Source organism: Neomonachus schauinslandi, chromosome 1, assembly GCF_002201575.2.
Source record: "Neomonachus schauinslandi chromosome 1, ASM220157v2, whole genome shotgun sequence".
NCBI classification, from domain to species: domain Eukaryota; kingdom Metazoa; phylum Chordata; class Mammalia; order Carnivora; family Phocidae; genus Neomonachus; species Neomonachus schauinslandi.
The window spans coordinates 113,995,513-114,067,601 of NC_058403.1; the positions used below are offsets into that span (position 1 = coordinate 113,995,513).

At 37.8% G+C, this 72,089-nt stretch overlaps 2 pseudogenes; both read left to right on the forward strand.

Moving 5' to 3' along the window:
* Positions 1-5,521: 5,521 nt before the first annotated feature.
* On the forward strand, positions 5,522-8,106 carry LOC110582666 (annotated as a pseudogene).
* Positions 8,107-33,560: 25,454 nt separating this feature from the next.
* On the forward strand, positions 33,561-59,399 carry LOC123323610 (annotated as a pseudogene).
* The last annotated feature ends 12,690 nt before the right edge of the window (positions 59,400-72,089 follow it).

The window sequence follows — 72,089 nt, forward strand, 5'->3', positions numbered from 1 at the left end:
TATTTTTCCTTTCACATGTCAAGGACTTCTTTTTATCTTTCTGTTTCTAGACATGGTGGATTCATCCTGCAGCTCAGTATGTGGGAGGCAAAGTAATAATGTGGAAGAGATGTGAAACTGGGAACTGATGGTGAGAGTAAAAGCACCCAGAATATCAAGATGGCAGTGGTGACAAACTCTCTTTGACCAAACCCTAGCCAGGCTCTTCTAAGTCCTCTTCTTGACTAAGCTACAACCTTGGCCTACAAAGACCTGAACAAAATGCTAATATAGTTTCTAACAGCTCAAGACCATATCCCTAGGATGCCCCTAACCCCTCCCCCCCTTAAAGTACCTGAGAAAACTCAAGGCTGCCAAAATAATTAACTGTTTATTCTAGCCAAGCTTTGAAGATAAGGTCTTCCAGTTTCTATGGGATAGTAGGAGCCTAACTTCAACAGGAACAGGTTACCAAACCCAAAGGGGTTTCACTGGACCAATCCCCCCCTCCCATTTTTTGTAATTTTAACTTCCCTGACTCAGTAAGGCCCCACTCATTCCCTGCCTTATCCCTCCTACTCCCTTCAAATCACCCAGTCACCTCTATACAAATCAAAATTGAGTTAAAGTCATGCTGAACTCTTTCCCTGTTATAATAGTATATTACCAATAAAAATCTGATCTTACAATTCAAAATTATTGTTTTAAAGATTTATTTATTTATTTGAGAGAGAGTGTGGATGCAAGTGTGCACTGCACACAGGGTGGAAGAGCAGAGGGGGAGGAAGAGGGAGAATCTTAAGCAGACTCCCCATTGAGCACAGACCTGACAGGGGGCTCAATCCCATGACCCTGAGATCATGACCTGAGCTGAAATCAAGAGTTGGTTACTTCACCGACTGAGCCACTCAGGTGCCCCTGATCTTACCATTTAAAGTAGTGTCCAATTTCCTTTATCTTTAAAAGCAGGAGCAGGTGGTGGCTATCAGGGAGGTGGCCAGCAATTATAGCTTATAGAATGTATATCACTCGTACCCAGCCCAGAGCCTCCATAACTCAGATCTTCACCACAGGCTACTGAGTCAGTTTTTGTTACTCTTTTTTTTTTTACAGATTCAAAAAAAAATGTTTGTAAGCTTGTGCTTTCAAAAGGAGACACTATTCACTATTCATCCTCATTGTGATGTCCAAGAAACCTAAATATTTGGTTCATAGCAGACACTTAAAAATGGTGAATGAAATCATATCAGAATAGGTATTTGATACACTTCAATTTCCTTATTCCATTAGAGCTCTAAATGCTGAATTTATTAACTTTTCAAATTCTAAGATCTAGCTAATACTCTTAGCTGTATAAATTCAGCTTTGAACTTGTTTTCTAGTTCTAGATACTTCCTCTACAGATTCTTTCCTCTGTTTTCTAGTTCTAAATTCTTCCTCTAGTTCTAGATTCTTTCTCTTTGTAGGAAGATTCTTCCTGTTCCTACATACTCAGTTGAAACAATTGTTATCTTGTCCCCTACTACAGAGTAATATGTTTATATTATATACAGTATATTTCAGAACATACATAAGTGAAATATAAAAGGTACATGAAATAAAGGATTCCAGGCTCAATTTAAAATCTAAATATAAAGACCATATTTAGAAAAGCAATGCAGAACAGATTGTAGGAATCACTTAAGAATATCTAAACCCACACGTTATTCTGAGAGTAAACAAAGGATTAGGAGAGCACTAGCCAGGAAGTTGCTGGGGAAAAGACTATAAATGGAATGTATTTGTCAAGTGAAGGATAAAGTAATAAAAATGTAACCCATAATTATTGTGAAATATAGCATTTGCTTTTGCTGGGTTATGACCAATAACCTTCTATTATTTCACATAGTTAAGGTCTAGCTAAAACACCAAACCAATTAAGACCTGCTGCACACTTCAAAGGGAATAAGCGATCATGACAAAGTTGACCCTTGAACAATTCAAGGGTTAGGATCACCAACTTTCCACAAAGCTGAAAATCCACATATAATTTTGACTTCCTCAAAATGTAACTACTAATAGCCTACTCTTTTTTTTTTTATTAAAGATTTTATTTATTTATTTGAGACAGAGAGAATGAGAGAGAGAGAGCACATGAGAGGGGGGAGGGTCAGAGGGAGAAGCAGGCTCCCTGCCGAGCAGGGAGCCCGATGCGGGACTCGATCCAGGGACTCCAGGATCATGACCTGAGCCGAAGGCAGTCGCTTAACCAACTGAGCCACCCAGGCGCCCATAATAGCCTACTCTTGACCAAAAGTCTTCCCAAACACTCGATTAACACATATTTTATATATGTATTATATATTGTATTCTTATAATAAAGTAAGCTAGAGAAAAGAAAATGTTAAACAAATCATAAGGAAAATACATTTATAGTGTCGTACTGTGAAAAATACATTTATAAGTGGACTTGCACAGTTCAAACCCATCTTGTTTTAAGGTCAACTATATTATTCAAGTTGTAAGGCCTCTAATATGATTCCTAAGAAATCTTCTGGTTCAAGAAATTGAGAAAGAAAATGGAAGGGAGAATAAAAATTATGGGAAAATGAAAAAAAAAAGTTTCTACAATTTTTTTTCACACAAGACTTCGTTTTGACCAACTGTTCACAAAGTAAGTTAGAAGTGATTTAAAATCAGTTACTACCCAAGTCCATTAAAAAGTGCTGGAAATATTTGAAGCACATACTTCATAGAAAGGTCACATTTTTAGCCTGCTCAGGGTAACTTATTGGGTTGCCTTCATTTCTGCCCCTTGATGAACCAGATAATGACAAAACTATCATAAGCTAATAAAGATAAATGTTGAAGTTCACTTCTGATATATGTAGTTGCCATTATGTGGAAATATGAATGAATGAAAGATGAATTAAATTATAAATCAATATAACTGCATTTTGTTCAACTATCAGAAACTTATCCTATACATATTAGTCAGGGTTCTTGAGAGAAACACAACCAGTAACATGTATTAAAGATAGATACAGAGACAGAAAGAGATAGAGAGAAAGGAAGAGAGTAAGGGAGAGAGAGATTTATTCTGAGTTACATGATTATGGAGGCTGAGAAGTCCTATAATCTGCTACCTGCAACCTGGAGGCCCAGGAAAGCTGGTGATGTAATTCCATCTGAATAGAAAGGCCTGAGAATGAAGGAAGCTGACTGTATAAATCCTAGTCTGAGGGCAGAAAAAAATAAGATGAGATGTTCCAGCTCAAGTAATGAGGCAGGAAAAAAAAAGGACAGATTCCTCTTTCCTTTGTCTTTTGTTCTATTCAAGCCCTCAATGGATTGGATGATGCCCACCCACAATGAGGAGGACAATTTACTAAGTCCACCAAGTTAACTGCTAGTCTCATCTGGAAACACTCTCACAGACACACTCAGAAATGTTTAATCTGGGCACCAGGGCTAGTTAAGTTGACACGTAAAATTAACCATCACACTTACATTCACATATTTGATGAAAGATACCTCTTAAATAACAGGAAATTATGATCTGTCATCAAGAAAAAAAAAGGACCCATAGAAATAGACTCAAGATGACTTAGATATGGAATAAGCAGATAAGGATTGTAAAAGTTTTCTTAAGTATTGTCAAGAACTCAAAGAAAAAGATGGCCATACTAAACAAAATGGGGACTCTCAGCAGAGACATGGAAGATACAATAAGGAACCAGATTAAGAGGTTCAAGATGGCAGCACAGGAAGATCCCGAACTCACTTTTTCCCATGGACAAAACCAATCTACAGCTACATATGGAACAATTTCCTCTGAAAAGAACTGAGAATAAGTTGAACAGCCCCTCCACAAAAAAAGATAAAAGGGCCGTATCAAAACAGATTGGAGAGGTACACATGAAATCTCCTCAAAACCCACATTAGTCATGGTGAGCCACAAGCAGGAGGGATCTTACAAACACAGAACTTCTCCCTGAGGAGGGAGGGATTTGTGCTCCACATCAGGTACCCAAACCCTTGGGACCTGCACTGGAGGGATGAGCCTCCAAAATAACTGGTTTTGAAAATTAACAGGCTTGTATCCAATAGAACCAGAGTTGTATGGAATAGAGAGTCTGCTCTTAAAGGGCTCATATGCAGAATCACTCATCCTGGGATCTGGTGCAAAAGCAATAGTTTGAAAAGTCTAGACCACATGTGAAGGAAATTCATTTGTTAATCTTAAAAGTATCTACCAGAGGGCAAAAGCCTATAGAGACTCTCCGCAGGGACAGAAATGATGGTGGGCATCTTTTTACATTTTCCCACCACCTTTTTAGCACCAAGGCTGGTGGGCACCATTTTTGCACTCTAGCTAGTGCTGCCCCCTGCACTGCTGCCAGGGTGGCAAGAAAGAACCCACCCCACCAAGCGGCTTTCTTGGCTCAATCATAACCCCCACACCACTACTGCTCTCATGTCAGAGGTGATGGGCAAGTGCCCTGCCTCCATGTGCCACAGCTGCAGCCCCACCAGAAGTGGTAGGTGAGTGCCCCATCCACCCACACCACTGCCATGGTCCCACCAGAAACAGCAGGTAAACACCCTGCCCCTTACACCTCCCTGCCAAGCCAGAGGATACATGCAGCCCACACAGGGGATACCCCCTGAGCCCTGAGTGCCACACTTTGGTGGAGGGAAGGAATGCATTTCTGGAGCTCAGGGGTCTAAAACAATCAGAGAGACAATCTGAGAGGTAACCAAGAACTAAGGCATGGTTAAATAGTAGGGTTCACCTTCCACATGAGGTCACCCCTTTAAAACTGGAAGAGATAGCTCTTTTGCTTAACACATAGAAACAAATGTAGAGGGACAAGCAAAATGAGGAAACAGAGAAATATATCTCAAATGAAAGAACAAGATAAAACCCTGGGGTGGTGGGGGGGGGACAAAATGAAATGGAGATAAGTAATCTACCTGAAAAGAGTTAAATGTAATGGTCATAAGGATGCTCACCAAACTCAGGAAAAGACAGTATGAACACAGCAAGAACTTCAACAAAGAGAACAAAAATATAAGAAAGTACCAAACAGAAATAACAGAGCTGAAGAATTTAATAACCTAAAAATACACTAAATACACTAAAGGGGTCCAACAGCAGACTAGTTGAAGCAGAAGAACAAGTCAGTCATCTGGAAGACAGGGCAGTAGAACTTACCCAAATAAAACAGCAAAAGGAAAAAAGAATGTTTAAAAATATTATGAATGAATATTAAGGGACTTAGGGGAAGACAAACAGAATAACATTTGCATCATAGGAGTTCCAGAAAAAGAAGAAAGGGGCAGAAAACATATTTTTAAAAAAATGGCTAAAAATTTCCTAAACCTGGGGAAAGAAATGGACATAAAAATCCAGGAATCCCAGAAAATTCCAAACAATGAACCCAAAGAGACCCACACCAAGGCACATAACTAAAATGTCAAAAGTTAGTTTTGATGGGCCAGGGGGCTGCCCTGAGGAGGTGGCGAGGGGAGGGCTGGGCCAGCCAGAGGGTGGGCGACTATGCCCAACTTCTGTGCTGCCTCCAACTGCATGGAGAAGAGCATGCAGTGGGACCTGGCCTTCTTCAGGTTCCTGCCAGATCTGGCCAGATGCCAGAAGTGGGTGGAGAATTGTAGGAGAGAGGACTTAGAAGATAAAACACCTGATCAACTAAATAAACATTATTTATTATGTGCCAAACACTTTGAGACCTCTATGATTTGTAGAACTATACATTTTGCCGAGGCATCTGAAAACGAAAGAATAATTGGGTTATTTTATTTCTCAAATTAATTGAAGCAGATACTTGTGAAGTCATTGGGAGAATCCTTATAGTACAGTTCTTCAAGATAATGCAATACCAACCATATTTTATCTTACCAGTCACTTGAACAATCCATATAGTGGACACAGAAAACGAATAAAAGAATTGAGTGAAGGTGAAATCAGGACACTGAAACAGAAAAAAAAAATTGATGAAACTTCTGAACAGGAGCCAAAACATAAAGAAATAAACAACAGTAAAGCTCAGAACCCCAGTGCAGAGGAAGGGGGTGAAGAACAGGATGAGGACATTTTACCTTTAACCCTTGAAGAGAACGAAAACAAAGAATACTTAAAATCTTTATTTGAAATTTTGATTCTTATGGGAAAACAAAACATACCTCTGGATGGGCATGAAACTGATGAAATCCCAGAGGGTGTCTTTACTCCTGGTGACTTTCAAGCACTACTGGAGTGCCAGATAAATTCTGGTAAAGAGGTTCTGAGAAAGCGCTTTGAGATAACAGTGGTTAACACATTGTTCTGCTCGAAAACACAGCAGAAACAGATACTAGACATCTGTGAGAGATGCACTGGGGAGGAAACCCTCAGGGAAGTGAGAGACTCTCTCTCACTTCTTTTCCATCACCACTGATGACCTAGCGGAGATAGCAGGGGAAGAACACTTTCCTGTGTTGGTGAGGTTTATTGATGAATCTCATAACCTGAGAGAAGAATTTGTGGGCTTCTTGCCTTATGAAGCTGATGCAGAAATTTGGGCTGTGAAATTGCACACTACGATAACTCAGAAGTGGGGGTTAAACATGGGGTATTGTCATGCCAGCCTTACACTGTGTCCAGTGGGTTTTCTTCCAAAATGTTGCTTCTAGTCTTTTAGAGAAATATCCCCAAGCTGTTTACACACTTTGCTCTTCCTGTGCCTTAAATATGTGGTTGGCAAAATCAGTGCCTGTTGTGGGAGTATCTGTTGCATTAGGAACAATTGAGGAATTTTGTTCTTTTTCCCATTGATCTCCACAACTGCTTTTGGAGCTTGACAATGTAATTTCTGTCCTCTTTCAGAACAATGAGGGAAAGGGTAAAGAGCTGAAGGAAATCTGCCATTCTCAGTGGACAGACAGAAATGATGTTTTGAAATGTTAGTGGACCCCGTACAAGCACTTGTTTTGTTTAGATGGTATAAATAGTGATACAAATATTAGATGGAATAACTATAGCTGGTAGAGCTTTTGTACTCTGTAGTGCAGTAACAGATTTTGATTTCATTGTTACCATTGCTGTTCTTAAAAATGTTCTATCTTTTACAAGAGGCTTTGGGAAAAATCTCCAAGGGCAAACCTCAGATGTCTTCTTTGCAGCCAGTAGCTTGACGACAGTGCTGCATTCACTAAATGAAGTGATAGAAACTATTGAAGTGTCTCATGAATTTTGGCTCGAAGAAGCCACAAATTAGGCAACTAAACTTGATATTCAGATGAAACTCCCTGGGAAATTCTGCAGAGCCCAGCAAGGTAACCTGGAATCTCAGCTCACCTCTGAGAGTTACTATAAAGAAACTCTAAGTGGGGCGCCTGGGTGGCTCAGTCGGTTAACTGGATGCCTTCGGCTCAGGTCATGATCCTGGAGTCCCCGGATCGAGTCCCGCATCGGGCTCCCTGCTCAGCAGGGAGTCTGCTTCTCCCTCTGACCCTCCCCCCTCTCATGCTCTCTGTCTCATTCTCTCTCTCAAATAAATAAATAAAATCTTTAAAAAAAAAAAAAAAAAAAGAAACTCTAAGTGTTCCAACAGTGAGACACATTATTCAGGAACTGAAAGATATATTCTCAGAACAGCACCTCAAAGCTATTAAATGCTTATCTCTTGTATCCTCTGTCATGGGACAGCTCAAATTTAACACACCGGAGGAGCACCATGCTGACATGTAGTGACTTGCCCAATCCTGACACACTCTCAGCTGAGTTGCATTGCTGAAGAATCAAGTGGAAACACAAAGGGAAAGATTTAGAGCTTCCATCCATCATTTATTAAGCCCTGCATCTACCAGACATCAAGTTTTTTCCTAATGTTTATGCATTGCTAAAAGTTCTATGTATTCTTCCTGTGGTGAAGGTTGAGAATGAACGCTATGAAAATGGGCGAAAGTGTCTGAAAGCATACCTGAGGAACACTTTGACAGACCAAAGGTCAAGTAACTTGGCTTTGCTTAACAAATTTTGATATAAAACATGATCTGGATTTAATGGTGGGCACATATATCAAATTCTATACAACTAAGTCAGAGCTTCCTACAGATAATTCAGAAACCATTGAAAGTACCTAAGAGACTTTTAAAGTAGGCTTTCTCTTATGTTTGATATTTGGAAAAATCTGTAAGAAATTTGAAAACACCTTACAGAAAAGATGTCAGGTGTACGTAGGCCACTTAATCACTGAATATCTTGACCTATCAACCTCTCATTGAGTACATTAGCCATTGATAACCTGCCTATTTAAATGGCCCCTGTTTAAATTCTCATGCTTTGGAGACATACCTGCTCTTCCAGAAGATAGCATCAAAAGTGCCACATTACAATTCTATGAGATCTTTGCTAATGGCACTTGGGAATTGTTTTAATTAAGTCATTTTAGACATAACATTTATTATCACTAGATCCAACTGTCAGGTATTGAGTTATCAGTTCTTAAAAGGTATAGATTTTGAAGAGGTGTGGGAGGAAGGAATACATTTTATAAAATGTTGCAATGAATCTCAGGAGTGACCTCTGAATAGTAGTAGTGTTAGTATGTTAAAAATCTGTAATGGACAGTTAAGGGAGTTACCAGAGAGAGAGAGAGAAATATGTAAGCTTGCCCAGCAAGGATTGCAGTGTGGATTTAGTCTTCATCAAATGAACTTAAAAGAACAAGTTACACTTAAAGTTTGAATGGGAGAGCCTGCCATTGTTCCACATTGGGTTGTTGCTGTTTACATTACTTTGTTGAGCCTACATCTTCATAAGCTCTTTAGCAAGTATACGTTGAACACCTACATCTTCATAAGCTTTTTAGCAGGTGTATGTTGAACACCTCTGTTCATGGTCAAGACAGGATCAGAGGCCATGGATACTGACAACTGATTTGTCTGCTTTCATCTTTTTCCATGACTATATCTACTGCCTCATCTTATTTATAAACAAAACCTAGAAAACCTACAAAAATAAGTGTTTTGTGGTTTATCTAGGAATAATACAGAAAATATTGCTGTTATTTTGGGTGAAGAAAATCAATTTTGTACAGTTTATTTCAACCTAACTAAAATGTGAATTTTGTTAAAAAAAAAAAGTTAAAGATAAAAAGAGAATCTTAAAAACAACAACAACAAAAACTTGTTACATATAAGGGAACCCCCATAAGACCATCAGCAGATTTCTTAGCAGAAACTTTGCAGGCTAGAAGAAAGTGGCATGATATTCAAAATACTAAAAGAAAAAAAAACCTTCCCAACAAGAATACTTTGCCTAGCAAGATTATCATTACAGAGCTGAAAAAAAAAAAATACTTTTTCAGGCAAATACAAACTAAAAGAGTTCACCATCAAAAAACCAGCCCTACAAAAAAAAGTAGAAGTGATTGCTTTAGGTTGAAAAGACAGGGTAGTAATTAGCAACAAGAAAATATATGTAAGCAAAAAACTCCCTGGTAAAGGTAAGTATATAATAAAGGAGGTGAATTAATCATTTTTAAAGCTAGTATGAAGGTCAAAAAGACAAAAGTAGTAAAAACAACTATACCTACAATAATTTGTATATAAAACAAACACCTATAAAAAAAAAAACAAAAAGGACAGTGAGAAAAAGAACCTAAGCATAATACTACAGAGTTATCGAGCCATAAGGGAAAAAAAGGAGAGAAGAATAAAGGAAAAGAGAGAAAGTACAAAACAGCAAGAAAACAACAAAATGTCAATAAGTACATACCTATAAATAATTAAGTGTGAATAGACAAAATTTTACAATCAAAATATACAGAGTGGCTAAATGGATAAAAAAACAAGACCCATCTATATGTTGCTTACAAAAGAGTCACTTCAGATGGAAGGACACACACTGACTGAAAGAGAAGGAAAGGAAAACGACAATTCATACAAATGGAAATGAAAAGAAATCTGGGGAAGAGAAATTTAGAAAAAAAATAGACCTTAAAACAAAGACTGTAATAAAAGACAAAGATGGGTACTATAGAATCATACAGGAGTCAATCCAATAAGAAGACATAACATTTGTAAATATTTAAGTACCCAACATAGAAGAACCTAAATATAAAAGTGAATACTAACAGAAATAAAAGAAATAGACAGCAATACAATAATATTAGGGGACTTCAATACAACATTTACTTCAATGGATAAATCATCTACAGAGAAAATCAATTAAGAGTTATTCGCCTTAAATGACACATTAGACTGGATAGATATAATAGATGTATACAAAATATTTCATCTAAAAGTAGCAAAATGCATATTCTTCTCAAGAACACGTGGAACATTCTCTAGGATAGATCATATGTTAGGTCACAAAACAAGTCTTAGTAAGCCTAAGAAGACTGAAATCAATCAAGAATCATGTGCGATCACAATGGTATAAATTTACAAATCAATTACAAAAAGAAAACGAAAAGTCACAAATATGTGGAGATAAAACAACATGCTACTGTAAACCAATGGGTCAAAAAAGAAACCAAAAAATACTTGAGACAAAGGGAACATAGCAAAATGTATGGGGTGCAGCAAATCTGTACGAAGAGTGAAGTTTATAGCAATAAAGGCCTCTCCAGAAACAAGAAAAATCTCAAACAACATAAATTTATACCTAAAGGAACTAGAAAAAGAATTAAGAAAAACAAAGCCCAAAGTTAGTAGAAGGAAATAATAAATATTAGAACAGAAATAAATGAAATACATTAAAAAGACAATAGAGAAGGTCAATTAAACTAAGAATGTTTATTTGAAAAGATAGACAAAATTGGTAAACCTTTAGCCAGACTGATCAAGAAAAAAAGGGAAAGGGCCTAAGTAAATAAAATCAAAATGAAAACTGAGAAGTTAGAATCAATGCCATAGAAATACAAAGAATCATAAAAGATAGCTATGAATCATTATAAGCCAACAAATTATACAACCTGGAAAAAATGGTTAAATTTCTCAAAACTTCCAACCTACTAACACTGAATCATGAAGAAATAGAAAATCTAAACAATGAATAAAGATAAAGAGATTGACTTAGTAATCTAACCCTTCCAACACAGAAAAGCCCAGAACCAAATAGATTCACTGGTAAGTTCTACCAAACATTTAAGAATTAATGCCAATCTTTTTTAACTCTTCCAAAAAACTGAAGGTAAGGGAACACTCCCAAACTCATTTTCTGAGGTCCGCATTAACTTGATACCAAAACCAGTCAAAGACAACACACACACACACACATTACAGACCAGTACCCCTGATGAACATAGATGCAAAAATCTTTTACAAAATGCTAGCAAGCCAAATTCAACAATACATTTAAAGGATTATAGACCATGATCAAGTGGGATTTATTCCAGGGATGCCTGGATGGTTCAACATCTGCATATCAATTAATGTGATATGCCACATTAGCAAAATGAAGAATAAAATCATATGATCATCTCAATAGATGCACAAATTTAATGAAGTCTGACATTCATTTATGATAAAAATTCTCAAAAAAGTGGGTATAGATGGAACATACCCCAACATAATAAAGGCTATATAGGACAAGCCGACAGCTAACATCATACTCAATGACAAAAACCTAAAAGCTTTTCCCTTACAATCAGGAACAAGACAAAGATGTCCACTCTTGTCACTTTTATTAAAAGAGTAGTGGAATCCTTGCCAGAGCAATTAAACAGGAAAAGAAATACATGTCATTCATATTGGAAGGAAGAAGCAAACTATCACTATTTGTGGATGACATGATTATATAGAGAGAGAACACTAAAAACTCCACCAAATAAAACCTGGTAGAGCTAAAAAAAAAAAAAAGCAAATTTAGAAAAGTTACAGCATACAAAATCAATATACAGCTATCTATTGCATTTTTATACACTAACAGCAAACTATCAGAAAGAGAAATTAAGGAAACAATCCCAATTATAGTTGCATCAAAAGGAATAGAATAACGAGTTATAAATTTAACCAAGAATGTCAAAGGCCTATACTCTGAAAACTGTAAGACATTGATGAAAGAAATTGAAGACTCAAATAAATGAAAATGTACACTGTGCTCATGGATTGGAAGAATTAATATCATTAAAATGTCCATACCACCCTAAGTAATATACAGATTCAATGCAATCCCTATCAAAATTCCAGTGGCATTTTTCAAAGAAATAGAACAAACATCCTAAAATGTGTTTGGAACCAAAAAAATCCCAAATAACCAAAAAAATCTTGAGATAGAAGAATAAAGCTGGAAGCATCACATTCCCTGATTTAAACTACACTACAAAGCTATAGTATTCAAAACAGTGTGGTATTGGCATAAAAACAGACAGATGGATCAATAAAACAGAATAGAAAGTCCAGAAATCAACCCAAGCATATATGGTCAATTAATTTATGACAAAGAGGCAAGAATATACTATGGGGAAGAGATAGTCTCTTCAATAAATGGTGTAGGGAAAACTTGACATCCACATGCAAAAGAATGAAACTAGATTACTATCTGACACCATACACAAAAATTAACTCAGAATGTATTAAAGGATATAAAACCAGAAACCATAAAACTTCTGGAAGAAAACATCTCTTAACACCTCCGTCGTGGTGGTGGTGGTGGTGGTGGTGCTGTGTGTGAGTGGGTGTCGGATCTGACATCAAAGGCAATGTCAACAAAAGCAAAACAAGTAAATGGGACTACATCAAACTAAAAAGCTTCACACAGCAAAGGAAACCATCGACAAATTAAAGAAGCAACTTACTGAATGGGAGAAGATATTTACAAATTATATAACTGTTAAGGGGTTAATACCCAAAATATATAAAGAACTTATACAACTCAATAACAACAACTCCAATTACAAAATGAACAGAGGATCTAAACTGACATTTTCCCACTGAAGAATACAGATGGCCAACAGGTACATGGAAAGATGCTCATCACTAATCATCACAGAAATGCAAATCAACACCACACTGTGATATCACCTCACACCTGTCAGAATGGCCATCATCAAAAAACAAAAAAATAACAAGTGTTGGCAAGGATGTGAAGAAAAGGGAACTTTGTGCACTGTTGGTGGGAATGTAAATTGGTACAAGCACAATGAAAAACAGTAAGGAGTTTCCTCAAAAAATTAAAAACAGAACTACCATATGATCCAGCAATTCCACGTTTGGGCATATATCTGAAGAAAAACAAAACACTACTTTGAAAAGACATATGCAGGAGCACCTGGGTGGCTCAGTTGGTTAAGTGACTGTCTTCAGTTCAGGTCATGATCTCAGGGTCCTGGGATTGAGCCCCACATCGGGCTCTCTACTCAGCAGGGAGTCTGCTTCTCCCTCTCCCTTTGCTCATGCTTGCTCTCTCACACTTGCTCACTCTTTCTCTCAAATAAATAAAATCTTAAAAAAAGAAGAAGAAGAAAAGACATACGCACCCCATGTTCATTGCAGCATTACTTACAATAGGCAAGATATGGAAACAACCTAAGTGTCCATTGATAGATGAATGGATAAAGAAGATGTAGTATATATACACAATGGAATATTATTCAGCCATATAAAAAATGAATTCTTGCCATTTGTGACAACATGGATAGAACTTGTGGGTATTATGCTAGGTGAAATAAGTCAGAGAAAGACAAATACCATATGATTTCACTTACATGTGGAATCTAGAAGAAGAAAACAAATGAACAACAAAATGAAGAAAAACATAGATACAGAAAAGATTGGTGTTTGCCAGAGATGAGGGGTTGGAAGGTGGGCCCAATGGGTGAAAGGGATCAAGAGGAACAAACTTCTAGTTATAAAATAAATAAATCCTGCATATGTAATGTAAAGCATGGTAACTATAGTCAATCATATTGTATTACAAATTTGGGGGGGTGGGGGAGGATCAAATGGAAATATTAGAACTGAAAATGTAACACCTAAAATGGAAAAAATCACTGGACAGGCTAAATAGCAGATTGATTTAAAGGTCAATAACTTGAAGACAGAGCCATAGAAATTATCCAATTTTAAGAAAAGAGTAAAAGAATGAAAACACAAACAAAACTCAGCGATCTGTTGGGCAATATCTAGAGTTCCAGCATATATTCAGTTGGATTCCTAATTATAAGGGGGGGAAATGGATAAGAGAAGAAATTTAAAAGAAAAATTGCTAAAATATAACCAAATTTGGGGGGAAATGTGAACTAACATATCCATGAAACTCAGAGAACCCAAGCTAGAAAAATACAAAGAAAACTAAATAGTATAGACTAACTGCAGAAAACCAAAGATAAAAAGATATCTTAAAAGCAATGATAGCTTACTACCATCAGACAAAAATGGAGATAAAAGTTATGTCTTTAATGTGTTAGGAATGACATTTAAAAATGAAGGCAAAATAAATATATTTTCAGAGTAATAGAAGCTGAAAGAATTTACTGCCAGCAGATTTGCACTTTAAGATACGCAAAACGAAACTCTTCACCCTGGATGGGAGGTGACACTATATAAAACTCAAATGTCCAAGAAAGAATGAAGTCATGTGGAATTGTGCACATAGGAGTAAATATAAAAGTTATTTTTCACCTTGTCTTAATATCTATAAAAGACAACTAACTCTGTAAGGCCAAATTTTATTTTATTTTAATTCAATTACCCAACAAATAATACATCATTAGTTCCAGATGTAGTGTTCAGCAATTCATCAGTTGCCAATAACACCCAGTGCTCATCACATCACGTGCCCTCCTTAATGCCCATCACCCAGATACTCCTTCAGCAACCCTGTTTGTTTCTCATAGTTAAGAGTATCTCATGGTTTCCCTCCCTCTCTGATTTCTTCACATTCAGTTTTCCCTCCCTTCCCTTATGATCATCTGCAGTTTCTTATATTCCACATATGAGTGAAACCATATGACAATTGTCTTTCTCCAATTGACGTATTTCACTTAACATAATACCCTCCAGTTCTATCCACATCAATGTAAATGGTAAGTATTCATCCTTTCTGATGGCTGAATAATATTCTGTTGTATATATATACCACATCTTTATCCATTCATCTGTTGATGGACATCTAGGCTCCTTCCACAGTTTGGCTATTGTGGAAATTGCTGCTATGAACATTGGGGTGCAGGTGCCCCTTCATTTCATCACATCTGTATCTTTGGGGTAAATACCTAGTATTGCAATTGCTGGGTTGTAGGGTAGCTCTATTTTCAACTTTTTGAGAAACTTTCATACTGTTTTCAAGACTGGCTATTCCAGCTTGTATTCCCACCAACAGTGTAAGAGGGTTCTCCTTTCTCTAAATCCTTACCTACATTTGTTGTTTCCTGTCTTGTTAATTTTAGCCATTCTGACTGGTGTGACATGGTATCTCATTGTGGTTTTGATTTGTATTTCCCTGATGACAAGTCATGTTGAGCATTTTCCACATGTCTGTTGGTCATTTGGATGTCTTCTTTGCAGAAATGTCTGTTCATGTCTTCTGCCCATTTATTGACTGGATTATTTGTTTTTTGGGTGTTGAGTTTGAGAAGTTCTTTATAGATCAGAGATACTAACCCTTTATCTGGTAAGATATTTGTAAATATCTCCCATTCTGTCAATTGTCTTTGGTTTTGTTGACTGTTTCCTTTGCCATGCAGAAGCTTTTTATCTTGATGAAATCCCAATAGTTAACTCTCCTTTTGTTTCCCTTACCTTTGGAGACATGTCTAGCAAGAAGTTGCTGTGGCTGAGGTTGAAGAGGTTGCTGCCTATGTTCCCCTCTAGGATTTTGATGGATTCCTGTCTCACATTGAGGTCTTTCATCCATTTTGAGTTTATCTTTGTGTGTGGTATAAGAGAATGGTCCAATTTCATTGGACCATTGTCCAATTTTCCCAGTACCACTTATTGAAGAGACTGTTCTTTTTCCATTGGATATTCTTTCCTGCTTTGTCAAAGATTAGTTGAACATAAAGTTGAGGGTCCATTTCTGGGTTCTCTATTCTGTTCCATTGACCTATATGTCTGTTTTTGTGCCAGCATCATGCTGTCTTGATGATCACAGTTTTGTAATATAGCTTGAAGTAGGCATTGCGATGCCCCCAGCTTTGGTTTTGTTTTTCAACATTCCATTGGCTATTTGGGGTCTTTTCTGGTTCCATACAAATTTTAGGATTATTCGTTCCAGCTCTGTGAAAAAGTCTATGGCATTTTAATAGGGATTGCATTGAACATGTAGATTGCTCTGAGTAGCATAGACATTTTAAGAATATTTATTCTTCAATCCATCAGCATGGAATTTTTTTCCATCCCTTTGTGTCTTCCTCAATTTCTTTCATAAGTGTTCTGTAGTTTTCAGAGTTCAGCTCTTTTACCGCTTTGGTTAGGTTTATTCCTAGGTATTGTAAGGTTTTTGGTGCAATTATAAATGGAATCAATTCCTTAATTTCTCTTCCTTCAGTCGCATTGTTAATGTACAGAAATGCAACTGATTTCTGTGCATTGATTTTGTATCCTGCCCCATTGCTGAATTGCTGTATGAGTTCTAGCAATTTTGGGGTGGAGTCTTTTGGGTTTTCCACATAAAGTATAATGTCATCTGCGAAGAGTGAAAGTTTGACTTCTTCTTTGCCAATTTGAATGTCTTTTATTTCTTTTTGTTGTCTGATTACTGTGGCTAGGACTTCTAGTACTATGTTGAACAACAGTGTTGAGAATGGGCAACCCTGTCATTTTCCTGACCTTAGGGGGAAAGCAATCAGTTTTTCCCCATTGAGAATGATATTCACTGTGGGCTTTTCATAGACAGCTTTTATGATATTGAGGTTTGTTCCTTCTTTCCCTACACTGTGGAGTTTTAATCAAAAAAGGATGCTGTATTTTGTCAAATGTGTAAGCCAAAATTTTAACAATGTATATGGAGTTTGTATCTCATAAACTTGTGAATGGTGACACAAAGGATTGAGGAACTGAAGTGTACCGTTGGGAATTTCTTAATTTTGTACTAAATGATATAATATTAACTTCAAGTGGATTGTGGCAACATAAAAGCAATCAGTGCAGTTGTTATCACCTAACTTATTCAAGTTGGAACACCACTGCATCATGTCTTTAAGACTTGAGTTTGGATTACCACAGCTTGGTGGCTATTTCTTAGTGTTATAGTTTAACACGTTATTTCTACAGTTGAGAAATGTCCTGTGTTAATGATATATATAGTAGGATTTTTAAAATTTATTGTCACATACATACAAATGGCATACAAAGAAAAATGGAAAATTCCAGAACTCCACTCCCATATGCCCTCCGCCATCCAAACTTCTCCCATAGTGGAGCACTGCCAAGTACTCTTCAGAGCTTAATCTAATTTATTTCTGCCCAATTCTTTTTTTTTTTTTTTTTCCTATAACATCAGGGACCTTTTTAGACTCCACCAGCTCCGGTCAGTGAATTGTTCTTCTCCCCATGGACCACCCCAGTGCTGAATGCCAGGAGTCTGAAAAAAAAGATTTGTGCTCAACAATGGTTATTAACAAATGGCATTTTTTCCCCCCTGTTCGAAAACACAGGCTCCCCTCCCCCGCTCTCAAGTCCCCACCTTGCTGCCTCCAAACCCCAATCCTGTGAGGAAAAAACCCCAGAATACCTGTGCCTGCGCCTGAGTGTTTCCAGCTAGCATTGCATTGCCAAGGCCAATTCTCCAAGCCAGGGTCTGGGGGGTGGGAGCAGATGCAAATTAACCGGGCTCTTGCGAAACAGTGGTTTCTTTTCCTTTCCTTTCCACGCACAGTAATCTCTGTCAGCAAAACTCCTCACAGGCTGTGGAACCTGCCTCCTTGGTTAGAGGCACCCGTCGACAGGCCCTTACCTTTCTCTTCATCTCACACTAGAGCTGTGACAACTTTTCTCTCCGTGTCCCCCTCCCCCTCCTCTCTCGTTCGGACGCCCACGCCAGCGGCGCCCCGCGCCTCCCGGGACAACCGACCCGCGGCGGCCCAGCGCCAAGCGCGGGGGGCGGGGTCCGAGGCCCGCGCGGCCGCTCGCCCTGGGGGAGGGTCCGGGCGAGTCGGGACCACGCCCCTGAGCCCCGCACCGCCCCCTCCCCTCCGGGCTCTAGTTTGTTTTTAATTTGAAGTCCTCCTCTTCCTTCTCTGCTTCCCCGCCCCTACTCTTTACTCCGCTCCGCGGGGAAACTTAGACCCCGGGCTTGGCGTCGCGGGTGCGTAGACAGCGGGCCAGGCGGTGAGTGGGGCCGGGCGGCGGGCGAGGAGCGGGGTCCCGGAGGAGGGGGCGCGGAGCTGGGTGGTGAGGGGAGGCGGGGAGCTGGCGGACGCGGGGACGCGCGGCGTCCTGGGCCGGCAGTGGTCCGCCCGCTGTGCTGCGCGCTGCATCCTCAGGTGGTGCCGGAGTTTCGGGGCTCCCGGCGCGGGTTCGCCGGGAGACTCAGTAGGACCGGTAGGGAGGTGTGTGCTCTGGGAGGACTGGTTGTGTTTCCCGGCCCTCCCTGCCCCGCTTTCTAGCGCCTCCTGCGGGAAGAAGGCGCGTTGCTTGGGCTGCTCTAGGCCACCTCTGCGTCTCTGTTCCGCCAGACTCGTCTTGCCTGTCGTAATGAACATTTAACTTTATAGTTCCTATTCTTCAGGATTAAGGAGAGATGATAGAAACAAAAGTAGCTAAAATTTGACTACACAAAATAAAATATTGCATGGCGAATTCCAATAAGTAAGGACCAATGACACATTTCAAAAATATTTCAACATTTAATAAAGTTCTACTAACCTTCATAAAAAGAACGCAAATTGAACAGAAGAAAGGCTAATAGATAAAAATGGACAAATGGCAGTTTTTGAAAAAGGACATACAAATGACTTTCAAACAAAAAATTACTCAACCTCATCAACGAAAAATAAAACTACAAGTTTTCTTTGACTGAGATTTAATAGTGACAAAATTTTGATAAAAACTCTGTTGGGAAGTGTATACATTATTGCCAGGATTGCAAACTGATTTTTCTTTTTTGTTATATAATTCGACTATAGCTATCTAAATAAGCAGCGTGAGACTTTGATCCCGCTGTTCTGCTTCCAGGAGTATATCCCACAGAAATAAATACACATATATTTATTTGCACATTTTTTGAAATAGCAGAAATTTTTAAAGAATTTAAATTTCCATTAACTGGCCAGTTAAAGAAAATATGTTGCAGTCATTAAAAAGAACAAGGTTTATATCAATTGAAATGTAATCAATAAGAAGACTTTAGTAGGTTTAAAAACAGATACACAAGCTCATATGGAATACTGTCATTTGCATTATAAGATGCTATAGATAATGTTTGTGTCCCTTCAGAATTGGTATGTTGAGTCCTAATGCCCAATGTGATAGTGTTGGATGGTGGGACCTTTGGGAGGTGCTGAGTTCATGAGGATGGTACCCTCATGAATGGGATTAGTGCCCTTATGGAAGAGGCCAGAGAAAGATCCCTTGCCCCTTCCACTATGTGAGGTTACGATAAGTCTGCATCTGGGGAGAAGGCCCTCACCACATCAGGCTGGCATCTTGATCTTGGACTTCCAGCCTCCAGAACTGTGAAAAATAAATGTTTGTTGTTTATAAGGTATTTTTGTTATAGCAGCACAGATGGACTAAGACACAAGATGTACATATTAGATTGGTTCTTAGAATGTCTCCTGGAAGACAAAAAATCTGGTATCAGTGGTACCTTTAGAGATTAAAAATGGGGTTTGGGGCAGAAGGAATCCTTACTTTTCATGACATGAGTACTCCATGACTGCTTGAATTTTTTGTTATTGTGTTTGCAGATAACACCAATTCAAACGAAGTCTATCTTAGTAAATGTAAGATTTCTTGTCAAAGTGATTTAATCATAGGCCACATGATCTCCTTCTTTATTATAATTTTCAATACCAGAAGACTAGACAGATAATAATACAATAAGACATTATCTATTAATAGTCCAGATACAATTTACATGATAATGTTTCCTTAAATGTATTCTATAAACCTCACGAGAATATCGTTCTTCCAATATTTTTATACTCCAAAATGAAAAAACAATTTTCCTGAAAGCTAAAATTGAGAGAGACCTGATAGTCTCTTTAAACCACTTAACCTAATTTAATATATTTAATAAAATTTATCTATGGACTGTAGATATCAGCTTGCTTCCATTCAGTCTCATGTTTTTATTTTAAAATAAAGCCAGAAGCTGACCTTTACAATTCCTAACATTTGTTGAAAAGAAGAAAATATTCCTTCATATACCCTTTGTTTGGAAGGTCATAGCATGAATAAAATAAGAAATATATTCATGTAGATTACAAAAAGGATAATATAAAATCAATTAGATTTTGCCAAAATATCATTTGTTCATAGTGAAAAGCCTTCACTTCTCAATTTTTTGTATGATTGATTCCATGTTAATTCATAATTAAATGAATACATTATAGGGTACTTGGGTGGCTCAGTCGGTTAAGCGTCTGCCTTCGGCTCAGGTCATGATCCCAGGGTCCCGGGATGGAGCCCCATGTCGGGCTCCCTGCTCAGTGGGGAGTCTGCTTCTCCCTCTCCCTCTGCCTCCTCCCCACTGCTCATGCTCTGTCTCTATCTCTCTCAAATAAATAAAATCTTTTAAAAAATGTGTACATGTACAGTTCTAATAATAAAAGACACTGTGAAGCTATAGATATCTGTATACGTTATCCCATTGTAATAGATCTTTATTTATCTTATTAGTGGAAAACTAGTATAGTGACTTTTAGGATAGTTTTTCTAATCCCAGCACATGTGACAGCAAACTATAAAGGTGCCAAGGTGCTGAATAGGAATTACTGAGTCTTTCATAGTCATTGGATTTGAGTTCATATTGTGCCCACACAACTAACCAGATCCTAAGTAACCAAGAAACTCATGAAACTAGTCAACACAGTATACCACAAGAGCCAGTAATTAAAGCCTATTAAGAGAGTTGAACTTGGAAGAGTGTGCATAAACTATCTGTCTGATGAACTCAGAAGGTCTTTTTACTTACAGATTCACTACAGGAGGGTACTATCAGTTCTGAGGTTTTTTTCCATAGATAAATTTTTATTCAATTTTTCAAGGTCATCATAACAAGCACACATTATGTTTTTAATTTAGTGGTATTGGGAGTTTTAAATGTAAATAGGGGAGTTTGTTGCTACTATAGATGCCTTCAAATTACAGTGATTCTTGGCTTCTTTTTTTCTTCTCTTTGTTATAAAATACAACATAAAATTTACCATTTTAACCATTTTTAAGTGTATGGTGCAGTGGCACTTCTATTTTTATTATTTTTTTCAACTTATTCAGATTATTAAAATCTATTATACATTTATTATAGAAAAGTTGAAGAGGAAATATTGCTTACATTTTAGTATTTCCTCTAGGTTTTTCAGACTTTTTAAAAAGAAAATTATCCAGGGGCGCCTGGGTGGCTCAGTCAGTTAAGTGTCTGCCTTCAACTCAGGTCATGATCCCAGGGTCCTGGGATCGAGCCCCGCATCGAGCTCCCTGCTCAATGGAAAGCCTGCTTCTCCCTCTCCCACTCCCCCTGCTTGTGTTCCTGCTCTTGCTATCTCTCTCTCTGTCAAATATATAAATAAAATATTAAAAAATAAAAAAATATCCACATTATAATTATTCATATTATATTATAAACATTTTATGATTTTTCCAAAAGTATTTGTAACCATATCCCTTAAAGGTGGCAATAAGATTGTGTCAGGATGTTTCATTATAATGTATTTACTGAACCATTATGAAATATTTGCATTATTTTTCTTGTTTCAACATGAAAACTACACAGTGTTTATGGTATCCCAGAAGAAATTCAACTATAACTATTTAAAAATATATTTAGCTAATTTCTTTTTCTGAAACATTTTGGATAAATACTTGAGGAGGTAGGGAAATGACTAAACACTTTGGAGTTATTTTCATTAAATTGATAAAAAGTTTGGGAGAAAGCCGTTCATTTGTAGGAACACTGTATATCCTACTAATCATCCATTTTAAAAATATCTACTATTTCGGGTACCCCAGAATAGTATTTTAACTGAAGTTTAAAAAATAACTAATGTTATATTTTAAGAATATATATTTACTTAAAAAAATCTTCAACTTGATCTATCAATATAAAAATCAAAACAAAATTCCCCTTTTAAATTTTACTGTAGAAGGCTTTAATTTGTATTTCAATTTTATTCTCAATTATTTTTGTATTATTTTAATGTCAAAGGTCTATATATTCGTAAATTTTTCAAAAAGTGCCCAAGAGAAAATAAATAATCTGTAAACTTGATCATGTCTTAGGTTCTTGGGATCGTTTCCCTAGGTCATAATTACTAATCTAAATGCAGAGAAATCCCCATTCCCCTCCACCATGTGAGGATGCAGTGAAAAGAGTTGTCTGTGAACCAGGAAGTGGGGCCTTACCAGACATTTGCTGGTGCCTTGATCTTGTACTTCCCAGCCTCCAGAATTTTGAGAAATAAATTTCTGTTGTTTATAAGCTACCCAGTCTATGATATTTTGTTAGAGCAGCCCAAGTGGACTAAGATAAATGCTTCCACCAAAATGTAATCATTTTTAAGACTTGCCATTTCAAAATGTTTACTCTTGGGAATTTAAACTTACTTCTGCCTCTGCTAATTCTTTCCCTGTTCTCTCACAAAGTTCCAACATCAGTACCACTTCCCAGCCAGAAGGGGACAGATGTGTTTTCTTTTTGGTCCAGCAGGTCTGTTGGACCATAGGAGGATGGCAAAGATCTCAACACTTCCTTTCATAAACATGGATCTTTCCTTGGTTCCGTTTCCCAGGAAGGAAGGTTGGGGAAGCCTATGAAAAGCATCTTCTTCATGAGCTGTGTTTATGTCACAAGAATTCTTGCCACAGAATTTTTTGTGAATTATTTACCTACCTCATTATGTTTACTAAATATGTAAATTGACTCAAGTTTAAAATTAGAGTTAACATTTTTAATATTCATGCTAATGTCACACATGAATTAGTTGTTTATAATTCACAAAACTTGCTGAGCAAAAATAAATGAAATAAACCAAACACCAGTGTGAGATGGTGGTATTAGAAGATCCTGAGCTCACTTCTCACAGACGCAACAAATCTACAACTATATATGGAATAATTCCGTCTGCAAGGGACCTAAAAACTGGATGAACAGAGCCTCTACAACAAAGGATAGCACTGAGATGGGTAGAAGAAGCAGGGATATGTTCTTGATGAGAAAAACCACAACCCAAGTGTGGCCTTTTATGGTCAGAAGCGATCACAAAGGTATTTCTTTCTGAAGAGCAAGAGATTCAAGCTCCATATCAGGATCCGAACTGTTAGATTCTACACAGGAAAGATGAGCCCCCCAAACACCTGGCTTTGAAAACCAACAGGGAATACATCCATCAAAACTACAGAACTATAGGAAAAGATAAATCTTCTCTTAAAGTCTCAGGCACAGGCTCACTTAATTTGGTAACCAGCACAAAAAGACCAGATCAAAAAGCACACAGTAAAGGAGCCCACTTGCTAGTCTTGGACCACCTGCCAGAGAGGCAAGAGGCATCTGGGCCTCTCCCCAGGGACTGAGACATTGATAGCAGCCATTTCTGCCATCTCGTTCAGTGGCTGATCCTGGTGCTTGTGGGCACCATTTTGGAATGCTCCTTCTAGACTGCCAATGCCAGGATGCATTCCCCACTAAGAGCCCTATATAGTCCTGCTGGGCCTCATAGCCATCATGATGATAACCCCACCTACCAATGAGCTGACAGCTATCATGGTCAGGCCTTGCAGCCTGCTGGGCTGGAAACAGCCCCATACAGCAACATGCTAGCAGTAGTCACAGCCCTGCCAATAGGAGGGAGCATGCAGCCCACATAAGGGATATCTCAGCACCTGGCTCTGGTTGCCAGAGGGAATTGTGCTTCTGGGTACCATGGGACATCTCCTACATAAGGCCACTCCTTTAAGACTGGAAGACATAACTAAGATGTAACTAATACATATAAAGAAACACAGAGAGCTAGGCAAAATGAAGAGATAGAGAAATATGTTCTTAACAAAAGAATAAGACAAAACGCTCAGAAATAGAGCTAAATGAAAGGGAGATAAGCAGTCTACCCAGTAAAGTGTTCAAAGTAATGGTCATAAATATGCTTACCAAACTCAGGAGAAGAATATATGAACACACTGACAAGTTCAATAAAGAGATAGAAAATATAAGAAAGTACCAATCAGAACTGAGGCATATAATAACAAGTAAAAAATACATGAGAGAGAATAAACAGAATAGAGGATACAGAACATATCTGAAAGACACAATAGTGGAAATCACCCACATTGAACAGGAAAAAAAAAATTAAGAAAATGAGGATAGGGGACACCTGGGTGGCTCAGTCAGTTAAGTGTCTGCCTTCAGCTCAGGTCATGATCCCAGGGTCCCGGGATTGAGCTCCATGTCAGGCTCCCTGCTCAGTGGGGAGTCTGCTTCTCCCTCTCCCTCTGCCCCTCCCCCCTCTGCTCATGCTCACACTCTCGCTCTCTCTCAAATAAATAAAGTCTTTAAAAAAAAAAGAAAAGAAAATGAGGATAGTTGGTTACTAAATCTCTAAATATTCTAATGGCAAATGGAAGTGTGAATCTGATTGATCATATTTCTATAGGTAAAAAACTCCAGACTTCAGATATTTATTCTTTATCTCAGTGTGCTTGCATGAGTATTATATATTGGAACTTCAAGAAATAGAAGTTGGAACTTAAAGTGACTATACATACTCATCTCCACACAAAAATGCTTACATTGAAATTTGTTTTCATCATGCTTATTCATATATCTTTCAGCATGGAATGAAATAATTATAAATGTAAAAGAAAAATTAGCTAGTTTAAAAGACCTCTGGGACCCTATAATAGATATACAAAAAATAGAAAGGAATCCAAACATAATACTAAAGAACATCCTCAAATTGCAAGGGAAGAGAGCAAGAAAAGAACAGAGAAGACTACAAAAGCAACCAGGAAAAAAAAAATGAACAAAATTGCAATAATAACATACCTATCAGCAATTACTTTAAATGTGAATGGACTAAATGCTCCAATCAAAAGATACAGGGTGGCTGAATGGATAAAATAGCAAGACCCATCTATATGTTGTCTAAAAGGGACTCATTTCAGCTCTAAAAGCACACACAGACTGAAAGTGAAGGGATAGAAAAGATATTCCATGTAAATGGAAATGAAAAGAAAGCTGGGAGAGCAATATATCAGACAAAATAAAACTTTAAAACAAAGGCTGTAAAGAGACAAAGAAGGGCATTACATAATGATAAGGGAATCAATCCAACAAGAGCATGTAACACTTATAAATATTTATGCACACAACATAGAAGCACCTAAATATGTAAAGCAAATATTAACAGACACAAGGGGCGGGGGAGAATTCACAGTAAAACAATAATAGTAGGGGACTTTAACACGCCACTATCCATATCAATGGATATATCAGCCAGAAAAGTAATAAGGAAACATTGGCCTTAAATGACACATTGGACCAGATGGATTTAACCAGATATATACAGAACATTCCAACTAAAAAAAGCAGAATACACTTTCTTCTCAAGGGCACATGGATCATTTTCCAGGATAGATCATGTTAGGCCACTAACATGATAAGACAATCTAAATAAACTTAAGAAGACTGAAATTATATTCAGCATTTTTCCCAACCATGATGATACAAAATTAGAAATAAGTTCCAAGAAGAAAACTGGAAAAAACACAGATGGGGAGGCTAAACAATGTGCTGCTCAACAACCACTGGGTCATTGAAAAAATTCAAAAAGGAAATGAAAAACCAAATTTATGGAATGCAGCAAAAGCAGCTCTAAGAGGGAAGTTTGTTGCAATATAGACCCACACAAGAAACTGGAAAAAGTTCAAATAAGCAATCTAAATCTATACCTAATGGAACTAGAAAAAGAAGAACAAACAAAGCCCAGTTAGTAGAAGGAAGAAAATAGTGAGATCAGAAAGGATGTAAATGAAATTGTTACACAATACATACGTACACACAAAGAAAGAAAAGTTCAGTGAAACTAAGAGCTGGTTCTCTGCAAAGATAAAGTTGGTAAACCTTTAGCCAGACTCATCAAGAAAAAAGAGTAGGCCCAAATAAATAAAATCAGAAATGAAAAAGAATTTACAACTGACACTAGAAAAATACAGGGATCATAAGAGACCACTGTGAACAATTGATGCCAACAAATTAGACAACTTAGAAGAGATGGATGAACTCCTAAAAACATAAAATTCTTCCAAGACTGAACTAGGAAGAAACAAAGTCTGAACAGATCAGTTATTAGTAATGAAATTTGATCAGAAATCCAAAAAACTTCCAATAAACGAGAGTTCAGGACTAGATGGCTTCACAGGTAAATTCTACCAAACATTTAAAGAAGAGTCAATACTTATCCTTCTCAGCTATTACAAAAAAAAGGAAGGACATTTCCAAACTCATTTCACGAGGCTAGCATGACCCTAATAATAAAAACCAGACAAAATAGGAAGGAAGGGGAGAGAGAGAAAGAAAGAAAAAAGAAAGAAAGAAGAAAGAAAGAAAGAAAGAAAGAAAGAAAGAAAGAAAGAAAGAGAAAGAAAGAAAGAAAGAAAGAAAGAAAACATTATAGGCCAGTATCTCTGATGAACATAGGTGCAAAAATTCTTAATAAAATGTTAGCAAACCCAATTCAAAATACATTAAAAGGATCATACACTATTATCAAGCGGTATTTATTCCAAGGATGCAAGGATGGTTGCAAATCAGTGTGATACAACACATTAACAAGATGAAGGATGAAAATCATATGATTGTCTCAATAGATGGAGAAAAAACATTTGACAAAATAGAGAAAAAATATCCATTTATGATAAAAACTCTCAACAAAGTGGGTAGAGGGAATGGACCACTTTCTTATAACACATAAAAATAAACTCAAAATTGATTAAATATTTAAATGTAAGACCTGAAGTCATACAAGTCCTAGAAGAAAACAAAAGTAGTAAACTTTTTGACATCAGTCTCAGTGATACTTTTGCATCTGTCTCAGCAGACAAGGACAACAAAAGCTAAAATAAGCAGATGGGACTAAATCAAACTGAAAAGCTTTTGCACAGTTGAGGAAAACATCAACAAAATGCAAAGACAGCTGACTGACTGGTAGAAGATATTTGCAATGATACAGCCAAAACATATAAAGACCTCCTGTAACTCAATATGAAAAAAAAAACAAAAAATCTGACTAAAAATGGGCAGAGGATATGAAGAGACATTTTTCTAGAGAAGACATACAGACAGCCAACTGGCCCATGAAAAGATATATGGCCTCACTAACCACCTGGAAAATGGAAATCAAAACCACAATGAGATATTCACACCTATCAGAATGGCTGTTACTGAAAAGATCAGAAATAACAAGTGTTGACAAGGATGTGAAGAAAAGGGAAGCTTTGTGCATTGTTGGGAATAGAAATTGTTTCAGTCACTATTAAAACAGTATAGAGACTCCTCAAAAAATTAAAAAATAGAACTACCATATGATCCAGCAATCCCACTTCTGGGTAAGGGAATGGAAAAAATAGGTGAAGAGGATTAAGAAGTACAGTCTTCCAGTTACAAAATAAAAAAAAGACACGAGACCATAATGTATAGCATAGGGAACATAGTCAAACACACTGTTACAACTTTATATGGTGACAAGTGGTAACTAGACTTCATGTCGTGACCATTTAGAAATGTATGTAAATATTGAATCACTATGTTGTACACCTGAAACCAATACAGTATTATGTCCGTTATTCTTCAATAAAAAAAGAAAAGAAATTGACCAAACACTATCACTATAACAATTGCTCAAAGACCATGCCTACCTGGTCCTGAAATTTCATACTCAAAGAAAAGTGTGTTTGAACAGGTCATTTCTGCTTTTGAGTCTACCAAATCTGTCACCAGAACTGCTGTGTTTTGTAGAGATGAGAAAAAGTGGCTCATTAGAATGTATTTACTTTTCTAATCTGACTTCCCTCCCCACCCTACCTCAGAAGTGAGTATTGCAGAGATGTGGTGTGGCCAAAAGGCTGCCCCTGCAGCGGATGAGACACGGGTGGAGCTGTGGCTTTGAGGGAGCTAAGCTGCCTGGGCTCAAATCCCGCCAGGACTTCTCACTAGCTGTGCAACCTTGGAGAAATGCCTTTCTTTCTTTTTTTTTTTTTTTAAAGATTTTATTTATTTATTTGACAGAGACACAGCGAGAGAGGGAACACAAGCAGGGGGAGTGGGAGAGGGAGAAGCAGGCTCCCCGCAGAGCAGGGAGCCCGATGCGGGACTCGATCCCAGGACCCTGGGATCATGACCTGAGCTGAAGGCAGTCGCTTAACCAACTGAGCCACCCAGGCGCCCCGAGAAATGCCTTTCAAGTGCTCTGTGCTACCGTTTCCACCCATGTGGTGCTACCTATTCTATAGGACTTTTCACAAAGTGAAATGGCTCAATATTTCTAAACTGTCTATGAAGATGTTGCAGAAGTGACAATTTAAAGATAGGGTCAATAATGATGTGACCCAATTCTGATTTGATGTCTTGGCCATAAAAATAATAATCAGTTCTTGATATGTCATTTGCAAATATCTTCTCCCATTCTGTCGGTTGTCTTTTGGTTTTGTTGACTGTTTCCTTTGCTTTGCAAAAGCTTTTTATCTTGATGAAGTCCCAATAGTTCATTTTTGCCCTTGCCTCCCTTGCCTTTGGCGATGTTTCTAGGAAGAAGTTGCTGCGGCTGAGGTCGAAGAGGTTGCTGCCTGTGTTCTCCTTTAGGATTTTGATGGACTCCTGTCTCACATTGAGGTCTTTCAACCATTTGGAGTCTATTTTTGTGTGTGGTGTAAGAAAATCGTCCAGTTTATTCTTCTGCATGTGGCTATCCAATTTTCCCAACACCATTTGTTGAAGAGATTGTCTTTTTTCCATTGGACATTCTTTCCTGCTTTGTCAAAGATTAGTTGACCATAGAGTTGAGGGTTCATTTCTGGGCCCTCTAGGGCTAGTATCCAAAATCTATAAAGAACTTACCAAACTCAACACCCAAAGAACAAAGAATCCAATCAAGAAATGGGCAGAAGACATGAACAGACATTTTTCCAAAGAAGACATCCAAATGGCCAACAGACACATGAAAAAGTGCTCAATATCGCTCGGCATCAGGGAAATCCAAATCAAAACCTCAAGGAGATACCACCTCACACCAGTCAGAATGGCTAAAATTAACAAGTCAGGAAATGACAGATGTTGGTGGGGATGCAGAGAAAGGGGAACCCTCCTACACTGTTGGTGGGAATGCAAGCTGGTGCAGCCACTCTGGAAAACAGTATGGAGGTTCCTCAAAAAGTTGAAAATAGAGCTACCATATGATCCAGCAATTGCACTACTGGGTATTTACCCCAAAGATACAAAAGTAGGGATCTGAAAGGGTACGTGCACCCCGATGTTTATAGCAGCAATGTCCACAATAGCCAAACTGTGGAAAGAGCCAAGATGTCCATTGACAGATGAATGGATAAAGAAGATGTGGTATATATATACAATGGAATATTATGCAGCCATCAAAAGGAATGAGATCTTGCCATTTGCAACGACGTGGATGGAACTGGAGGGTATTATGCTGAGCGAAATAAGTCAAACAGAGAAAGACATGTATCATATGACCTCACTGATATGAGGAATTCTTAATCTCAGGAAACAAACTGAGGGTTGCTGGAGTGGGGGGTGGGGTGGGAGGGATGGGGTGACTGGGTGATAGACACTGGGGAGGGTATGTGCTCTGGTAAGCACTGTGAATTGTGCAAGACTGTTGAATCTCAGATCTGTACCTCTGAAACAAATAATGCAATATATGTTAAGGAAAAAAAAAAGGAAGAAGAAGATAGCAGGAGGGGAAGAATGAAGCAGGGGAAATCGGAGGGGTAGATGAACTATGAGAGATGATGGACTCTGTAAAACAAACTGAGGGTTCTAGAGGGGAGGGGGTTGGGAGGATGGGTTAGCCTGGTGATGGGTATTGAGAGGGCACGTTCTGCATGGCGCACTGGGTGTTATGCACAAACAATCATGGAACACTACATCTAAAACTAATGATGTGGGCGCCTGGGTGGCTCAGATGGTTAAGCGTCTGCCTTCGGCTCAGGTCATGATCTCAGGGTCCTGGGATCGAGTCCCGCATCGGGCTCCCTGCTCCTTGGGAGCCTGTTTCTCCCTCTGCCTTTCTCTCTCGCTCTGTCTCTCATGAATAAAAAAAAAAAAAAAAAATCTTTAAAACTAATGATGTAATGTATGGGGATTAACATAACAATAAAAAAACATAAAAAAAAATCAGTTCTTGGATATCTCAGGCATCTTAGCCTTCTCCATACACTGAAGTAAACTTAAGAAATGTTCAAAAAAGAAGGTAAACTAAAGAAGGCATAATAGGCTTAGTGAATTCACCACAAGAATCCAGTTATGCCATCAATGTATAAATTTGGGAAGGAGCAGAATCCGTATTTCTGGATATCCCTATCAAATCTGATTTAAATCTTTTCTTATTAACAATTTCACTGTGCCTATACCGGAGAATGTGTTTTACTGATTTATTCTCTTACAGGATGCTAGTAACTCAACTACATTAATGTTCAATACAGAATCCATGAGCAAGCTAAATGGAAATACATTGCATTTGCTATTTTAAACTTCCACTTGGGGAGACTGCTTGCCTAGGGACCTATTACATTTCTTTTTGTCTTTATCTTGCCTCATTTGAATAAATTAATAAAAAGTTATATAGTTTTTTTAAACTAGCAATAGATGGTTTAAAGTGTCTCTTACAAAATGAAGATCGATCTTTTTGAATTGAGGTTAAAGTTACATACAGTACCGAATACCTGCTATTCTACAATATTTCTGCATTGTGATTTTTAAAAATTTATTAGGCCAGTATAAATTAAATATTCTGTTTTAAGCAGTGCATAACTAGTATTTTCAGTATTAGAAGGGAATTATTTAATGGTATTATAAAACAATAGCCATAGTTTTCATGTAATAAATTGGGAGTGAATAAAGGAAAATAATATTTAGTGCCAAGATGGTAATTCATATGTGATTTGGGCTTAAACAGAAGGACCCTTATTAGAAAGAAAATGTCTAGGCAAAATGTTCCCAAATTGTGAAAACTTCCACTTGTAGACCCAAAATCTTAACATAAATTATTTTGTACTAAGGCAATAGACAATAACCATATATACATACAGACACTTATGTAGAAGCAAATTTTATAGTATTAATCATAATGCCAAAAAATTAAAGCAATAATAATGAAATAGTTTGAATAAGTTAAGGCACAGCCAATAATAGATTGCTTTGTAGTCACTAAATTGTGGTTTAAAAAATATTTGTTCCATCCAAAATATGTTCATTAATATATGACTATAATATAATGAGATCCTAATTTGGTTGTAATATATATTATAACTTACTCCTCACGCATACACACAGAAATTCACATACACACAAATGGATCATACCAACATTTTAAGGGTGGCTACTTTGGGAAAGTAGGAACAAGGATGTAGTTCATTTCTGTTTTATGACTTTTTGCATTTCTTGATTTTCTCTAAATAGCATATTACTTTGATAATAAAAAACAATGTGTTATTGTGCATGCATGTTATTATAATCTTCTAAAATTTTCGGCATGCTCATGTTGGAGGAGGTCATCAAGAGCCTGTGACCACCAATTGACCCGTGAGCTGGACCCCAGCAATTGCAGCTCCTCATTCCCTCCCTGTCCTTGCAATGTGTACTCTACTTGCCTGTATAAACTTTAAGATTCTGGTGGTGGGTGTGGAGATCTACTCACAGCCTGCAGCTGCCCAAGACAAACCTTATATGTAAGTCCTCTTGTTAATTAAACTTGCCACCTACCAACCGAGAGTGGTCTGCCTCTTTGTCGGTTTCCCCTGTCATCTCTGTAGGGAGGCTGGTTTCAGATTCCACTGGGGAAGCTACCAAGGTTGTGAACTAACATCTAATTCACCTGTAACGACTTAAGTGGAATAGCCATTTATGAATATAGAAAAAATAACATATTAGCCTTTTACTGCAAAGACTAATAAATGATTCATTTTTAAGCACAGCATATTTACTTAGGATTATTAGCACATTAACTTGTATGAACCCAGCCTATATCCCTGTTGTGAAATATAAGGTTTATGAAATTTGAACACTTCAAAAGTAATGTTCCTATTTACTAAGAGCTTTATCAAGGCTGTCACATAAACATAACTGTATAAATATTCTCTTTTTATACCATAAAGCACTATACTAACAGAGTAAAAATATTCAGTTTTTCATATAGCAGGGTTGCAAAAAAAAAGACCTCGATATTTATATGTTAAGGATTTAATGGATATTATATTTTCCTAATTTTCAGATGTTTTTAACACTGTTTGCATTACCTGCTCTTTTAAGTCAATTGCTAAATAAATCTGTTCATCTGGTGATACGACATGATAAGACTATACCGAGCTAAAAGCAAAATCTGCAGGCACTTAAGCTATACTCTATCTCATTTGTCTTTTATTTAGCTAGAAATAAAGACCCACTCAGCAATGTCTCCATTTTTAGTCCATTCCAGTGTTAAGCATAGTATAGGCAATGCTCATGAAATGTTACCTGCAAGAATCATCACCAGTAGAGGAAGAAGTTAGTGATGTCAGCTGGAAGCACAGCATAAAATCGTAGTCATGGGTGCTCAGTAATACATGTTAAATGGCTGAAAGACTAACAGCTTTTTTAATACTCTACTTGAATATAGACATTTATTCTTGGTCTCTTCATTAGTTTATGTATTTTATCTTTTGAAATAATAGTAACAATGAAAATTTATTGAGGGCTTGCTCTGTACCAGGTACCATTTTAAATGCTTTCCAAATGGGATAGTTTTAATCTTCACAGGAGTAGTTCTGTGAGGTGGATCCAACCAAGATCACACTCATGTTATACAGGTTAACCCAAGAACAGTGAGGTTGCCTGATTCAACCCCCATTAAGGACATCTCTGGAATTTGAACCCATACTCTTGGACCACTGTCCACGCTGTCTCAAATGGGCCAGCAGCTGTTGTTTACCAGCCACAACTCTTCTGTCCTCCTCCACATAGCCCATATAATCATCTAACAATTTCAAGTTAAACCCATACAGGAGATGAGGGATTTTATTGTTATTTTTATTTTTTTAAGATTTTATTTATGTATTTGTCAGAGAGAGAGAGAAAGCACAAGCAGGGGAAGTGGCAGGCAGAGGGAGAAGCAGGCTCCCCACTGACCAAGGAGCCCGATGCGGGACTCGATCCCAGGACCCCAGGATCATGACCTGAGCTGAAGGCAGATGCTTAACCGACTGAGCCACCCAAGCATCCCGAGATGAGGGATTTTAATAGCTGCAAAAGATTTGCAGAAATGATTTCTCCTGCCCCTGGTAAGTAAAAATCAGAAGGAATTGTCCAGACAGTGACCCCCTGCTTTCTTTACTCTCCTCTCACAGTTGAAAGCCCTGGAGACAGGTAGGACTCAGGGTTTTAGATTGCATGTGCACGTTTCCAAGACTCATGCCTCGAGAATTGCAAGGTTCCACGTGTCCAGTGGCTTCTCCACCTAGAGGATAGGACACCGTCTAGTACATACACAGCTGCAAAGGGCTGACCATTCTCAGTTTTGTGATTGAAGTTTCAAATATCCATGGTGTGGCCCTAGAGCTTGTGGTTTCATTGAACTTTGCCTGCATGTCACTGTTTAGAAAGGTGGAATTGAAGAGCAAGATAGAGCACATCTGCAACGTCGGATGCAGTGAGGGTTGTCCCATGTAAATGCTCTCTTGCTGTGGAATGTAATTTATGCTATCAGGGCTGCCTCGCAAAAGAGACTGAATTTGGGCTTTATGTGAGTTGGAATTCAGATTATAAAAGTAAACTAAGGGGCGCCTGGGTGGCTCAGTCGTTAAGCGTCTGACTTCTGCTCAGGTCATGATCCCAGGGTCCTGGGATCGAGCCCTGCATGGGGCTCCCTGTTCAGCAGGAAGCCTGCTTCTCCCTCTCCCACTCCCCCTGCTTGTGTTCCCTCTCTTGCTGTCTCTCTCTCTCTGTCAAAAAATAAATAAAAATCTTTATTTTAAAAAAAAAGTAAACTAAGCTCTATTTCATAACATGTTAGCTTTATATGGTCCCCAGAGCTCTTCATTGCAGAGGTCTTTTGCATTTTTAGGGCTTAAGCTGCATACGGGGAATCTAAACCAACTGGAACCTTTCTTTTCAACCTACGGCACTTTTTTTTATTATTATTATTATTTTAATTTTTTTGTAGTTTTTCTTTGAACTCCAGTTGGTTAGTATGTAGTGTAACATTAGTTACAGTAACATTAGTTTCAGGAGTAGAATTTAGTGATTCATAACTTACATAGAACCCCAGTGCTCATCACAACAAGTGCCCTCCTTAATACCCATCACCCATTCAGCCTATCCCCCTGCCCACCTCTCTTCCTGCAACCCTCAGTTTGTTCTCTATCATTATGAGTCTGTTTTATGGTTTGCCTCTCTTTTCCCCCCTATGTTTATCTGTTTTAGTTCTTATATTCCACATGAGTGAAATCATATATTTGTCTTTCTCTGACTTATTTCACTTAGCATAATACACTCTAGGTCTATCAATGTCATTGCAAATGGCAAGATTTCATTCATTTTTATGGCTGAGTAATACTCCACTACACACACACTGCATTTTCTTTATCCATTCATCAGTCAGTGGATATTTGGGCTCTTTCCATAATTTGGCTATTGTTGGTAATGCTGCTATAACCATCAGGGTGCATGTATCCCTTCGAATCAGTATTTTTGTATCCTTTGGGTAAATACTTAGTAGTGCAATTGCTGGGTCATATGGTAGCTCTATTTTCAACTTTTTGAGGAACCTCCATACTGTTTTCAAGAGTGGCTGCACCACATTGCATTCCCACCAACAGCATAAGAGGGTTCACCTTTCTCTGCATCCTCACCAACATCTTTTGTTTCCTGTGTTAATTTTAGCCATTCTTACAGGTGTGAGATGATATCTCATTGTAGTTTTGATTTGTATTTCCCTGATGACCAGTGATGTTGAGCATCTTTTCATGTGTCTGTTAGCCATCTGGATGTCTTTTGGGGAAAATGTCTATTCATGTTTTCTGCCCATTTCTTAACTGGATTATTTGTTTTTTAGGTGTTGAGTTTGGTAAGTTCTTTATAAATTTTGGTTACTAAGATATGTCATTTGCAAATGTCTTCTCCCATTCCAAAGGTTGCCTTTTAGTTTTGTTGATTGCTTCCTTTGCCGTGCAGAAGCTTTTTATCTTGATGAAGTCCCAATAGTTTATTTTTGCTTTTATTTCCCTTGCTTCAGGAGACGTATCTAGTAAGAAGTTGGTACAGCCGATGTCAAAGAGGTTACTGCCTGTGTTCTCCTCTAGGATTTTGATGTTTCCCTGTCTCACGTTTAGGTCTTTCATCCATTTTGAATTTATTTTTGTGCATGGTATAAAGAATTGAGCCAGTTTCATTCTTCTGCATATGGCTGTCCAGTTTTCCCATCACCATTTTTTGAAGAGGCATTCTTTTTCCCATTGGATATTCTTTCCTGCTTTGTTGAAGATTAGTTGACCATATAGTTGTGGGTTCATTTCTGGGTTCTCTATTCTGTTCCATTGATCTATGTGTCTGTTTTTGTGCTGGTACCATACTATCTTGATCACTATAGCTTTGTAATATAATCTGAAATCTGGAATTGTGATGCCTCCAGCTTTGCTTTTCTTTTTCAAGACTGCTTTGGCTATTCAGGGTCGTTTCTAGTTCCAAACAAATTTGTTCTAGCTCTGTGAAAATACTGTTGGTATTTTGATAGGGATTACATTAAATGTGTAGATTATTTTGGGTAGTATAGACATTTTAACAATATTTCTTCTTCCAATCCATGAGCATGGGATGTTTTTCCATTTCTTTGTGTCCTCTTCAATTGCTTTCATAAGTGTTCTATATTCAGAGTACAGCCCTTTTACCTCTTTGGTTAGGTTTATTCCTAGCTATCTTATGGTTTTTGGTGCAATTGTAAATGGGATTGATTCCTTGATATTTCTTTCTACTGTTTCATTATTGTTGTATAGAAATGCAACAGATTTCTGTACATTGATTTTTGTATCCTGTGACTTTACTGATTTTGTATGTTAGTTCTAGCAATTTTTTAGTCGAGTCTTTTGGGTTTTTTACACAGAATATCATGTCATCTGTGAAGAGTGGAAGTTTAACTTCTTTCTTGCTGATATGGATGCATTTTATTTCTTTTTGTTGTCTGATTGCGGAGGCTAGGACTTCCAGTACTATGTTAAGTAACAGTTGTGTGTGTGACAGGGCATCCCTGTCTTGTTCCTGATGGTAGAGGACAAGGCCTCAGTTTTTCCCCATTAAGGATGATATTAGCTATGGTCTTTTGTATATGGCCTTTATGATGTTGAGGTATGTTCCCTCTATTCCTACTTTGTTGAGGGTTTTTAATCACAAATGGATGCTGTACTTTGTCAAATGCTTTTTCTGCATCTATTGAGAGAATCATATGGTTCTTATCCTTTCTTTTATTAATGTGGTGTATCATGTTGATTGATTTATGAATATTGAACCACCCTTGCAACCCAGGAATAAATCCTACTTGATTGTGGTGAATGATTCTTTTAATGTACTGTTGGATTTGATTTGCTAGTATTTTGTTGAGAATTTTTGCCTCTGTAATTCTCTTTTTTAGGGGGGTTTTTGTCTGGTTTTGGAATCAAGGTAATGCTGACCTCAAAGAATGAATTTGGAAGTTCTCCTTCCATTTCTATTTTTTGGAACAGTTTCAGAAGAATAGGTATTAACTCTTCTTTAAATGTTTGATAGAATTCCCCTGAGAAGCCATCTGGCCCTGGACTTTTATTTATTGGGACAGTTTTGATTACTGATTCAATTTCTTTGCTGGTTATTGGTCTGCTCAAGTTTTCTATTTCTTCCTGTTTCAGTTTTGGTAGTTTTAAATGTTTCTAGGAATTTATCCATTTCTTCCAGATTGCCTAGATCATTGTGACACAATCTTCCAGATTGTTGGCATATAGTTTTTCACAATATTCTCTTATAATTGTATTTGGAGCATTTAGTCCATTTACATTCAGAATAAATATTGATAGATAGGAATTTAGTGCCATTTTATTACTTGTTTTGTCATTGTTTCTAGAGATTTTCTCTGTTCCTTGCTAGTCTTTGTTGCTTTTGGTCTTTCTGTCCCACTTAAAGAGTCCCCTTTAATATTTCTTGCAGGACTGATTTAATAGTCACACACTTCTTTAGTTTTTATTTGTCTTAGAAACTGTATCTCTCCTATTCTGAGTGACAACCTTGCTGAATAGAGTATTCTTGGCTGCATATTTTTCCTATTTAGCATGTTGCTACTCTTCTCTGGCCTGCCAAGTTTCTGTGGAAAGATCTGCTGCTAACCCTATTTGTCTTCCCTTGTAAGTTAGGGACTTCTTTTCTCTTTCTGCTTTTAGGATTTTTTTTCCTTATATTTCACAAATTTAACTATGGTAGGTCTTGGTGTTGGACAGCTTTTGTTGATTTTGATGGGAATTCTCTGTGCCTCCAGGATTTAGATGTCTGTTTCCTTTCCCAGGTTATGGAAGTTTTCAGCTATAATTTCCTCAAATAAACCTTCTGCCCCCTTTTCCACTCTTCTTCTTCTGGAACTCCTATGATATGAATGTTACTACACTTTATGGAGTCACTGAGTCATTCGTGATCCAATATTTTTATTTGCCTCTTCTTTTCAGCTTCATTTTTTTTTCCATAATTTTTTCTCCTTTATCACTTATTTGTTACTCTGATTCTTCCATCCTTGTGATCATTATATTTAGTCGGTTTCAAATTTCAGTTATTGAATTTTTCATGTTGGCTTGACTAGTTTTTAGGTTTTTTATCTCTGCAGTAAGGGTCATCCTGGCGTCTTCTATTTTTTCCTTAAGCCCAGCTAGTATCCTTATGATTGTTACTTTACATTCTGAATCAGGCATATTATATCTGTTTTGGTTAGATTCCTGGCTGTGACCTTTTCTTGTTCTTGCTTTTGAGATGGATTCCGCCATCTTGGCAATTTGCCTAGGTTTCCGTGTTCTTCTGTGTGTTAGGAAAGCATCTTATGTTTCCTGCTCCTCAGAGTAATGGCTTTATGAAGAAGAGGTCATATAGTTTCCAGAGACTGATGCTTCAGGAAGTATCTCTGGTGTATGCTGTGTGCACTCTGCTGTTGTGTTTTGGCTACTCTTTCCCTGAGGTCAGTCCTCTGCAGTTTCTCCTTGCCTGCAGTGAGGAGTGTTTGGACCTTGGCTAACTGTGCTAAGTTTTAACTAGGTGTGCTCTGGTCTGCTTATTAAAAGAGAACTGATGCTCTTCGCACTAGAGCTGAAGCTTTGCAGCACTCTGTGGTCAGTAGACATGGTACCTGCGGGGTGTTGTGCTGGTCTTCTGGGGAAGGGGCCCACTGCTCTGGTTCTCAGGCACACTTGCCCGAGGAAAGCAGCACCAGCAGAGCTCAGGGGGTTGGGGATTGGTGTAAGCGGTTTAGGCCACCACTGCTGGCACTGTGCTGCTTACTGAAGTTAGTTTATGCTAAGGGATGGGGGAGGAAAATGGTGTCAGCCAGCTCCCTAGTCCCTGGAGAGGAGAGTTCATACCTGCTGCTGTCTGGGAAGCCCTTCCAGAAGAGTGAACAATCTCCCTTCTTGTGTCCAGGAGACCCTCAGATCACTACCTTCACCCTGTCAGTGTCTGGGCTGTGTGCCCACCCAGCAGTGTAGTGCACCAGCGTTCTATCCCAGGCAGGCTGGCTGAGTTTTAAAACTCCAAACTTTGGGGACCTGTGCTGGTTCTCTAGGAGAAGGTCTCGCCATGTTGGGACTGAATGCAAGTTGTCCCAGAAGGGCAGTTGCACCAAAGCGCAGGGGCATGGAATTTGGAGTAAAGCATAACAAAGAGCCAGTGTCCACATTAGCCGCCCTCAGCAAGGTTCTCTGTGCCTATGCTGAGGGGTGGGAGAGGGAAATGGTGCCCACTGGCTCTTTTGTCCCAGGAGAGGCAATACCACCTCTCCCAGATGTGCTCCAAGAAGAGGGACCATCTTGTCTCTCCCAGTGCATCCCCAGGGATCCTTAGATCATGTCCTCTGCCTCTGGGCTATCTGCCCTCCTTCTCGACAGGAGCACTGCAGTGCCCTCAGGGATCCATACCAGCAGACCTCTAATACTCCAGTCTTTGAGCCCTGCTCTTGTAAATACTCATGCAAGTCAGCCCTTCTCATTTTCCCAGTCACTGGTTTTAAGGAAGTGTTTTCCCCTGTGCACTCCTCTTTCTGTCTCTGTCTCTGTCTCTCTCTCTCTGTGATCAGGGCTCCTTCCCCTCCACTGCACCCACCATCTGTTTTTCCCCCATACCTTCCGCAATGTAGCCTCTTCTCTCCCTCTAGTTGTGCAGTTTGTTCTGTGAGTCCTTAGATTGATTTCTTGGGTATTCAGAATGATTTGATATTTATCTAGCTGTGCTTGAGGGATGAGGCAAGCCTAAGGTCCTCCTGCTACTCCACCATCATAGCTCCTCCACCTCTTTTCAACCTATGGCACTTTTTGCTCTTGCTGAATGATTGGGAAATCTGAAAACAATCCACTGAATGTTAAGGAACTATTATGTTAACAATATTCATGCTTATATCAACTGGAAAATATTCTGCCTCATATAACATGCTAACTAAACAGAGACATGTTGTTATAATTAGAGATAATATGCAAACTCCTAGATTATAAAAGAAAGAAATATTGTAAAGAAAGAATTGAAGATGCTAGGTGGTGGGGAAAAAATTAGCATCTCAAAGGGAGGGAAGGCAAACAACCATGAGCATTTGCAGCATATGAGGTGGTGGGCAGGTATATTTTACTTTGTTTAAATTCATTGATACTAACTGTTTTTTAAAACATCTTTAGAGATTGATTTTTCACTTGAATCAGATTTAAATTCTAATTTCTGACTGATATAATTGAGAACTATTAATTTATGAGAACTAATTTTCTTTATCAGTCGCAAGCATGCCTGATTATAAGAATCACATGAGTCTCTTGTTAAAAACACAGATTTCTGGGCTTGTCCCCAGAGATACTACCTAAGGGTTAGAGTCCAGAATTCTGCATTTTTTCTTAATCTTTATTTTGAGAAAATTTCAAATATGTATTTTTATCTAGATTCACCAGTCATTAAAATAATGGCAAATTACTGGGTATATGGATGGATGGATAGATAGAAATATGCCCTAATAATCTGTTCTAATAAATTTCATATGAGTCCCTAGCAGTTTGAAATTCCCAGACTTAATCTAGAAAGTAACAACAAACTTTTAGTTAAAAAAACATTACTCTCAACATGTAGCTGTCAAATAGTCTTGTTCAATGTGAAGTAATAGCATACATCTGAAAATGTGTTTAAACATATACCTGTCATTTAAAGACTGAAAGCCCATCTTCCCTGTCCTTAACCATTAGAACATTAGCAGGAAATTAGAGTCCCTTTTTCCTCATCACTCCACAGGTAACCATTGACTAGATATTGTGTTATTAGTTCCCTAGCTTTTCTTTAGAGCTTTACTTTCATGTATATATCTGAAAAAAATTATTTAGTTTTTCTGCCTTTGAACATAAAATAAAATCATATAATTTTCTTCAGTGACTTTTTAAAAATTTATTTATTTATTTGAGAGAGAGAGAGAGAGCCCGTGCACACATGAGTGGGGAAGGGGCAGAGGGAGAGAATCTTCAAGCAGACTTACTGCTGAGTGAGGAGCTCAACACAGGGCTTGACCTCACAACCCATAAGATCATGACCTGAGCTGAAACCAAGAGTCAGATGTTCAACCCACTGAGCCATCCAGGCACCCCCAGTGACTTACTTTTTTCCTCAATATTGTATTTTTGAGATTCATCTATGATAATGGATGTGGTTCTGATTTGTTTCCACTGCAGTGTGCTGTTATATGATTATACCACAATTTATTTAGCCTACCACTGATGGATAATAAAAATGTTTTTGATTTCTCTTCATATGAAAGTGATGTCAAGAACATTCTTATGGGGGCACCTGGGTGGCTCAGTCAGTTGAGCATCTGTCTTTGGCTCAGGTCATGATTCTGGGGTCCTAAGATCGAGCCCCACATCAGGCCCCCTGCTCAACGGGGAGTCTGCTTCTACCTCTGCCCCTCCCCCCCTGCTCATGCTCTCTCTCGCTCTCTCACTCACACACACACACACACACTCTCTCTCTCAAATAAAGAAATATCTTTTTTTTTTAAAGATTTTATTTATTTGACAGAGACAGAGACAGCGAGAGCAGGAACACAAGCAGGGGGAGTGGGAGAGGGAGAAGCAGGCTTCCTGCTGAGCCGGGAGCCCGATGTGGGACTCGATCCCAGGACCCTGGGATCATGACCTGAGCCGAAGGCAGTCACTTAACCAACTGAGCCACCCAGGCGCCCCTAAAGAAATATCTTTTAAAAAAAGAACATTCTTATGTATGTCCTCTGTGTACATGTACAAGAGTTGCTCAAAAGTACGTACCTATGGATGTCCAGGATTGAAGGTTCTAAAAAGGTATCATTGATTTTCTAAATACCAAGGATTCTTATCATTGGAGGGTAGGACCAATTTCCTGAACTCCTTTGGCTGGCCAGCAATTGCACACACTAGTTTTTTGGTGGGCTTCAGAATACTTTTATACCTCTTGAAACATTGTACTAGTAACTCAGGCTTAAAGGACAGAGTGGAGATGGTCCAAGCCTAGTTGGTCTCTTTGCCTCATACTTAGTAGACAAACATTTGGGCTGGGAATCTGTATACTGGCTTATCTCATGACAACATTTTTGGGTCAACTCAGTATTCATAATGATCACTCACATGCTCTTCTAATGCTTCCCTCACCTAACTCTACAAGAGTGACTTTCCACTCCACTTGAATGACACAAATGACCTCACTCTAGATTCTGATCAACAGGAAGCCATAGTGGAAAGAACATGGGCTTTGGATTTAGAAGTAATTGACTTTCATGAGCTTGATCATTTCATAAGCATATAGTTAAGTTACTTTATTTCTCTAAGCCTGTTTTCTCATCTATAAAATTGGGATAATAGTTTGTATCTTAGAGACATGCTATTATAATTAACAGTAATATGCAAATTGCTTGCCCTTTACCTGACCCTTGATGTGCATTCACTAAAGTATAGTCATGGTTGATACTGTTCTCCTTATTATTTGTCATCACCCTCAGAAATCTGGAAATACCATAATTCCTTTTTTTTTTTATGATAACCTCATTTTTTTCTGCCTAATTGTATAAATTAAATCATACCCCTCCTTAAAAATTTCGTCTCAACTTCTCGTTTCCTACCCTGAGTTATTCTTATAATGTTCACATATAAATATGTTTCATGCTTTGGTCTTAATTTTTTTTTTTTTGAAGAACAGGATCATATATAGACATACTTCATTTTATTGTGCTTTGCAGATACTGCTTTTTTTTTTTAAACAAATTGAAGGTTTGTGGCAACCCTGTGTTGAGCAAGTCTATTTGTGCCATTTTCCCAGTAGTATTTGCTCACTTTATATCTCTGTGCCACATTTTGTTAATTCACATAATATTTAAACTTTATTATTATTTGAATTGCTGAAATCTCATGATAAAATTTTACAGATAAGGAGTTGCTTCTTATGGATGAGCAAAGAAAGTGGTTCCTTAAGATGGAATCTACTCCTGGTAAAGATGCTGTGAAAACTGCTGAAATGACAAAGGGTTTCAAATATCACATAGGGGTACCTGGCTGGCTCAGTCAGTAGAGATGCAACTCTTGATCTCGGGGGGGCATGAGTTTGAGTGCCACACTGGGTGTAGAGATTACTAAAAAAAATAAATGAACTTTAAAAAATAAAATATAACTTAGTTGGTAAAGCAGTGGCAGGATTTGAGAGGATTGACTCTAATTTTGAAAGAAATTCTGCTGTGGATAAAAGGCTACCAAACAGCATCATAGGTATAGAGAAATCATTCATGAAAGGAAGAGTCAATCGATGGGTCAAACTTCATTATCTTAAGTAATTGCCACAGCCACCCCAGCCTTCAGCAATGGCCACCCTAATCAGTCAGCAATCATCAACAGCAAGATGGGACCCTCCACCAGCAAAAAGTTTATATTGGTCTTAATTTATAAAGATGATTGACAACATAGAGAGGTTTATGCCTTTGAAAGAAAAGCAACGGTACAGTTCCCCTAGAAATGAGAGGCATGGCACACAACACAGGGCCACAGGAGAAACACCACATCTTGATTAGGAAGAAGCAGAAGCTAGAAGAGCCCTTAGATCATGGCCTTTATTGGGCTTAAGGGGGCCATGGTGGAGGGGTGAAGGCAAGGCAGAGCAGGCAAGCCACTGAGGATTGGCTGCTTTGGGTAACTGTGGCATGCTCTAAGTCATAGGAATAGCTCCTAGTTACCTGGTACCTGGCCCTGGGAAGAATATTATCTCCTGGGGTGTATAGGCCAGACAAAAGAAGAGGTAGATGCTCTGGAGCAGTTAGTTTGCATATCAAAGGCATGCTCCTGTCAGAGCCCTTTGCTGTTTCTAAGAATTGGTTAGCCCTGAGAGGGGTAGTCTTTCCCCAGCCAGAAAAGTTTATTTTTTTTTAAGATGTAAAGACATCGTTCATAATAGAAAATAAACAAATAGACACACAAACAATACATTTTCTTTTAATTATTTATCTTCTTTTGGTCTCTTCTTTAAACAAAACATGCCTATTTGGAGCTTTTGATTCCTACCCTCCCCAGTCTGCACCACTTCCCCACCAGCTTCCTCTGCAGTTCAGTTAATGGCATTGTCTTCAGCTCTGGTACCCTGGCCTGAAAACTGACGCTCATCCTTCACTCCTCTCTTCCTTAGTCCATCAGCAGCTCCTGTAGGTTCTGCTCCTGACCACACGTCACCCTCTCCAGGGTGACCTCCCCAGTCTAAGCCAGCATCGGTCCCACCCGGATTATGGCTGCCATCCCATCCTCACTGCTTCCACTCGTGCCCCCTCAAGAGAAAGTATAAATCAGCTCTCATCACTCCACTGATTACAGTCCTCCAAAGACTGCCCAGCGCCAATTATAGCAAATCCTAAACATTTTGCCTCGCTTTTCAGGTATGATCAGACTTGTTTCCATCTCTTCACTCTGTTCTCTTCAGTCCTTGTGTCCCAGTAACACCGGACCTCTTCCTCACCCTTGAGTACTCCAAGCTCAGTGCCATCTCAGGGCCTTTGCTCGTATTGCCTGTTTTCCTAGAACTCCCTACATTGTAGTGTCATGCCTCCTTTCCTGGTTCAAACAGCTCAAAGGTTACCCCCTGAGAGAGGCTTTCCCTGAACCTCCTGGGACCCCATCCATGTTTTTCCTAAACTATTTCCTTTGTTTTCTTTATAAGTGTACTATCTAGATTTAATCTTAAATATTTGTTAATGTGTTTTTAATCTCACACCACTAAAATATAATCTCCAGCATGATGGTCACCTGTTTTTCTGGTTTTTACTATATTTTCAACATCTATGTTAGTGCTTGATACATAATAAGTGCTTAGTAAGTATTTGTCGAATTAATAAAAATATGAATAAAATGTAACTGGAGACAAAAAAATCATAAAACCTGTTACATGTATGACTAATAATATATATAACATAAATATGTATAAATATATTAGAGCATTAAAACATTTTATATTTTAGTATTCATTAGAATTCTTCAAAAATGTCAGCGGTCTTTTATGAACGAATTTTATTATGCTTCATTTTAATGCATTATATGACTGTTTTCTTAATAATAGTTTGAGTTTATTTCATTTGGAAATTGTTTTTATTGTTATTTAACATTTGGATAATATAAGTATATCTATTCATTTATAGACATGAACATTCCTACTTTCCTGTATTTGACATAGAAAGGACTAAGGAGACTTATATATTGGTTGCATCTAAAGAAAGATACTTAAAATACATGAGAAAAATAAAGAAAAGTAAGGGTAGGAAAACAACTCTAACAAAAGAGGTGATAGCAATGAAAAGCTTTCCTTGATAGAGGAGGTCTGAAAAGCAGGCCCTGAGTTTTCCAGCAACTGATACAAGGAGAGAAATACCACATTTATGGGACTTGGGTTTTCTATGTGGTAAAAGTAAACCAGTTCTTTCAGGAACACTGAACTGTTCCTCATACTGAGGTCAGGAAAAATGTCTCCAATCTCAGTGAAAGGGCAGGGTATATATGCCATGAAACATGACTTCGACACCTTCCATTTGGTAATTATAGTGACCTCAGTTGTTTTAGGAAGAATAGGTCAAAATAGGAGTCACTGGGTAAGTGTACTAAATCACCTCTAAGTGAGTTATGTGTGGCACACTGCTTTTTAAACCATTAAGTATTTATGTTGTTTTTGTTTTGAATTTACTTTGACACAGCCACTTTTCAAAAAGTGTGGGGGGGAAAAAATCAGATTCACTCCACATATGCCAGTTTCTCCATATTACATCATGGGACAAAGAATTTCTGCTATCATGTGAGGAATTTATCTATGTAAATAATAGTCAGTACCAGGTCGGCTGAACCACCAGCCTGAGAGCTCATTGCTTTAGTCACAGGCACAGTATAATTACTCAGTTTAGTTTTTTACTCTATGTTCAGCCTAACAATTTATCATATGCATGAATTAATGCCTAACATATCATATGCATGTATTATGTGTGTTATAAGAAATACAGCAGTGTATTTCACAATGATTACATACACTGATATTGCAGCAATCTAATAAGGAAAAAATTAATATCTTCAGTAATAAATCATTCCATTTCTCAATTGTGCACCTCCATTTCCTCCAAGGCTCATCCCCAGAAATGCTGATCAACCTATGGATGAAATTGAAAATAAAACAAAGTCCTTGGATCCAATACCTGATGCTCCTCCTGACTGCACTGCCATTTAAGTGTACCAGATCCAAAACCTGATGACCCTCCAGAGTATAATTCCCATTTTATACCTGATAAGTTAAATCTTTAGAAAGAATCTTTCCACCCCTGCAGAAAATGACACTAAGAGTTAAGTTGCTTGTTTAACTAACTAATGACTTTATTATTTCAATAAATAAATATTGAGCACCTACTGGATGCCAGGTAGTTTACTGGATGTCAAAGTAGAACATTCCTGCCCTCAAAGAATTTACAGTTTCCTGGAGTAGGAAGTTATATGGAAATATGAAAAGAATGTTGTAGGGACACAGAAGGCGAAGTAACTGACTGTGGGATTAAAGGGAGGGTCTAACTGAGGGATTCAAGTTTTATTGGCACGATAAGGAGTTTCTCAATCAAAAAATGGGTGGGGAAGGGAGAATGTCTGGGAGAAAGAAAACATGTCAAAAAACAGGAGGTGATGAAGGTCTGGTGGTCTGATTGGGCCTTGATGAAGGCCTGCTTGGGTCAAAAGGCAGAAGTGCACAGCAATGGAGATAACAACGGGTCTTGTGCTGATGAAGGAGTTTGCATCTTATCCTGGAGCCTGTGCGAGCCTACAGATGCTTTTTGGCAGGACATCAACACTTCAAAGCAGATACTTGAGTTTGTCTTTCATCACTTTCTTCCCAGCTTCTGGCACAGGGTCTGGTACAAAAAAAGGTGCTCAGTAAATGTCCAGTGAGTAACTGATTGGATGTCTAATAAGATAGCTCTTGGTGGGAGAAGGGGTGGCACCTGGGTGGCTCAGTCAGTTAAGCATCTGCCTTCTGCTCAGGTGGTGATCTCAGCGTCCTGGGATCCAGCCCCATGTCAGGCTCTGTGCTCAGTGGGGAGCCTGCTTCTCCCTCTCCCTCTGGCCCTCCCCCTGCTCGTGCTCTCCCTCTCTCTCAAATAAATAAATAAAATCTTAAAAAAAAAAAAAGATAGCTTTTGGGGCCAGTGTGAAAGAATCACTGGAACAGAGGGAAAGCTAGTTAAGAAGTTACTGCAGTAGTCCCATCTGGATGATGCTTAGTAACAATGAGTATAAAGAAGAGGCAAAAGCTCACAGTTTGGAAAACATCATCTATGAGGTGATTCCAGAGATGTTATTTCATTCTAGAAATAAGACCCATGGAGCTCAGGTATCCTCTGCCCCTGCAGTGTTTTCTGAAAACAGCAGAGCTTCCTTTTCCTTTTTCCTCTATGTATATGTTGTGTGGATATGATCCAGGATAACCTCTCAGTGCAGGCTCTTGACACTCCTGTATTATGGTCAAGTTCTATCTGGCCATTTCTCAGTATTTTATTTCATTCAGTGTCTTATTTCTGTGTCTTTCAGGTGATTTATCTTTCTTTTTTTTTAATGGAAGTATAACTCACATACATAAAATTGACCATTTGAAAGTATATAATTCAGTGGTTTTTAGTATATCCACAGGGTTGTATAGCCATCACTACTATTTTTTTTCCCCTAGGACCACTTTATTTTTTCAATTAAAAAAATTATAATGCAGATATTTCAAAATTCAAATGGTACAAAAGGACCTTGGAAATTCTCCAGTCCTTGTGAGCAATGTTACTAGATCATAATCTTGTGTATCCTTTGGGGCCACTTTAAACTTAATTCCTGATCTGAGATTCTTCAGAAAATCCTAATTTAAAGTTTGGCTGCAAACCCATGCCCTCACTACTATTTAATCCAGACCATTTTTACCACCTCCCAGATCCATATCCATTAGCAATCACACCACATGTTCTTTCTCTAGCCCCTGGAAACCACTAATCTATTTATATCTGTATAGTTTTGCCTATTCTGGATATTTCATATAAGTGGAATCATAACACATATAACCTTTGGGGTCTGGCTTTTTTCACTCAGCATATTGTCAAGGTTTATCCATGTTGTACATTGTGTTTATAATTATTCCTTTTTATGGGTGAATCATATTTTATTGTATAAACACCTTGTTTATGCATTTTTCACTTCATGGACATTTGAATTCTTTCCACTTTTTGACCATTATGAATAATGCTGCTACATAAGTTGACTTTTGATGGCAGATTATATTTTAAGTTTCAGAAAAAATTCTAACATATTGTTTCTTCGAGTGTAGCTTAATATACTAGGTCTGTCAAAATAATGTGGATTTCTTTTGCTAGTATAAAAATGCAGATCCTGGCCACCTATTGAATCAGAATCTCCAAGACGGATCTTTAAAAAGAAAAACATCCTATCTTGTTGTTCTTATCAACAGCTAAGTTTGAGAAACACTTTTAATACTGTATTTTCCAAACTGCAGATCCATCAGTAGGTGCTGAAATTAATTCAGTAATTCACAGTCAATAAGTTCTTGAAACAAAAAATGATAAGAATATTCAAAATAAGAAAACACAAATATGATCAAGGCTTCAGCCAGTTTTACAGGTCAGGTCTCAGTTGGACTCTTCTGCTAACTTAGAGTTGGTTTTATTTAATTTTAGCTAAAATAGATCTGTAATGAAATCTGAAAAATAAATTATTGGCCTTATTTATTTAGTTTTCAACTGCAGTACATTTTTAAAAACATCTCTTTTTCCTGGGATCAGGAGGAGAGGATCTTTTTTGCTCTAGGCTTAGCTTTTCTTTACATTTGGTTCTGGCCTTTCCTAGAAGTTCAGAGAAAGGCAACTGGGGTTCTCCCTCTCACATGATTTCAGTTAAGGCTTTCCAATGCTAGGAATAACTTAAGAGTTTATCAGGTACCCCCTTGTAGTCAACCAGAGTGCTGTTACTTATATAAATAAAACAATCATTTTAAATCCAAGAAAGTAAAACAAAACACACCAAATTTGGTGATAAAAGTGTTCAGATTTTACTTTTTTAAAACTATAGCTACATCTCAGCCGTATGGACAGTCTCATATCTAAATGCTGTTAATTCTCCACATTTTTAGCAATCCATGTGAAACGCTTGTGAGATCCCTGCTTCTCCAGTAGATGGCAGGGACCAGTCTTCCTTGCACGGCAAAGAGGGTGAAGTGCCCCTTGTTACTGCTGGGCAGGAGTTTAGGCTCCTTCCCAGGACTGCACTGATCCATCCTGGCTGATGCTGAGGGTGCTTCTTTTGAGAGACATTTGATAAAAGAAGCAAAATCTAAAGTCATACATTAGTGGTACCCTCATACTAATTCATGGTTTTGAGAGCTTCTCTTCTTAAATATTGTGATTCTTTAAAGAAATCTGGTTTCCTTGACTGTGATCTTAGTTACATTGACCAACTTGAAATTAAACTGACCCGTGGTTGGAGGAGAGCAGTGTGAGAACCAGATGATGAGGATATGAAGAAGTGATTGGACTAGCAACAATATAGCAGTCTTCAAGTCATCATTTTGAAGGTAAAATGTGATTTCAAATCCCAGTGTTACCAGTTGCTATCTGTGTAAACTTAACAATAGCCTAAAGAATATAAAAATAGAAATTTGCATAGTGCTAAATTTATTGCAGGCCCTGTGCTAACCCTGCAGCAGGTGGGCATATGAGGTGGCCTAGAGAGGCTATCAAATTACTTCATCTCTTCAACCTTAGTTTTTGCACTTGTGAAGTGAGCATAACTATTTCAGAAAGTTTAAGAGGATTAAATGAGTTAATAATCTGGAAGACCCTCTAACTACACTTTTGGTACGTGGTATGCCCTTCCCTCAGAAAATGAAACCTCTTACTATTTTCAAGAAGCTGTCATGTGGCCCATGTAATTTCCATGTAAAAAAATCATGCTAAGTTTCAATATATTGTAGCTTCAGTCATGTGTAATTTTTTCATTTGATTATGAACACAAGAGTCCACAGGACCTACTGTCCCTCCACTTGCATACTACCCAGGAAGCTTGCTTACAGGATACTACAGTCTACGTCAGCTTAGTACCTTCCCCTCGTACCAGCCAACTGGTGGCACTCATCCTAATAGTACTGGCCTGGCAGATGTCCAATGTTAAATCAGTCTGCTCCAACAGCACGGATGCCAGAGCCAATTCCTGTGCCAAACTGCCCTCCTGGTCTGGAATACTTATTAGCTCAGGTATTCCACACAAATCCAAAATATTTTCTTAGGAAATATGACCTTGGGGACCCAACAAAAAGAGACACAGGCTGGATACAGTGGATAAAGATGGTGGGTCAGTGATGACAGAGGTCCAGTTTGTGAGACTATAGGAGCAGTGAAACTGATGTCAGATATGTGAGGGGGGAGCAAAAGTATAACAATATTTTCAGTAGGAAGAGTATGGCTTTCATAAAGGATTCAGACTGAGTTGTAAGATATTCAAGATGTCCTCTTGAAGGAAGTTAGAAAAATAGTATCCCTATTTTATAGGGATTTATTTTTTTATAGATAAAAAAAATCTATCATAGATGCCAATTGGGGTGTCATTTACTTGGAAGTAAGAGTAAACATCAAGAAAGACAACATGGGGCGTGTAGGTGGCTCAGTCGGTTAGGCTCAGGTCATGATCTCAGGGTCATGAGATGAAGCCCTGTGTGGGGCTCTGTGCTCAGTGTGGAGTCTGCTTGCCCCTCTTCTTCTGCTCCTCACCCTGCTCTCTCACTCCTTCATAAATAAATAAAATTGTTAAAAAAAAAAAAGACATCATGAAGGAACAGAACACTTAGTGAAAAACTCATCAGGTGCCTTGGCCCCTTGCTTTCCCTCACCACCCATAATTTCATCAGCTACTCCAGCTCTTATAAAAACCTATTCCCTTCTTGCTATCTTCTTCTTTTTTTTTTTTTAACATGTAATGTATTATATGTTTCAGAGGTATAGGTCTGTGTATAAACAATTTTATATCCACTTTCTAACCAATATTGGTTTAGTAAATGTTAGTATGTGTACAGAATTTTGTCCAAGATATGCTTTCATTATACCCAGTAGGGAGATTGTGAGGCAGTAGCTAACCTTCTCCCACCTAAACTTTTCAGAGATTACTGCTGTCTACCAAACAATAACAGTTATGCAGGACCAAGTTTATTTAGGTTAGTTTGTAATTGACCAAGTTGGGTTTATTCTCAAGAAAGTTAACTTAAATTCTATTAATGTGATTCATCTTATTAATAGATAAAAGGAGGAAATCTTACAATCATGTTAGAAGATACATCATAGTTCTGATATATAATTTCAAACAAATTCATAGTTTTTTAAAAATTTAGCAAAGAAAAAAATGGAAGAGACCTTCTTCAACTTGACAAGTGTTATACCCAAATCTAACATTAAATAAACCTATGGAATAAAATGAAAAAAAAAAAAACCTATTACCAAGTAAACATAAAGTGCCTACCAAGCACACATAGCTTCAAGCCAAGTCCATGAGGCCCCCTCCCACAAAGTGGTGGTCCCCTAAATCCCTTCTGTATAAAAATTATGAAGCTACTCTGAAACCCAGGTTATAAAATTGAGGGATAAGCAGATTTGGTTGTAAACTCAAATGGTGTAAACTCAAAAAATTTATCTAGTGAAACTGAGATATAGCTAGTATTAGAAATTCTTCTGTAATCCTGGCCCTTTTTGTCTTGGAAACAGGAGGTATTTAAGTTCATTATAAGCAAGGGACTCTAATTCAATACTTCACTCCCCGCATAATCAATAAAGTATTCCTTGAAGTTGACAAGTTCCTCTTTGCATTTCAATATATTATTAATCTTGTGCATTGAAAACTATCAATACACTGCTGTGGAAATGATATGCGAAATGCAGTACAATTGGATGAAGAAATTAGAATTTGTAGGAGCCAAAAATTTTACTAAACTGTCCCTTTGTAAAGTAACTATAAAATACACATGAAGTCATTAAAGTGCTAGAGTAAACCCCTTCATTATTTTAGAAGTTTATAGAATGCTTATAGTAAATAAATTTTAGGAAATCTTTTTTATACTTGCACAATAAAAATAATTTGTCCTTGCAAGTCTGGGGTCTCCTAGACCATTTCCCCATCTTTTAAAAATTATACAGCTTTAAAATTGTTTATTAAAGTTAAAAAAAATTGCTCTACTTCTTCCATTATCCTGACAGAAGTTAAATGATAAATATGATGGATTCACTTTTCCCTTTCCAAAATGGATGAATTAAGAAACAAAACCAGAAACAAATAAAAAATAAAACCGGGTTTAGAGTTAGACAATAGTTTTTAATTCTGTCTTTCTTCCATACTAGTTCTATAACCTTGAACACATTTCTTAACTATTCGATGTTTCAGTTTCTTCACCTACAAAATAGTACTAACTATCCCTACGCTACTGGACAGTTCTGAGAATCGTCAATGTCTGATACAATTCCTGGCATGAAGGAACCACTGCCTGGATGAGATACTGTAATGATGCTGTTTAGTTGAGATGCCTGCTTGGGTGTGAGGGGAAGGCACATACCCGGTCACTTTCCTCCATCTTCTCTAGACTTTTGAGATCTCATATGAAGGGTATGAGGACCCCTCAGAGGAATTTCTGTCCAACACAGCAGGATTACATGGTTTCTATGAGTTTGCCAGCAACTCCCCCAGCTCCTCAAAAAACTGCGCCATAATAGCCCCTATGTCTTATTAGGTAAACTCCCATGTTAAAGGCCTTCATTTCTTTGGGCCTATTTTGCCTAGCAGTGGACATCTTATGAAATAGTGAATTCTTTATCTTTTAGTCCTAGAGTTTAAAATCCTGGAATTTGGGGGCGCCTGGGTGGCTCAGTCGTTAAGCGTCTGCCTTCAGCTCAGGTCATGATCCCAGGGTCCTGGGACTGAGCCCCCCATTGGGCGCCCTGCTTGGCAGGAAGCCTGCTTCTCCCTCTCCCACTCCCCCTGCTTGTGTTCCTGCTCTCGCTGTCAAATAAATAAAATCTTTAAAAATAAATAAATAAATAAATAAATAAATAAATAATAAAATCCTGGAATTTTTTTTAAAGATTTTATTTATTTATTTGAGAGAGAGAGACTGAGAGAGAGAGAGCACATGAGAGGGGGGAGGGTCAGAGGGAGAAGCAGACTCCCTGCTGAGCAGGGAGCCCGATGTGGGACTCGATTCAGGGACTCCAGGATCATGACCCGAGCCGAAGGCAGTCACCTAACCAACTGAGCCACCCAGGCGCCCCAAAATCCTGAAATTTTTTAAATAGGACTGTAAACCATTTTGGTGGCCACTTTTGAAAAATTGTAAGAGATGTATAGATCCCCTCACCCGGCTGTGTTTTCATACAAGAAAAAAAATCTTGAATTAAGCATGGACTGTGTTCTCCACCCTCTTAAAATTAAGCACACGATTAAACACTCATGCCCAGTTAAGTCACTTTCAGTTTTATTCATTTCAAAATCTATTCATTAACTTATTCAACAAATATTTAAGGAAATGTGACTTTTCAATGTTCCATGCTCAGAATTTAGGAATGACAGAAAATTGTGTAAGATTGGATCAGTCTGTCCTGAAGGAGGTTTTTTTTTTTTTTTTCCCACTAGAAGGATTCAAGCATCTTGGGAATAATCCCAAAGTAAAACTAAGATAAAAAGTCTACCTAATGATATGCCCAATTTCCCTTTTCAAGGGATCATATCCCAGAATATTTCTTGTCCTTTGCCCTAATCCTATTTGTAAGCTTCTGCCCTCTTGGACCCTCCCCTTATTAAAAGTGAACACCTAGGAAAGAGCTTGGTGTTTAATAACCCGAGTGAATGGAATCAGTATGTTAATCTGTCAGAGGTACCTGTGAAATAATATAAAATTGGACGCTTCTGTGTGAGGTTCACCCTGACTGATTCCTTCTCCCTAAGCCACTGAAAAGATTGCCTTCTCTGTGGCTGGCCCATGTTAAACCATCCTGAACTTTCTGAGTACCTCTAGTCTGTTTTGGTCAATGAGATCAGTGAGTAGAGACTGAGTTAGAAACAATCTATGTCAACACAGCTTCTTCTAGATGCTGTTACTGTAGTAGGAAGATGATTTTCTGATATTTTATCAAAAACATTATTAAATTTTTTAGTCTTCTACAGTATAACTGGAAGAAAGTGTTTTTCCTACCTAGACAGTTCTCCTTATATCTGATCAGGTGCAGATAGGTTAATTTCACTTGATAAAATATATTTGTAATTAATTAATTCACATTAAAGATATTTAAAAATCAGTTGATACATGGTAATAATTTCTGTCAATTTCTTTTCTAATGTTAACTTGTTTTAATTCTGTTATTTCTATCTTCCCTAATTACTTCTTTCTATCCCAGTAATTGGACAACATACACATTCTTCAGCATTTTGAACCTCTGGAAAATATGTGTACTTCAGTGATGATCAGCAATATTTGAAACAACATTATTCAATATCCAGTTCCTTATTCATACTGGTCATTTTTTAGTGGTTCAAAGAGAAAAGACTGTCCTAGAAACTTAAAAAGGGAATTTTTTGTATAATTTTATTTATTTATTCTTAAATCATATAATATTGGATCTTAGACTGAAAAAGATCTTATATATTATCTGGTCAACCCCATTACACTTATTCCCTCTTTCCACCCCATCATTCACATTTTATAGATGAGGGGTAAAAAAAGAGCAGGGAAAATAAAGGAATTAGTGAGGGACCAACAGAATCTGGATTTGCAGGAAGCAGGAAGAAATGAGCACAGTAAACATGAAGCTTGTCCTCTGTTCATAGGAAATTGTTCCTGACCCTTAAAGCAACAAATTTACACATTCCTTTGGCTGTATGTAAGGCCTCCAGCTCTTCTTGGTTCCTTTTTCTGTTTGCAGTTTGCAATGACCTTGGTCATCTTACCATATTTCATGAGTTGATTCATTTGTGATGCAATATGTAATTTCATTAACATATTTTTAAAACTAAAGTTTTCTGAATACAGGTATTATATAAGACATGATCATCTTATGAAAGATGTTTTCAATCTTTCCTATTATGTGACTAAACATTTTAAAGTCATCTTGCTCTGAGCTTAAAATAAATGTTTTAAATCCTAAAGAATTTAAATGCTTACAAGAATTATAAAATAGTTCGATGTTCCAAGCAATTGCACATGCTTCAATGAAATTTTGAAAAAGCTGTTTTTCTTTACACACTAAGAAATGCTATACAAATATGCAGGCCCATTTTAACTGCTTCTAATTTAAAGAGTCTTTCTCAAATTGAAGAAGACACAAAAAGATGGAAAAAAACATTCCATGCTCATGGATCGGAAGAATAAACATTGTTAAAATGTCTATGCTGCCCAGAGCAATCTATACCTTCAATGCCATCCCGATCAAAATTCCAATGACATTTTTCAAAGTGCTGGAACAAACAATCCTAAAATTTGTATGGAATCAGGAAAGACCCCGAATTGCCAAGGAGATGTTGAAAAAGAAAAACAAAGCTGGGGGCATCAACGTTGCCTGATTTCAAAGTATATTACAAAGCAGTGATCACCAAGACAGCATGGTACTGGCACAAAAACAGACATATAGACCAATGGAACAGAATAGAGAGCCCAGATATTGACCCTCAACTCTGTGGTCAAATAATCTTCGACAAAGCAGGAAAAAATATGTAATGGAAAAAAGTCTCTTCAGTAAATGGTGCTGGAAAGATTGGACAGATATATACAGAAGAATGAAACTGGACCATTCTCTAACCCCATACACAAAGATAAATTCAAATTGGGTGAAAGACCTCAATGTGAGACAGGAATCCATCAAAATCCTAGAGGAGAACATAGGCAGTAAACTCTTTGACATCGGCCACAGCAACTTCTTTCAAGATTCACCTCCAAAGGCTAGTGAAACAAAAGCAAAAATGAACTTTTGGGACTTCATCAAGATAAAAAGCTTCTGCACAGCAAAGGAAACAGTCGACAAAACAAAGAGGCAACCCACAGAATAGGAGAAGATATTTGCAAATGACACTACAGATAAAGGGCTGGTATCCAAGATCTATAAAGAACTTCTCAAACTCAACACCCAAAAAAACAAATAAGTCAAAAAATGGGCAGAAGACATGAACAGACACTTCTCCAAAGAAGACATACAAATGGCTAACAGACACATGAAAAAATGTTCATCATCATTAGCCATCAGGGAAATCCAAATCAAAACCACATTGAGATATGACCTTACACCAGTTAGAATGGCAAAAATTGACAAGGCAACAAACAACAAATGTTGGAGAGGTTGTGGAGAAAGGGGAACCCTCTTACACTGTTGGTGGGAATGCAAGTGGGTACAGCCACTTTGGAAAACAGTGTGGAGGTGCCTCAAAAAATTAAAAATAGAGCTACCCTATGACCCAGCAATTGCACTACTGGGTATTTACCCCAAAGACATAGATGTAGTGAAAAAAGGGCCATATGCACCCCAGTGTTCATAGCAGCAATGTCTGCAATAGCCAAACTGTGGAAAGAGCCAAGATGCCCTTCAACAGATGAATGGATAAAGAAGATGTGGTCCATATATACAATGGAATATTACTCAGCCATCAGAAAGGATGAATACCCAACTTTTACATCAACATGGATGGGAATGGAGGAGATTATGCTAAGAGAAATAAGTCAAGCAGAGAAAGTCAATTATCATATGGTTTCACTTATTTGTGGAACATAAGGAATAGTGTGGAGAACATTAGGAGAAGGAAGGGAAAAATGAATGGGGGGAAATCGGAGGGAGAGATGAACCATGAGAGACTATGGACTCTGAGAAACAAACTGAGGGTTTTAGAGGGGAGGGGGGTGGGGGGATGGGTTAGCCCGGTGATGGGTATTAAAGAGGGCACATACTGCGTGGAGCACTGAATGTTATACGAAAACAATGAATCATGGATCACTACATCAAAAACTAATGATGTATGGGGACTAACATAACATAATAAAATAAAATTTAGGGCGCCTGTGTGGCTCAGTTGGTTAAGCGACTGCCTTCGGCTCAGGTCATGATCCTGGAGTCCCGGGATCGAGTCCCGCATCGGGCTCCCTGCTCGGCGGGGAGTCTGCTTCTCCCTCTGACCCTCCTCCCTCTCATGCTCTCTGTCTCTCATTCTCTCTCTCTCTCAAATAAATAAATAAAATCTTTAAAAAAATAAAATTAAATTAAAAAAAATAAAGTGTCTTTCTCATTTTAAGTGAGGACATCTTTTGAAACTAATAATAGATATGATATTAAAAACAACCTGGACCAAATGGTTTACATCGTAATTGAAGACACAGATGACTTTACCAGAAATGCTTATCGGACACTAAGGCCCTTCGTCCTCCGGGTCACCGACTGTATGGGCCGAGAAATCATGACAATGCAGAGACCTTTCAGATGCACCTGCTGTTGCCTCTGTTGTCCCTCCACCAGGCAAGAGGTCAGAGAATGCAGGTCTTATCCCTGGTTTCTTCCTGATCCAAGTCTTCACAGCACAGTTGTGCTCCTTCCAGAATGACACAGGAGGGGTTTTCAGAGAGTGGGGAGGAAGGAGGCCACATCATCTCACCCAAGGAAAATCACAGAGGGCTTTTTCTTGTGGGTTCTTTCTTGTCTTCTGGTGCTAGTTGGGGGGTCAGGCACAAATTAGGGTTATTTATTCGGTGACCACAATTCTATCAGTTGTGTCTACTGAGTTGGAAATGTATCTGTGACCTAGAACAGAAGTCACACACATTTGTCTAAATGTACCTATGTATCCGAAGATAAGATGTCGCTAGACATCACCGAATGCTTTTAGAATTGGAAGAGACCTTAGATGACTTTGCACTCCCCATCGCAGTCCACACCTGGCCACAGATAAAGAAGGGATGGCTCAGAAAGATGAAGTGCCTGATGAGGGTGTTACAGTCCCCCGAGTGCCAGACCTAGAGAGCAGGTGTTCTGAGTTACAGTTGGCTTCCTCTTCTACAACCCGTGCAGCTCTAGGAAGATTGTTTGCTGCAGGGAAAAGAAGCAGCTTTAGCGAGAGGTCCACCAGAATTTTGAATTCCAGATATGTCACCTACTTAAATTGTGCAATTTACCTAACTTCTTTGGGGCTCAGTGCTCTTGTACATAAAATATGCACAACAATACCCCATGGGATTCCTGGGATATTTAAAAGACATGGTAAGTGCCAGCACTTACTAAATGTTAATTTATTTACAACCTTCTCTGTGTTTTGATTTCCTATAAGATGGAAGTAATAATAGCACCTATCACACAGGATTGCTTTGAGGATCAAATAGTAAATAAATGTTAACTGTTCATTACAGTACTGGACAGATAGTACAGTGCTCAGAGGATGTTGTTCCCAGGTATCTTACGCCTCTCTCATTACTGTTTTTGTAATAATAGCCTGATATTTGAGATGAATCTTCACCTTTACTCCTTAGTCCTTTTGGATTCATATTCATGAGTTGGGTTTTCTTCTCAAATCCTATAAATACAGCCTTCCAAGATTAAAGTAAGCCATGATGTAGTAAAACTAATCAAAATTACAAATGTACTCAGTTTATGGAACATTTATCTCATGATAGATTTTTTTCTCACTTCTCCAATTTTACTTGTATTCCTGTGTGTGCATGTATTCAGTTCCATGAGGTTTGATCACCTGTGTCGATTCCTGTGTCCACCACACAATGCAGATAACTGACAATTCCATCACCACAAAAATCCCCTTTATAATCACACCCACCATAGACTTAGAGAAGGAACTGGCTGTTTCATAGCAAGTGACAAGCAAGCCTCCCCTGTGTCCTGAAGGAAAATATGACTTCATCCCTCAAGGATGCTCCCTCCAATGACAACCCTGAGAAATGGCCAAGGGAAAGAGCAGTCAGGGCCTTGCATTCTTGGCCCACACAGCGAGTAGTTTAGAAGTGTGAGAGGCCCGTGGAGGCTCTCCCTCTCAACAATTTCCTTAGTCCCTAAAGGATTTCAGAGCACATCTAGGTAGTCTGTACGGGTATACATCTATGCGTAGCTTCCTCCCCTTGATCACTTCATTTGCAGCTGGAGGTGCAGTATCCTCCTGGTGTCAGCACCGGCTTTGTTGCGGAACACTGGAACCTGCTCAGGGCCGTTAATAGCATCCAGAATGAGAAGAAAGAAAATGTGATAGGAGTGCCTGGGCCGTGTTCAACCTATGGCTGTGGTTCAGATTCTGTTTTTGAGGTAACCTGATGGTAAAATAATGTTCCTAAGAGTTTTTTCTACATGGACTGACCAACTGCAGAATGAGCCTGTTTCAGTGCACTTTTCCATGTAAGTGAAATGAAGTTTACAATATCACTTATAAAATAAATAGAGCAGTATGATGAAATATTTGTAAGATACTGAGCTAGGTATTTAAGGAAACTCAAAGAGGTACAGAATAGTACTCTATCCCTCAGCAAGTGTAAAACAAGTCAATATATAATTATATATGTATGAAGCTCAACAAGAATTCTTGATATAAAATAAATGCAGTTCATCAGTTTGCACATATGTATCATATGGTTCTCACTACCACATCATGAGTGAGGTGTTAATTAATCTTATTTTTCAGAGACAAAGCTGAAATTCATCAGGAGTTAACAGTAAGGAGACAGGGTGTTGAGGAACTTCTTCCCTCTGATGTAATTATAATGAAGGAAGTTGGAAAGAGAGGGAGAGACATGAGAGCTCCTGGAAGACGGGAAGCAGTACAGGTGGAATTAGCCACACAAACGCTTGTAGAGCTGATGAGTCTCAAAGGCCCAGCAGAAGCCTGGTGTCCTGACCCTGTTCTCCCAGGTTCCAGAGGAGGGGAGTGGTCAGTGTCCACGTGTGTGTGGCAGTGGTAGGGGAAGGTGCTGGGGCTGGGATGACCACGATGCATCCACTCTTTTTTTTTTTAAGATTTTATTTATTTATTTGAGAGAGAGAGCATGAGCAAGGGGAGCTGCAGAGGGAGAGGGAGAAGTAGGCTCCCTGCTCAGCAGGGAGCCCGATGCAGGGCTTGATCCCAGGACCCCCGCATCCTGACCTGAGCCAAAAGCAGATGCTTAACTGACTGAGCCACCCAGGCACCCCTGGTACATCTACTCTTGATGTAAAAGCTGTCTTCAATTTGCTCAATCATGTGTGTGTCTTAGAGTTTTCCATGTAAAATTTTCTGGATTCTGAGGAACCAAAATATGTGTACATTAACATAACATAACATAACATAATAAAATATGTGTACATTACCATAACATTTATAAGGCAAATGATTTACACCAGAAATCTACATAGAAGAATAGCTTTAAACAGAAACCAAAAATAAATAGCAAGTTCTTGTTTAGGTAGTTCTGTAATTAGGTAGCATAATGGTTGCCCCAGTTAATTTTCTTGCAGTTCTTAATTCTGTTGCTTCTCAACCAAGAAGCTAGTCATGTGAAATCATAATTTTGTTATGTATAGTTGCTAGGTTTACCTCAAGATTTAATTCTAGGCCAGAAGGATAGGCATCTGGGTACATTTGGAGAAGAATCAGCCTAACCATGGACTAGCTGGGATAACGTAATCAGTGACCCACAACTGCAGTGACGCTGTTGATGATAAGAGCAGCTGTCCTTTTCAGTGCTCCCTATCTTCTAGGCATGGTTCTGGTCCTACTTTCCACATAGTAACCTATTTAATTCTTATAAACAACCTGTAAGATAGATGTGATGATAATTCCCCTTTCAGAGATGAGAAAATTGAGGTTAGAGATCTTGTGCAAAGTTACTCACAAAGCCATTACTTGAAAGTAGCTCCAGAGGCTATGCCCTAAACCACTATGCCCTGTCCCTCTTTCATCTGTGTGATATTCCGTTTCTTTATGTGTGAACACAGGAGAACAGAAATAGAGTAAAATGGTGGTGGGTTACTTCATGTGCTCTCAAGTTTAGGATCATCGCTGAGAGGCCCACGAGGCTCTGAGGACATCTTGTCTGCGGGTGTGCTCTCCTGAGAGGCTTGCTTTTGCTTCTGCTGGTGTCCCAGTGACATAACATACAGAAGACCATTTTTTATGTTATTCTGTCAGTTTGGTGTTTCCCAAGTCATGTGTATATTTTAAATATTGAGTACCAATCTTGACTATGAATTCTCAGTGGACAAGATTTTCCCTACCTCTACTATAGGCCAAAACAGTCAAGCTTTCTTTTATTTATTTATTTTTTTGAGTCTCTATGATTTTATTTTATTTATTTTTTTATTATTATGTTCGGTTAGCCAACATATAGTACACCATTAGTTTTTGATGTAGGGTTCAACGATTCATTAGTTGTGTGTAACGCCCAGTGTTCAAGCTTTCTTTTAGTCTTTGTTGTCTAGTCTACCCTCATACTGGGTTGACTCCCTTTGAGAGTTCCCACCTTACTGGGGATCTATAACATAGTACACTCATTGCTCAGGCCCAAGGCCCCACCACTGCCTTGCCGTGACTGGGGAAATCAAATCCTCTTGCTAAGGAAGATTGGCACCCCTCATAAGCCAAAGAAAGTGTCAGCCGCTGTGTAACACTCAGGATTTTCAGATTTTTCCCTTTTGCCCCACAGATTTCTCTTTCTTAGGAGCTTGGCTTTGCATGCAAATAGGTTTTACTTTCCACTTTAGTCAGCACTTTTAGGTTTTCACATTATCTACTTTGCAACATTGCCAAAAATGGAAGTGACAAAATTCTTAGAACGGTGCACAGATTTTAGGGTCAAGAACATAAGAGAGAATGTTCAAACATCAATATAACAAAATAATCTTATTTGATTTATTAGTGGTTGGCAATAACTAAAAAGATACTCCTTTGTTTTCTATTTAAGATGACATATATGATGTTTTTGCCATACAAAACTCATATGGAATTCCAGATCCTCTGAAAATGTTTGTTTTATTAGGTAAAACATCATTCAATTAATATTATAGCAACTGTTTTACAATCCAAGGGACAGGAAAATTTATCTTGTGAAAAATGCTGAAACTATGTTTTTCATGAAAGTTTCAAGAGCATGTTTGGTCAGTTGTCCTAGGTAAGAGTATTTGAATGCTATTTATTCTCTTTTGTTAAAAATAAAACAAATTTAGAAAATAAACAATTTTAGAAACTCTTGTTTATGCAAGGATAGGGAGATATGAGGGATGCTGTTGAGATTAATTAAAATGACAAAATACTTATCTGGTTTTGTAAATTTATTGCTGCTGGCTGCCTTTTGCCCTCCTCACCATAAAACTGAGTAAAACAAGCCTTAAAAGGGGGGGCAGTACTAGCTTATAGCTTTCTTTACTAAAATATACTTATTTCGTAGCCAAATTTATGCCATCACTAATCAACACATTTTAATGAATAGAACCAAAGGATTTTAGAGTTAGAAGGAACACGAAGGACTCACTGCTCTATATTCTAATGTAAGATGAGAAAACTGTAAAGCCCTAATTCATGTATTCTAAGTTATACTAGAAATCCAGAACTATAATTACAAACCCCCCTTTTTTGTCCAGTATTCTTGCAACCACACCTCAAATTTAAGAGATTTAAAACATTCAATGTACTATCTTTCCTAACAATGACATTTGAATGGAAAAAAATTTTAAACCCTGTTTCAAATTTTGCTAATATTCTAAATTATTTTTAAGCATGTGCTAACAGAGTTCATCTCAACAATCCAGACTGATATTGTCGCAATCTTCTAACCATAAAGGAAGAACTAAATTATCGTGTTACAAAAACAATGAAAATGTCAAAATCGGGGATGACACTGAGGTTAATTTATTTCAAACATTGATACACTTAGAGTGTTCTTTTCATAGCTGTCATTCACATCTAAGTTTAAGTTCCCTTATTGTATCTGTTTTTAGATTTCTTTTTTTTGTAAAATGTATTCAGCGTTTGATAGATTCACTTGCCTTGAGGAAATTTAATTGCTGATAACACAAGGAATGTCAAATGAACAGAGACAGAACCCAATCATTACCTTGATTTAGGGAAAGGCAATATGTCTAATGGGCAGTTGGATACAGTTCTTCCCAGATACAGTCCGGCCTGACTATTGTCCTGGCAGAAGACATGCCTAAAGATGGAATATTTTATTCAGGGGTCTGGCAGATTCACAGACAACTATGACAATTCTTCTGGGTACTGCTCCTTAATTTCCTCTTTCCTTGAGTTTTTTTTTTTCCACCAATTATAACATTTTCACTTTTCTCTCTGTTTTCTGTATATTTCTTTCTGTTCTGTAGGTGGTCATATATTTCTATCTACATGTAATTTGTGCCACTTGTGTGAGATACGGCCGTGGGTCCTGCCTGGACAGGGAAATCAAGGTGAGACTGTGCTGTTTTCTTCACTGATAGCTTTATAACTTTCTAAGAAAAAAAATGTGCTCATATTTTTGGCATTTTGAGAGACACTTTATAATATTGCTGTTCTTCAGTGGTGAATGAAATCACTTGAGAGATAGATACAGGAGTGAGAAACATCATTTTTGTACTGACAGAGCTTTTTAGAGGACATGGCTACACTCTCTGGCAACCATAGCTTTGCAAAAAAGGTACCGATTGAGAGTTACTTTCCCTATCTCCGGCAGAGGCAAACAACCCTAGTCCTTTCTTGTGGAGGCCTGACACTGCAAACTATTCTGTGGAGGGGCTAGGAATGTGTGCTCTCTGCAGAGAGGCCGCCTCTCCGAATAGAGTCAAAGATAAAGAGGGCTGAACTACTCAGACCCAGTTTCTTCTTTCAAACTCACCGGGCCAGTAATTCATCCCTGCTGTCTGAGGCAAGCAAATAAGGGGACAGAAAAAGGTCAAGTGTGTTTTCTAAAGCCAATGTCCCTACCTTGACGTTTCAGGAGTGGAGAGGAATTGTGGTAGAAGTGAGCTAGTCCCTTAAGTCTCTCCTCCTCTTCTTCCATAATATTATAACCTGTGTTTTCATTGATTGCACATGAAACCTGGAATAAAGAGAATATTTCCTACCCTCCTATGCAGCTAGGTGTGGTCATGTAGCAATCCGACCTATTAGAAGTGAATTGTAGGAACTACTTAAAAGATAAGTGGTATGCACTATTTGCCTCTCCTTAATCTCTCCTCATTCCAAGTGGATAGAATGTAAAGGGAGCACCTCTCCTGGGATATAAGCTGATTTGGGGAATGAAAACTATGAACAGTAGAAAAAAGGTAGAAAAAGTCTGAGTATATAGTGTCCCGAGCTTCTTGTTTTGTCAAATTGTGGAAAAAATCTTCTAGAATTCTGCCAAGTGATGAGGTAGATATAGTGTTCCGGGTCGGGGGACACCAAACTGTTGATACCATGTGAGACCACAGGGTCTTCGGCTTAAAGGAACATATATCTGTGAAACCAATTTATCTAAAGGGTGGCTCCATTTTTGTTTCTGTCTTGGTTTCTAGTGCCGTCCTACGTACAGCTCACAAACTGCCACATGCGCAGTGTGGAACTTACGTAGCTGTTTCAATAAGTGCCAAGTTTACATTCATGCCCCTGAGCTTTATGGGAGTCAGTGTTTCGAGAATTATTAGCAAAACCTCTCTTCTAGTAGTGGTTTGATTTAATCTATTCTTTGAGAGTTAGGAATAAGTATAAATAATTAAATTCAATCATATTATTAGATGTAAGAAATGTGTAAAATGATACCATTTTTGCTTCAGAAACCCAAATATGACCTGGGTTTGATGGCCTGGCTCTGTCCTTCTCGTACAACAACCTTAATGAAACCTCCTTAAGCACTGATAAGTAATTGTAAGAGAATTGTAAAGGAATCACTACCCCTCTCTCTTTAGGGTTTTGTTATGATTAAAGAAGTATGTTTCACTATTATTGTTGTTATTTATATTATTAATGCATCCCTGTTCTCAACTCTACTTAGATAGATGACACTACAGTATAAACATTGTTTACAGCTTTCAGATGATGCATAACTGCTCTAAGTGGGAAATAAATGTCTTAGAAAAATAATGAGAAAGTAAAGTTTTATTACTTCTGGGTATTAGATATATCTAATCTAGCATTTTCCACACTGAGCAAATACATGCTCTCCTATACTACTGGTGTATATATGTGACATATTTCTAGTTGTTGATATTTGATTCAAATAATAACTATAATTCTTTATGTGTGCACTTACGTAAACAAGCCACGTATTCTCCAGTTTTGCTTCCCAACATTATTTTCCCCAATATTAGTTTTCTTGAAGACTTGTTCTAAGTTGAAAATCCATAACTCAGTTAAGTTCTACATCTCAAAATATGTGACAAACTTGCTTCAGAGTACATTAAGAATATTTGAAAGCATTTACACAATCAGAATTTTATAATCAGAACATTTTAGTATTATTTTATAGATAAAATATTGTTTTACAAATAGTATTATTTTATATTATTTGTTTTATTCATAAGAAAACTGAGGTTCCAAGTATTAGTTAATTAATGTTCATTGACATCATGGACAGGTATGACATTCTCTTTTTATACCCAAAGTCTTTCACGGATGCCCTGGTCTTTCCCTCTGCTCAAGGGGACTTAAAACACTCAGGAATGTTGCATTATTCATAGGTTCGTGCATGAAGTTGGCAGAGGGGCTTATGCACGAGGGTAGCTCATCCATGGAATCCCTACCACTTTTGTATTCATGGTTTATCTATCTCTCTTCTATTTTCATATCACTTTCACTTCTGTTTTGAATTGCTATGGTCTTCCTTTTCTTTTACCCAAATCCTGGCACAAAAGAGGATGTTCTGATTCACATTCCAGGTAATCTGTCTCTCTCTCTCTCTCTCATATATGTGCTTGAGGCCGATATTTCTCAATAACTTGCCCTCACACAAAGTGCAAAAAAAATGAACCAGTACAACAGATAAGAGCATGCAATGCTCTTAAACCATTTTATGGGCCATAATGTGATTCTTTATTGTCTCATATATAATCTTATTGTTAATCTAGGTAATTATATAATTTTACAGAATAATTTCTAGCACATTGAAATTACATGAGTTAATGACAACACTTATCACAGCTTGAGGATTGGCAGAAACAATGACTTGCTTCTAAAACAATAGGGTATGAAATTGAGATAGGGTGTCTCTCCCTTAGTTAAGTTGCATTATATAATAAAGGTTATGGGATGTCACTTTTATTTTAGCTAACCAGAGAAAGATTTTTTCTCTATTGCTGACTTGATGAAGTAAGCTGCCACACTGTAAATGAACCTAGGAAGAGGTCCAGGTGGCAATGGACGACAGATAGCCTTCAGCTGACAGCAAGCAGTAAGACAGACACTTAAATGATACAGCACCAAGAAAGTAAATTATGCCAACAAGCTGATAAAGCTTGGAAATAGATACATCCACAGTCAAGCCTCCAGAGGATAATGCAGCCTGACTAACAACACCTTAACTACAGCCTTGTAGGAAACTGAGCAGAGGACCCAGCTAAGCTGTGTCCAGACTCCTGACTCAAAAAAATTATGAGATAACTGTATGTTGTTTTAAGCCACTAAATTTGTGATAATTACATAGTAACAGAAAAGTAATAAAATCAGAAAGTCAAATTGTGATCATTTGAGCTTGCTTTACCATTTTCTACGTTGCTCTTTCATTATTTATTTATTATTTATTTATTTATTTATTTATTTGACGGAGAGAGAGAGAAGCAGCAGAGGGAGAGGGAGAAGCAGACTCCCCGCTGAGCAAGAAGCCTGATGCAGGGCTTGATCTCAGGACCCTGGGATCATGACCTGAGCCAAAGGCAGCCGCTTGACTGACTGAGCCACCCAGGCACCCCCTATGTTGCTCTTTCATAAACAGTTGCAATTTGATTTGTTAATTTTTTAATTAAAAATATTTTATTTCTCTGGATTTGAGGATTTCGCATTTGTCAGGTTTTTTTTTAATTTGCAATTTGTAAAGTTTGGGATTTCTTTTATAAATCTAAAGCAATACTCACTTTCATACCTAATTTTATACTATGTTTCTTAAAGAGGGCTTGCAAAATTGTATCTGCTTTGGCCCTTCAAAATTTAGATTCACCCCAGGCATTAATCTCACTGTCTGGTCCTTGGACAATTTTCTTGAAATGGATGGAAAAATAGAAAATCTCAGCACAGAAATAGAAGGACCCAAATGGAAATTATAGAGCTGAATAGAGTAACAGAAATTTAAAAACAAACAAAAAAACATACTACATGGGTTCAGTAGTAGAGTGGAGATGACAGAAGATAAAATTAGTGAACTTGTGGGGTGCCTCAGTCAGTTGGGCAGCCAGCTCTTGATTTCAGCTCAGGTCATGGTCTCAGGGTCCTGGGATCAAGTCCCCTGTCGGGCTCCATGCTCAGCAGAGAGTCTGCTTGGGATTCTCTCTCTCTCCCTCTCCCTCTGCCCCTCTCCCCACTCGCATGCTCTCTCTCTAAAATAAATAAATGAATCCTAAAAAAAAGGGGGGGGGGGAATCAGTGAACATGATGTAATTGACCTAATCCCAACAACAAAAAGAAAATAGACTGATGGAAAGAAAATGAACAGAGTCTCATGGACCCAGGGGACAGTAACAAAGAACCTAAAGTTTGTGTCATCAGAGAGGAGAAAGAGGGAGGTTGAAAGAGTATTAAAAAATAATCATAATGGCTAAAATATACAAAAGATACAAATCCATAGATTCAAGAAGCTGGCATGTATGTCTGCCTGAAAAATCCCAATAAATCTACATACCAAATAAACAAAACTCCTAGGATTAATGAATGAGTTCAGCGAGGTCACATGACATAGATCAAGCTATAAAAATCAATAGTATTTCTATATATTAACAATGAACATGTAGAAAACAAAATTAGAAATACAATATCATTTACAATTGCCCCAGAGAAAATAAGACTTAGGTAATCTTTACCAGGCTTTGATTTTAGGTAGAATGATTATACGGTTTTTATTCATGAATCTAGTAAACATGTACAGGATCAATATGCTGAAAGTTACAAAATTCTGATGAAAGAAATCAAAGATATAAATGAATGAAAAGATATCCTATTTATTGTACTGGAAGAGTAAAGGCAATTCTCCCCAAATTGATGGGTAGTTCTAATATAATGTCTATCGAGATTCAAAAAGAAAAAAAGCTTTTTTGTAGACAGGCTTATTCTAAAATTTGTATATAAAGACACAAGCCCTAGAATAGATAAAACACTTATGAAAAAGAACAAAGAGGGGGCGCCTGGGTGGCTCAGTTGGTTAAGTGACTGCCTTCGGCTTAGGTCATGATCCTGGAGTCCCGGGATCGAGTCCCGCATCGGGCTCCCTGCTCGGCGGGGAGTCTGCTTCTCCCTCTGACCTTCCCCCCTCTCATGTGCTCTCTCTCTCTCACTCTCTCAAATAAATGAATAAATAAAATCTTTAAAAAAAAAGAAAAAAAGAAAAAGAACAAAGAGGTAGAAATCCCTCTACCCAATATTAAGGCCTAATACACTGCTACAATAATGAGGACTGTGTGGTATTGGTGGAGGTATAGTCACATAGATCAATGGAACAGAATACAAAGTCCAAAAATAGATCCACCCAAGTTTGTTCAAACGTGCAAAAAAAAAAAAAAAATCAATTGAGGAAGGATAGCTTTTCAACAAGTGGTACTGGAGCAATTGGACATACACAGGTAAAAATATAAATCTCAACCCAAACCTCATACATTACACAAAAATACCTCAAAATGTATCAGCTATTTTAAGTGTAAAATGTAGAACTATAAAATTTTTAGGAAAACAGGGAGAAAATTTTTAGGATCTAGGACCAGGCAAAGAGTTCTTAGACTTGACAATAATATCACAATCCATAAAAGAAAAAATTGATAAATTGGACCTCATCAAGATTGAAAACTATTGGTCTGCAAAAGATGATGTGAAAAGAGTAAAAAGACAAGCTACAGTTTGGGAGGAAAATTTGTTAATTGTATATCCTAAAATGGCCAAATATTTAGAATATATAAAGAACTCTCAAAACTCAGCAGTGGAAGATAAACTGTTGACCTAGAATTCTATGTCAAATGAAAATATGCTTCAAAAATAAAAGTGGCATTAAGATATTTTAAGATAAAGTAGAATTTGTCACCACCACACCTGGACTACAAGAAATGCTGAGGAAAGTTTTTCAAGCTAAAGGGAAATTACACCAGCTAAAAGAAAACTTGTGTACTCATGAGGAATGAAGTTCATGGAATTGGCAAATGGAAAGACTTTTTCTCTTAATTCCTTTAGATATTTATGAATGATCAAACCAAAGCTTATAGCCCCAAAGGAGTTTATAACATATAAAAAATGTACTACATGTGACAACTATAGCAATAAGGATGCGAGTAGAGTAAATGGACCCATATGTTTTCAGTGTTTCTACATTAATATGAAGTGGTATATTAGGTCTCCTATGCTGTAAAAAGTTAAGAATATGTACTATAATCAGGGGGAAAAAAAAACACTAAAAGTTATGTAAGTGATTCTAACTAAACGTCCAATAGATTTATTAAAAGCCAGAAATGTTCACTATGGATAAAAAAGCAAGACCTGATTATATACTACATACAGGTATAACACTTTAAAGATACAAGGTGGTGCCTGGATGGCACAGTTAAGCATCCAGCTCTTGGTTTCAGCTCAGGTTGTGATCTCGGGACCAGGAGATCAAGCCCCATGTCAGGCTCCATGCTGGGCTTGGAGTCTGCCTAAGATTCTCTCTCCCTCTCCGTCAGCCACCCCCCACATAATAAATCTTTAAAAAAAATAAATTAAATAAATAAAGGTACAGAAACCACAAAAGACCCCAAACAGCCAAAGCAACCCTGAAAAAGAAAAGCAAAGCTGGAAGCATCACAATTCCAGTCTTCAAGTTATATTGCAAAGCTGTAGTGATCAAAACAATATGGTACTGGCACAAAAATAGACACATAGATCAGTGGAACAGAATAGAAAACCCAGAAGTGAACCCACAACTATATGGTCCATTAATCTTCAACAAAGCAGGAAAGAATATCCAATGGGAAAAAGAATGTCTCTTCAACAAATGCTGTTGGGAAAACTGGACAGCAACATGCAGAAGAATGGAACTGGACCACTTTCTTACACCATACACAAAAATAAATTCAAAATGGATAAAAGACCTAAATGTGAGACCTGAAACCATAAAAATTCTAGAAGAGAACACAAGCAGTAACTTCTTTGACATCCGCTACAGCAGCTTATTTCTAGATAGGTCTCCTGAGGCAAGGGAAACAAAAGCAAAAAAAAAAAAAAAAAAAAAACTATTAGGAAGACATCAAAAAAAAAAGCTTCACATAACAAAATGAACAATCAACAAAACTAAAAGGCAACCTACAGAATGGGAGATGAAATTTGCAAATGATATATCTGATAATGGTTTAGTATCCAAAATATATAAAGAACTTATAAAACTCAACAACCAAAAGAATGAATAATCCAATTAAAAAATGGGCAGAAGACATGAACAGACATTTCACCAAAGAAGACATACAGATGGCCAACAGACACAGGAAAAGATGCTAAACATTACTCATCGTCAGGGAAATGCAAATCAAAATCTCAATGATATATCACCTCACACCCTGGCAGAATGGCTAAAACTAACACAAGAAACAACAGGTGTTGGCAAGGATGTGAAGAAAGGAGAACCCTATTACACTGTTGGTGGAAATACAAACTGGTGCAGCCACTCTGGAAAGCAGTACGGAAGTTCCTCAAAAAGTTAAAAATAGAACTACCCTATAATCCAGCAATAGCACTATTAGGTGTTTATCCAAAGAATACAGAAATACTAATTCAAAAGGATACGTGCATGTTAGGGTTTATAGCAGTGTTATCTACAATAGCCAAATTAGGGAAACAGCCCAAGTGTCTATTGACTGATGAATGTATAAAGAAGATGTGGTATATATACATACACAATGGAATATTACTCAGCCATAAAAAGGAATGAAATCTTGCCATTTGCAATGACATGGATGGAGCTAGAGAATATTATGCTAAGCAAAATAAGTCAGTCAGAGAAAAACAAATATATGATTTCACTCGTATGTGGAATTTAAGAAACAAAACAAATGAGCAAAGGGGTAAAAAAGAAAGAGGGAGGCAAATCAAGAAACATACTCTTAACTACAGAAAGCATGCTGATGGTTACCAGAAGGGAAGTTAGTGATGGGATGGGTTAAATAGGTGATGAGTATTAAGGAATGCACTTGTGATGAGCACTAGGTGATGTATAGAAATGTTGAATCACTATAGTGTACATCTGAAACTAGTATTACACTCTATGTTATATAAGTATAATTTAAAAAAAAACTTAAAGATACAGAAAGACTGAAATTAATGGATGGAAATATATACCAAGAAAACAGTAAGCATAAGAAGGCTGGAGAGGTAATATCAATACCACATAAAGCTGTTTTCAAGAAAAAGATATTATCAAAGATAAGTAAGGACATGTCATAATAAAATATTTCACTTTATCTTGAATAAAGAGATAAATATAGAAAGGTATAGCAATCTTCAATATACCTAAAAACAGATTTCTCAGCAATTGATAGAACAATGAGAACAATAAATAGGTAGATGATAGACAGACAGATAGCCAAGATCTGAACACCACTATTAACTAACTTAACCTAATTGATATTTATAGAACATTATACCCAAGAACTACAGGATACATGCTCTTTTCAATTACAAATGATACATTCACTAAGATATACCATATGCTGGGCAATAAAACAAGTCTCAATAAATTTAAAAGAATTGAAATCATATAGAGTATACCCTCTAACCACTATTGGATTAAATTATAAATTAGTAATAAATAAAATCTCTTTACACTGGCAGTATTTGAAAATTTAAAC